Source organism: Dasypus novemcinctus, chromosome 12 (assembly GCF_030445035.2).
Source record: "Dasypus novemcinctus isolate mDasNov1 chromosome 12, mDasNov1.1.hap2, whole genome shotgun sequence".
Taxonomy (NCBI): Eukaryota; Metazoa; Chordata; class Mammalia; order Cingulata; family Dasypodidae; genus Dasypus; species Dasypus novemcinctus.
Window position 1 is genome coordinate 30,613,059 of NC_080684.1, and position 72,089 is coordinate 30,685,147.

At 37.3% G+C, this 72,089-nt stretch overlaps 3 protein-coding genes across 3 annotated transcripts; all 3 read right to left on the reverse strand.

Annotated features, from left to right (window-relative positions):
- Window positions 1-19,562: 19,562 nt before the first annotated feature.
- Window positions 19,563-22,139, reverse strand: LOC101429724 (olfactory receptor 6C4-like). The gene is made up of 2 exons (XM_023587370.3): window positions 21,230-22,139; window positions 19,563-19,612 (listed from the first exon to the last, which is right to left on the reverse strand). The coding sequence occupies exons 1-2, from the start codon at window positions 22,137-22,139 to the stop codon at window positions 19,563-19,565; spliced, it is 960 nt and encodes a 319-aa protein (XP_023443138.3).
- A 30,488-nt stretch (window positions 22,140-52,627) lies between these two features.
- On the reverse strand, window positions 52,628-53,566 carry LOC101430178 (olfactory receptor 6C4-like). The gene has a single exon (XM_004453435.2). It carries the CDS (start codon window positions 53,564-53,566, stop codon window positions 52,628-52,630), a length of 939 nt encoding a protein of 312 aa, XP_004453492.2.
- Window positions 53,567-63,934: 10,368 nt separating this feature from the next.
- LOC101430610 (olfactory receptor 6C4-like) lies at window positions 63,935-66,551 on the reverse strand. The gene is made up of 2 exons (XM_023587371.3): window positions 65,642-66,551; window positions 63,935-64,026 (listed from the first exon to the last, which is right to left on the reverse strand). The coding sequence occupies exons 1-2, from the start codon at window positions 66,549-66,551 to the stop codon at window positions 63,935-63,937; spliced, it is 1,002 nt and encodes a 333-aa protein (XP_023443139.3).
- Between the last annotated feature and the right edge of the window lie 5,538 nt (window positions 66,552-72,089).

Here is a 72,089-nt window from a genome sequence, read left to right on the forward strand (position 1 = left end):
CTAACACTTCTATTCTGTTTTCTATCTTTTATTATCTCTTAATGTTATTGTCCTTTCTCTTCTCTTTCCCTCTCTCCTGATCTTGCTGGCCTTTTAATTCATACTAAATTCTTCTCCATATTCAGTATCTCATTTCATTTTGATTCCTGTAATCCATTTTTTGATTCCTATAACTCTACACTGCTTACGTGAGTTTAATATTCTTTCTCCAAAGACTTACATGATTCTTCTGCTTCTGTCTACTATCAATACTACTGTTATTCTTTTTTCTGTTGTTACCTCTTTTGCTTTCCCTGGCCCTAAATCTTTTTTCCTTCAAGAGAACTTAGGCAACAACAAGGAAATAGAATAAGAAGAACAAAGTGTCAAAGAAAAAGTTAACACACACACAAGAATAGCACCTAAATAAAACCTGAGGCTAGACAGAGAAACTAATCAACTGAACAAACCCATCAAGATAAAATGATGACCAGTGACAAAAATTACAAACCATACCAGTAATCAGGAAGACATTGCCCAATCCAATGAAAAGTGAAAACCAGGAAGAGGGAGATGAGCAGAACATCGAACAACTAATCAAAGTTCTCCAAACAAACATCATGGACCAACTTAATTAAGTGAAGGAAGAGATTAAGGATATTAGGAAAACACTTGGAGCGCGTACTAAAGAAATTGTAAAAATAGTCAAAAAGATAATGGATATGATAGTGATGAATGGCACAATCCAAGAAATCAAAAATACATTCTCAGCAAATAACAGCAGATATGAAGAGAGAGAGGAAAGATTTAGTGATGTGGAAGACGGTACACCTGAAATCAATCAGATAACAGAATTAAAGTATAAAAAGAGAGAGAAAATCCAACAGGGACTTAGGCATTTGAATGGCAATGCAAAATGCAAACATATGCTTATAGGCATCCCAGAAGGAGAAGAGACGGGAAAGGGGACAGAAAGGGATAACAATGACTGAAAACTTCTCAAACCTATTTTTTTCTCTCTTTATTTTTCTTTAAATGTCACATTCAAAAAATATAAGAGGTTCCTACATACCCCCACCCCACTCACCCACTCCTCCCAAATCAACAACCTCTTTCATCATCATGGAACATTCATTGCATTTGGTGAATACATTTTAGAGCACTGCTCCACCGCATGGATAATGCTTTACACTCTCCCCCAGTCCACCCAGTGGGCCATGGCAGGACATACACTGTCCAGCATCTGTCCCTGCAGTACCACCCAGGGCAACTGCAAGTCCTGAAAATGCCCCCACATCATATCTCTTCCTCCCTCTCCCTACCCTCAGCAGCTACTGCGGCCACTTGCTCCACATCAATGCCACAATTTCTTCCATTATTACTCACAATAATTCCATTGTAGAATATCAATGAGTCCACTCTAATCCATACTTTATTCCTCCAGCCTGTGGACCCTGGGATGGTTATGTCCACTCCACCTCTATATCGAGAGAGGGCTTAGATTCCACATTATGATGGATTCAATTCCTCTGCTTGCAGTTGTGGGCACTCTTGGCTCCCTGGAGTGGTGGTTGACCTTCACTTCCTTGTTCACGGGCTGGGGCAAGTCTAATAAACCCAAGGGTAGGAGTTGCAAGTCTGCTGAGGCTCAGGACCTGGCTGTCACATGGACAGTCCAGAGATTCAGGTCTCCTGAGTATACACCAACCCCAGTGCCAACCACATGTCCAGTAAAAGTGACAGAAGAGGCATGAGTAGAAAGGTCACATCTGAGTCCAACTCCATCACACTCAGGAACACAAATACCAAAGAGGGCCAATTTACGTGGCACTGAACTCCAGAGCCATCTGCCATAACCACAGAACCTGTGGGTCTCTGTAGTCCTCAGGAGAACCAGTACCTGGGGTTGTATCTATTTTGGCTGTCTCTGGGACTCTGCTGAGGTGTGTGTAAGTATGACCCCTCTGATGACCTCCTGACATTTTTTGGAGACTCATACCATATAAACTCATTTGTCCTTTCCATTTCCCTCTTTTATTCAAGGTCAAAAAGCAGTTTTTAACACTTGATATTACGTGAAGGCTGAGATATTCTGCTGGTCTGAGTTGATCCTTTTATTCAAGATCTTTTCTAGTTACATCATCAGTTGGTGCTTGGTAGCAATCCCTTGGTGCCAGGAAGGCTCATCCCCAGGAGTCATGTTCAACGTTGGAGGGAAGGTAATGCATTTACATGCTGAATTTGGCTTAGAGAGTGATCACATTTGAGTAACATGGAGGCTCTCAGGAGGTAACTCTTAGTCACCCTGAAGCTCTAGGCCTAGTTCACATTTCAGGCGCACAGGCTCATAAGCATAGTCTTCAGTATCAAGGGCTCTTTGTTGGACCATCCTTCTTTATTGATTGCCATTGTACTTGGGGGACTGTGGCTGTTCTGTTGGGGAATGTGATAGAGCTCCCCTGGCTAGGAACTCAGCACTCCCTCAGTTGTCATTTTTTACTGTAACCACTATGAAAATATCCAAACATTTTTATGTACCCTTTATACATGCCCTGGAGAATTCCCCCCCCCAACCATGTGCCCCCCATCAATAACACCCCATCCCAATGTTCCTCCCCTGCCATAGTTGAACCTCTCTGTGGTTCAAAACTTCTTAAAAAATGAAGCCTAATACATTGCCAGTTTCCATTAATAGTAAAGTGGAATATAGTGATGGGTTTAAAGCTTAGATATAGAATACATAATAATTTAGAAAAATTAAATAACATAAAAATAAATTGGGGTATCAGAAAATGAAAAAATGAAAAAGCTTTGTTTTTTAAAAATATCTATTTATTTATTTATTTATTTCTCTCCCCTTCCCCCCTGCCCTCCACCCTCCACCCCAGTTGTCTGTTCTCTGTGTCTATTTTCTGTGTCTTCTTCTTTGTCTGCTGCTGTTGTTGTCAACGGCATGGGAATCTGTGTTTCTTTTTTTGTTGTGTCATCTTGCCATGTCATTTCTCCATGTATGCAGCACCATTCCTGGGCAGGCTGCACTTTCTTTCATGCTGGGTGGCTCTCCTTATGGGATGCACTCCTTGTGCATGGCATGGCATTCCTTGCGCACATCAGCACTGCGCATGGGCCAGCTCCATATGGGTCAAGGAGGCCCAGGGTTTGAACGGCGGACCTCCCATGTGGCAGATGGACGCCCTAACCACTGGGCCAAGTCCACTTCCTAAAAAGCTTTGTTTCTGATGTTTTGCCTTTCATCACTGCAATAGGTGTAGCCCTGTATGTACAGTGGCAAGGCAATTTCTTCCATTTCCTCCTCAGTGTCTATATATCCTTTCTTTTTTTTTTCCTGATTATTAGTTTTGTTTTCACAAAACTTTTAGATCACAGTAATTCACATATACCATAAAAGGTACTCCCACATACCCAACATCAAACACTTTGTCCCTTCCCCAGCAATGATATTTTTACATGTTAATATTATATTTGCTGCAGCTGAGGTACAGATATTGAAACAGCTTTCAACCAGAGTTCAGTTTTGGTTTACTTTATGGTTTATGTTTTAGAATATACAATTTTCTAAATTTTTAGTTATCTTATGTTTTATATTATCATTTACATTTTAGTCTATGGACTTTTATACATTTTTGGTGTAATTTTACATGTCCTATGTCCATCATTGCATGATCTTGAGGAACACTTCCATTACCCCACAATTACCCTGATTCCACCTATTCATTACTTCTCTCCCCCTCTCCACAGCGCCACAGTGACAATCAATCTTCACTATGTGAAAGATCATATTCACAGATACTTGCAACAATGTTGAGGACTTGGCATACTTAACTGCCTTAACACATTGGGAGCCACCAATTCTCTCGAGAGGCACAATTCCCTCTGTTTGAGAACATCAATCTTCCCCAAGATGTGGGTACACCTTCACACTCATTGTATGGGTCTCCACCCAATGATATAACCCCCTATGACAGAATGAGCACTCACACACTCCCTAGAAGCCTGCCCTGTGTCAAATGTCTGCCCTTTAACATCTTAAACAGGTAAACTTCCTTATTATGTTTTCTAATGAGTTTTCTCAATGTTATAGTTTCAACCACATATCTGACAATCTCCTAAGTCCAAATATTCCCCCACCCTACCCCCAATTTCTTGGGCCATCTGACTGATCCTTCCATCCCTAGCTCCCCTCAAACCCTCAAAGCGCCATCCAAATGTATCACTATACTCCCATTTTATCCCTTCCCTGTACAAATACTTACTTTCAGCTTACCATATATTTCACCCATGTAGGTGTCAGCTTTCAACCTTCCTCTCCCCCCAACCTCCTTTAAACCAAACCTATTGAGGGAGATAGATGTACATGTCCCAGAAGCACAACTCACCCAAAAGAATATAAATCCCAACAGGCCTACCCAAAGACATATACTTGTCAAATTATCCAAGGTTCAAGATAAAGAAAAAAATACTGAAGGCAACAAGAGAAAAAAGCACCATCACATACAAGAGAAACTCAATAAGATTAAGGGCTGACTTCTCATCTGAAACCATGGAGCCAAGAAGGCGGTTGTATGACATAGTCAAGGTACTAAAAAAATTTCCAGCCAAGAATACTCTCTCCAGCAAAGCTGGCATTCAAAAATGATGGAGAGTTCAAAATATTCACAGATAAACAGAAACTAAGAGTGTATGCCAACAAGAAACCTGCCCATCAAGAAATACTAAAGGGAGTTCTGCAGGAGGAAAGAAGGAAAAAGGACAGAGTTGGAGGAGAGTGTAAGAACTAAAAAGACAAAAAGAGAAATAAAAACAACATATGACATACAAAAATCCAAGGAAAATATGGCTAATGTAAGTAATTCCTTGAGAGTAATAACACTGAATGTCAATAGATTAAACTCACCTGTCAGGAGACACAGATTGGCAGAATGAATAAGGAAATATGACCCATCTATAAATTGCATACAAGAAACCCACCTTAGACCCAGGAATTCAAGGAGGTTGAAAGTGAACAGTTGGAAAACATTCTTATAAGCAAACAATAACCAAAGAAGGGCAGAAGTAGCTATACTAATATTGGAAAAAATAGACTTTAAATGCACAAACTATTGTGAGAGACAAAGATGGACACTATATATTATTAAAATGGACAATCTTTCAAGAAGAAAGAACAATCATAAACATTTATTCCCCTAACCAGGGTGCATTAAATACATGATGTGAACACTGGAAAAACTAAGTAAAGAAATAGATGCCTTTACAATTATAGTGGGGGACTTTAATAATCATTATCACCTTTGGACAGGACATCTCAATAGAGAATCAATAAAGAAACAAAGACTTCAAATAATATATTAGCAGAATTGGACCTAATAGACGTATACAGATCAATACACCCAAATATAGCAGGATATACATTTTTCTCAAATGCACAAGGATCATTCTCCAAGGGAGACCACATGCTGGGCCACAGAGAAAGTCTCAATGATTTCAGAAAGATTGAAATTGTACAAAATAATTTCTCTGACCAAAGTAGAATGAAGCTGAAAATCTGCAAGAGCCACAGACTCAGATTGGGCACAAAGATATAGAAGTTAAGCAACACACTCTTAGGCAAACAGTGGGTCAAGGAGGAAATCTCAAAAGAAATCAGTAACTACCTTGAAACTAATGAAAATGATAACACAACATACCAAAACTTATGGGATACAGAAAAAGCTGTACTGAGAGGGAAATTCATAGCCATAAATTCATAGATCAAAAAAGAAGAAAGAGCTAAAATTGAAGAACTAACTGCACACATGGAAGAATAAGTAGAAAAAACAACACACTAACCCCAAAGGAAGAAGAAAGAAAGAAATAACAAAGATCAGAGCAGAACTAAATGAAATAGAAAATAAGAAAGCACTAGAAAAGATAAAACAAAGAGCTGGTTCTTTGAGAAGACCAATAAAATTGACAAACCCTTAGCTAAACTAGCAAAGAAAAAAAGAGAGAAGATGCACATACACAATATAAGAAATGAGAAAGGGAATATCACCACTGACCTCCAGAAATAAAGACTATCACAAGAGGATACTTTGAAAATCTATATGCCAACAAGAAGGACAATTTACAGGAATTGGACAAATTCCTAGAAACACATAAGCAGCTTACATTGATGAAAGAAGAAATTGATGAGCTCAACAAACTAATCACAAGTAAAGAGATAGAACCAGTCATTAAAAACCTTCCAACTAAAAAGAGCCCTGGGCCAGACAGCTTCACAGACATTCCAAAAAGAACTAACACCAATCTTGCTTAAACTCTTCCAAAAATTCAAAATAGAAGGAACATTGCCTAACTCATTATATGATGTCAATATTACCCTAATACCAAAGCCAAACAAAGACATAACAAAAAGGGAAATTTATAAACCAGTCACTCTCATGAACCTAGATGTTAAAATCCTTGACAAAATCCTTGCTAATTGTATTCAACAACATGTCAAATGAATTATACATCATGACCAAGTGGGTTTTATCCAGGTATGCAAAGTTGGTTCAACATAAGAAAAGTTATCAATGTAATGCACAACATAAACAGATTGGAAAAAAATGTAATAGGAAATGGCTTCATGAATTTCACACCCAAAGCATGAACAGTGAAAGGGAAAATAGATAAATGGGACCTCCTCAAAATTAAAGCCTTTTGCACCTCAAAAGACTTTATCAAGATACTGAAAAGAGAGCTAACCCAATAGAAGAAAATATTTGGTAACCATATTATCTGATAGGAACCTAATAACCACCATTGAGGTGAGGAGCCCCCGCTTCTCTAGACAGGGGGGCTCGGGGTGGGGAGGCATGAGAGGACGCACAGTGACTTGAAGGACAACTGCGGAGACGAGGCGGATGGCGCAGGTCTACTTTATTGAGGAAGTACAAGCAGTTTTATAGAGTATGAAGAGAGGGGATTGGTGGAGTGTGATTGGGTTCTGATAGGCTAGATTAGCTGTTGTTACCTTATAAGGGCATAGAAGCAGAACTCGTCTACTAGGCTGGTCAGTAGTTACTAGGGAGAGCTTAAATTTGAGAGGGCTGAGCTGGATAGCTCGCTGATAGGTGGAAGAGAGCAGGCGTGTCTTTACGAGGTAGGAGGCCCTGAGATTGGCCCAGACGGAGGTGGTGTGAGGGGGCTTGCATGAGTTTCCCCTGCGGGGAGGCGTAGGTGCATACCTCGTCCCGAGGGGCCAACCAAGGGAGGCGTATTTTGTGCCTCAGACCTCGGAGGCGGCCAGTTCTGAGAGCCAAACTTTTGCATGCTTGCCCTCACACCATATATAATGAAATCCTGTATCTTGAAAATAAAAAGGTAACCCATTTAAAAATGAGCAAGAGATTTGAACAGATACTTCAAAGAAGAAGTACAAATGGTTAAAAAGCACATGAAAAGATGCTCAACATCACTATCTATTAGGGAAATGCAAATCAAAACTACAATGAGATATCATCTTAGACCCATTAGACTGGGGACTATTAAAGAAACAGTGGACTACAAGTTTTGGAGAGGATGTGGAGGAATGGGAACCTCATCCACTGCTGGTGGGAATGTAGAAGGACCCAGTCATTGTGGAGATCAGTTTGGTGATTCGTCAAAAAACTAGCTATAGATTTGTCATATGACCCAGCAATTCCACTGCTGGGTATGTACCAAGAAGAACTGAAAATAAGGCATGAACCTATATATGCACATCAATGTTCATAGCAACAATATTCACTATTGCCAAAAGTTGGAAGCAACCCAAGTGCCCATCAGCAGATGAATGGATAAAAAAAAATGTACAATGGAATGCTACACAGCTGTAAGAAGGAATACAGTACAAACACATAGGATAACACAGATGAATCTTGAGTACCTTATGTTGAGTGAAGCAAGCCAGGCATTGAAGGACAAATACTACATGACTTCTCCAATATGAATTAAGCAATCAAGATATCTCAGAGAGGGAAACGGACTTTGGCCCAGTGGTTAGGGCGTCCGTCTACCCCATGGGAGGTCCGCGGTTCAAGCCCCGGGCCTCCTTGACCCGTGTGGAGCTGGCCCATGCGCAGTGCTGATGCGCGCAAGGAGTGCCGTGCTACACAGGGGTGTCCCCCTCATAGGGGAGCCCCACGCGCAAGGAGTGCACCCATAAGGAGAGCCGCCCAGCGCGAAGGAGGGAGCAGCCTGCCGAGGAATGGCGCCGCCCACACTTCCCGTGCTGCTGACGACAACAGAGGCGGACAAAGAAACAAGATGCAGCAAAAAGACACAGAAAACAGACAACCAGGGGAGGGGAATTAAATAAATAGAAATAAATCTTTAAAAAAAAAAAAAAGATATCTCAGAGAGCTAGAGACTGGAATATAGGCTGACAAGGGAGGGGAGAGAGGTGAGTCAACGCCCACACAGGCAAAATCTTGATAAAGTGGAGGTAAGTAGTTGTGCAGTGAAGGGATGAGATGGGGGCCTAGGGATACTATTGGGTTGGGCTTTGCAGGTTTGAGGCTAGGGTGGGAGGATGAGTCAGTCCATCCAAGGAATTGGGGTGAGAGTTGGGAGGGTACAAATGAAGATGGGATGTTGTCAGGTGTGTGCTTCAAACTATAATGTTGAGAAAACCCTTTAGAAAACATAATAAGGAAGGGTTACTGGTTAAGGTGTTTGACAGGGGACATCTGGCACAGGGTGCACCTGGTGCAAGCTTCTAGGCAATGTGTGAGTGCTCATCATGTCATAGTGTGTTATATCAGTGGGTGAAGACCCCTACAATGAGTGGGAAGGTGTTATGTCCTCATCCTGGGGAGGCCTGATGTTCTCAAACAGAGGACAGGCTGTCTCTCGAGAGTATGGGTGGCTCCCAATGGGGGAGGACAGACTAGTGTGTCAAGCTCTCAGCATTGTTGCAAGTATCTATGAATCTTGTCCTTCAAGCAGTGAAGCTTGGTTGTCACTGTTGGTCCTGAGGGAAGGGAGAGAGAGAAATAGAATAGTTGGAAGAGGGGGTAACTGGAGTGCAATGGGAGTGTTCTGCATGATCATGCAATGGTGGATACAGGACTTGCTATATCACCAAAAATTTATAAAGTTGTATTGTCTAAAATTTAGACCATAATGTAAACCATAATGGAACCATGATTAGTAGCTATGTTTCAATATCTGTACATCAGTTGCAGCAAATATAACATCCACATGTAAAAAGATCATTGCTGGGGAAAGGGGAAAAGTGTTTGATGTTGGCTATATGAGAGTTACCTGCATTCTATATATGACTTTACTGTGAACTAAGTTTTTTGAAAACATATAAAAACATTTTAAATGGATGTAGACACTGAGGAAGAAATGGAATAGATTGCCTTTCCACTGTACATACTGGGCAACACCTATTACAGTGATAAAAAGCAAAATGTCTTAAAAAATTTTTATGACATTTTTCATTTTTTAATACCCCAACTTATTTTTACTTTATTCTAGTTTTTCTAAATTATTATGTATTCCTTTTCCTATCTTTAAAGCTATCATTGCTATTTCTTTTTCTTATTAATTGAAATTGCCAATTTATTAGATTTCATTTTTGAAGAAATTTTGGATCACAGAGGGGTACAACTATATCAGGGGAGGAGAAGTGAGTGGGGTATCATTGAAGGGGGATGCATGGGAGGGAGAGAGTTCTCTAGGGCATACATATAGGGTATATAGATATGTTCAGATGTTCATTGGGGATTGACAGAGTGGGGAGGGTTTCACACAACAACTGAAGGAGGGCTGAGTTCACATGCTGGGAAATTCTGTTGCACTCTCCAGTGGAACAGCAACAATCCCCAAGTACAAGGGCAAAGACCAGTGAAGAAGGATGGTCCAATGTTGGGCCTTTGATATTGATGACTATGCTTATGAGCCTGTGTACTTGAAATTTCAACTAGGCCTAGAGCAGCAGGATACCTAAGAGTTACTTCCTGAGAGCCTCCATGTTGCTCAAATGTAGGCCACTCTCTAAGCCAAACTCAGCATGTGTATGCATTACCTACCCCCCAGCATGGAACATTAATCCTGGGGATGAACCTCTCTGGTTCCAAGGGATTACTACCAAGTACCAGCTGGTGATGCAACTAGAAAAAAAAAACTTTGAATAAAAGGGGGAAGTGGTAAAGACAAATGAGTTGTTATGGCTAAGAGATTCCCAAATGAGTTGGGAAGTCATCAGAGGGGTCACGTTTATGCACATCTCAGCAGGATCTCAGAGACAACCAAAGAAAATACAACCACAGGTAAGGGTGCTCCTGAGGACTATGGAGACAACCAGGTCCTACAATCATGACAGATGGCTCTGGAGTTTGGCACCTTGCCAGTGGTCCCTACTTTGGAATTTGTGCTCCTGAGTGTGATGGAGTTAGACTCAGATATGACCTCTTTATGCTTGCCTCTTCTGTCACTTTTACTGAACCTGTGGTTGGCACTGGAATTGGTATATGTGCAGGAGACTTGAATCTCTGGACTGTCTATGTGCCAGCTGGGCCCTGAACTTCATCAGAGTTATAACACCTACTCTCTGGTTCATTTGACTTACCCAGGTCAGCTAACAGGGAGGTGAGGATCATCAACCAGTATACGAGGGAACCGAGAGTCTACAGCTGCAAGCAGAAGAAATCCATCCATCAGCCATGTGAGATCTAAGCCTCCTCTCGATTTAGAGGTGCAATGGACATTGCCATCCCAGGGTATACAGGATGGAGGAATACAATATGGATCGTAGTGGACTTACTGGTATTCTCCTTAGACCTTTTGTGACTCTGGCAATGGAAGAAATTATATCACTGATGTGGAGACAGTGGCCATGGGAGTTGCTGAAGGTAGGGAGAGGGAAAAGGAGGTGTGATATTGGGGAATTTTCAGGATTTGGAAGTGTTCTCAATGGTATTGCAGGGACAGATGCAGGATATTATATGCCCTGCCATAAGCAACTGAATGGACTGGAAGATAGTGTAAACTACAACATAAACTATAGTCCATGCCATGTAGCAATGCTCCAAAATGTGCTCATCAAATGCAATGAATATATCACACTAAGGAAAGGAGTTGTTGATGTTGGAGCAGTGGGGGGTGTGTGGTTGGGGTATATGGGAACCTCATATTTTTTAATGTAACATTTTGTGTGTTTTATGTATCTTTAAAAAAAAGATTAAAAAAAACTAAGGGGGAAAAAGAAAAGATAAATCTCCATCCAGGATGCTGACTGGTCTATTATAATGAGGAACCCAAAGTAACTTTGTAGCAGCCATAACCTAAATTTAAATGGTTTTCTTCTCAAATCCCCTGGTGGAAAACCTTCTCTTTGATCTAGGATCTCAAAACTCACACAGCCAGGTTTGTATAGATGGAAAACACTAATTTCTTTAGTGTGTCATTAGGAGTGATGTTAAACGTCACTACTCCTGTTTCTATTTCTGTTTCAGGACCCATGTGCTCAGTCTAAAAGGGATACCATGTATAATGGTAAATCATTCATGGTGTGTTGTGTCCTATTTCAATGGCCCAGTCTCTTTGTAAGCCCTCAGAGAATCATGATGGCTGAGGTGTGTTTTTGATGTTACATGTAAATTCTTCAGGTGATGAGACACAAACACGATAACAGACAGCTGAGAGTGTTGAAAGTGCAGTATTATTAGACCAAAGGGCCTAGAGAAGAGAGGTGAGAATGACAGAGCCAGAGGACTTGGGGCTTACCTAACTTAGGCTTCTGCGAAAGTCAGTGGGGATGTGGGAGAAAAGAGTTCATTTGGCTTCCAGGGTTTTCCCTTTGCTGTGACCCAAAGGAGAGGGCTGGAATTGGCAATATTAAAATATATAGCACAAAATATAGAAGCACCAAGGGCCGTTTGGAGAAGCTGAGGATAGCTCTTATCATCCAAACCAAGTGGTGATACAAGCCTTGCTAGTAAACTACACAGTACAAAGGCCAGAAATGTCAAGGGATATTCAGAAAAGCAAAAGGTGGCTCTTAGCCAAACCACATGGTGGTGCATGCCTTGCTATATGTGATTATGAACGGGGCAACACTACTGAACAGGGCTGCACTAGATGACGTGGTGTGTCCAAAGGGGAACTTTTGATTAAGCAGGACAAGATGAAAACAAAAAATTTTTGCTGCCATTGCAAGGTCCTACAGAGATTAAAGGAAAATTCATTCCCAGTATATTTGTCAGTTTTGGATAAGATTATTCTTTTCTGCACATACATTGATCATTTAATAAATTACTACTGGGTAAGGCTACCACTTCTTTTTGATGATGGCTTACTGCTATGTACACACAAATTCATAACTTGATGAGTCAGATAACATCTAGTTCATGTTGGGCAGGTAAGGGCACATTATGATTTTGTGACTCATTGTCAAGCATTCATTCTCTACTAAGACCTACTAGCAAGACAAAAATTATTTCTTACAAGCAGAGTAGTTATGCACTTAAGAAAGCAGGGTGGGCTTTGGCCAAATCCTAAGTGTCTATATTCATGATTCACTTCTAGCTACCTGCCAAAAAGTCTCTGAACACTATTCCTATCTTTCACTGTGACTTCAAGAAGCATAATGTCTTGTCATATGTCTCAAGTGGCAGACCAGCTTGCACGGCAGTTGGGGCCTGTTCGAGAGCCTTCTCCAATTTACCCCCTCAAAACTAGAAGCTTTTCAGTCACACATCGCATAGGTTGAATTAGCATGTGGTATGCATTGTCTCCAAAATCCACAGAGGCCCACTAGATATTGCATCTCTTTCTTAGTGATAGCAGAGGCCAGAGGCAGAAACATGTACTCCACTTTGAAAGGGAGATCTCAACATGCTCCACACCATTGGACCACCAGAAATCTCTCTTAGGTAGCAGACTCTGACTCTTTATTGGATTTATTTCCCACTCTCTACCTCATAAATGTGGGCTTACGAATGTGCCGAAATACATTGCCACTTCTGCTTACTAGGTCCAATCAGCATACTATCATCCATGTAATGGAGCAATGTACTCTCTCAGAGAAGGTAAAGGTGACCAGATTACCAGGGGATTAGATTATGTTAGGTCAGATTTCACTGACACTGAGATAGGCCTGTGAAAATGTGTAATGAATGCAGGCTGATTCTGATGGGCTTTATTAACAAGTTCCAAGGAATGTGTTGATTTGTCACTGCAACACTAGCTGCAATTAGAGTAAACACTTGATTAAGTTTATAAAAATCCATTGTGACTCTCCAAGATTCCTCTACCTCTTAACACACCAATATGGTGAGTTCAAGAGAAATACAGTGATAATCACCACACTTTCATCTTTGAAGCCTATACCAGTGACACTAATAGCTGTAATTCTTCCAAGAATTCTTCCAAGAATGCATTATTTTGGGTTTACTATATTTGCAGAAATAGGTAGTTCTTTTGTCTAGTGCTCTATTAATAGTATTGGCCTTTCCTAACAAAATAGCTCCCACTCCACTGTTCAAAGAGCCGATATAGGGTAATGTCAGTTGTTGAATGGGTCTATCCCAAATGCAAACTTATTTAGTGACTTACTGGGCCCACTGTGAGATTGAGCTGAGCTAAAACAATTTATCAACTAACCTCCATAAGTATGAATTTTGAAAGTTAGGTCACAGCGATGTTTTATGACCCAAGTATTACTGACAATTCAAATTCAAAATCAATATTTAGTTTTGCCTGAAAAGTCACCTCTTAAATGGATTCAGGTGTTTTAGGGAAGGGCCAGGAAGAGGATTAACCGTATAAATTGTTGGCAGCATCCCCAGCCAAGGGAGCTTCATTAACTTTACTTTCAAGAGTTCTAGGTCTATGAAACAACTCAAGCTGGGAATTAATTGAGGATGACAGCCTTCTCTTTTGGTAATTCAAAATACTGCTCACTCTGCCTTATCTGTTTCTGCATAAACACATCAAATCTTTAGGACGCTGTCCTTCTGTTTTAGTAATAGGGACATTATGATCAACCAGCAAATGTTCAATAGAGTTCTGTAAATCACACTATTCTGATGACTGCTTTGGTGCTGCTGTCCATTAAAATAGCCACATCTACTTTGGCAATTCAGTGTTGCTACTTGACCCCCCGCTACAGGCTCCTTTACCTCCCCTGTGTTTAGAGATTTGAGTCCCTCATGGTATTTCTGACCAAGAAATAACAGAGACCACATGGATCATGGATCTTAAAGATTGCTGGTGCTCCCTACAGGAATCTAATAATTACTGATACTGTGAAATTGTGTCACTGAGCTCGCTTGAGGTGAATGAGTATGATTTATGAGATATATTCAGTCTAATTTTCTAATCTACCTAAGTCTTTTAATATTTCCCTTTCAGTTCACTAAAAAAGTGTTAGAGTTTTAACTTCACTTAATGCATCTGATCTTTGGATCCATATTTCAGTCAACATATCAAATAAACTGTGATAGCCATTCCTAGTTAATTGAACCAAAACATCAAATCTATAGTCTCTTCTTAGTGGAACCATCCCTGGAAATTCAGCCTGATGCAACTTTTTTCTATCCTGTTCCTACTCTCTTAAGTTACATTTTCCCACACATCATACTGCCATATATATGGTATATTCAGTAATATATTCAGTTCTCTTAGATATACATTAATAAATTTTTTATAATTTTTCTCTCAATGAACTCTTTTAAGGCATGCATTAGACTTGTTTCTTATACATTACAGTTTATGCTACCTCTGTAAACAGTATTTTCTTCAACTTCAATCATGTGTAATTTATGCACAGTGAACTGCATTTTTACTGTAGTATAAACTCTATTTAAAATATAAACTTCAATGAATTTTCAAATATGCACCCATGAAACCACCACCACTATCGTAATATAGTATATTTCTATCTCCAAAAATTTGGCCTGATATCATTTGAGGTTCATCTCTCCCTTGTCCCTCATCCTATGACCACAGATATGCCTTTTGTTATATTTAATATTTAATATTTCCTAGAAGTTATATACAAATAGAATTATACAGTGTATTAGTCAGTCAAAGGGGTGCTGATGCAAAATACCAGAAATTGTTTGGTTTTTATAAAGAGTATTTATTTGGGGTAGGAGCTTACACATACCAGGCCATAAAGCATAAGTTAGTTTCCTCACCAAAATCTATTTGGAGCAAGGTGGCTGCCAATGTCTGCAAGGGTTCAGGTTTCCCAGGTTCCTACATTCCTGGGGCTTGCTTATCTCTGGGTCCAAGTTTCCTTTCTTCCTGGGGCTGGCTTCTCTTTCCTCCATGAGCTTACTTCCCAGAGCTCCAACATCAAACTCCAACATCAAAAGTCTTTAGCATCAAACTCCAATCAAAACTCCAACAGCAGAAATGATCAACTCTGTTCTTTGCCATACCTTTCATCTGTGAGTTCCCACCCTGTATCATAACTCAATCATCCCCAGGTACAGATCAGATTACAAACATAATCCAATATCTATTTTTGGAATTCATAATCATACCAAACTGCTACATACAGTTTGTAGCCCTTTGTGTGTGCCTTCTTTTACATAGCAAAATAATTTTGAGATCCAGTTTTGCAGTACACTACTTCATCCTTTTCCAACCCTGCATGAGTCTCCTATGAGTGCCATAGCAAATTACCAAAAACTTAGTTGCTTAAAGCAATGCAAATTAATCCTCTTACAGTTCTGGAGACCAGAAGATCAAAATCAGTTTTATTAGCTAAAGTCGAGGTGTCAGCAGGACTGATTTATTCTGGAGGTCCTAAGGAAGAATATTTCTCTGCTTTATCTGGCTTGTGGAGGCTGCCTTTATTCCTCCTTTATTCCTTGACTTTGAACCAGTTTCTCATGTCATCCATCATCTTGCTTCTGTCATCACATCTATCTCTGTATACCCTAGTCTCTCACTGCCTTCCTCTTCTAAGGACACTTGAGATTACATTTAGGATCTACCAGGATAAACTCCCCTTTTCAAGATCTTTAACTTAATTACATTCCAAGTCCCTATTGTCATATGAGGTGATAGTCCCAGATTGCAGGAATCAGGACATGGCTATCTTTGGGGACCACTATTTAGCCTGCACACTTTAAGGCTGTATTTGTTTCTTTAAGCTCATGGACTCCTCTGTCATCTCCTCCTGCTTTTATGTCCATCAAGTTGCTTTTGTTCAGTTATTTTTTCAATTGTAAGTTCTATTTTGATTTTTTTAATTTTCCACTGAATTTTTCTATCTCTGTTCATTCACAGGCCATTGCTCTTTTCCTCATTGAATAGAGTTATACTATCTCCTTAAAACTCCTCTCTGTTAAATATAACATTGAGTGCAACTCCAGTTTGGCATCTATTGATTTTCTCTTCTCTTGAGTGAGTGTATTTTCCTTGTTCTTTCTATGTTGAGCAACTTCAGGTTAAGTCTTGGACATTATGGATATTATGTTTTCTAGATTATGATTTTTTTATGAACTCTGAAAATATATTTTTTACCCTTTAAATTAAACCATTTGGATTCAAAACTCTAAAATATATCTTTCCTTCTGTGGGTGATATTTCAAATCTTAGTTCATTTTTTCAAGCCTTTGTTAGGTTTTTGTTTTATACGCAAAGATTTTGAACATTTATCAACTGACAAAATTTATTGTTTGATGGATGTCATGATTTACTCATAGAATCTTTCACTTCTATCTCCTTTCCAATTGACAAGTAGATTCAGTGAATTTTAATAATTATTTGAACTACTTTTGCTGTAAATCTAGACCAACAAGGGGCTTTTAAGTATTAATATTTGTGTGCTACACTTTACCCTGAGAGATCTATGGAAGCTAAAGTTGAAATATCCAAGACCCAACTGGTGGCAAAAGGGGCACTCATCAAAAATAAGGGTATAGTCATATTGGACTAAGAACCCACCTAACTTTAATATGACCTCATCTTAAGTAACTACATCTGCAAAGACATTATTTCCAAATACTTTCACATCCTGAAGTAATGGTGGTTAGGAATTCTCTATATCATTATGACATAATGCAACCAATAACATGAGATATAAGAATAAAATTTAATATCTATCAAAAATATTATTGCATGAGATCAAAGCATTAATGACATTTTATAATGTTTAACAACACATACAAACAATAATTTTCTCAGTTCTATCAGCTTTCTAAATTCGCTATACGAATATGAGTGATACTACATAAATACTTTCAACTAAAGTTAAATGGGAGTTAAATTTTTAATACCTTTTCCAGTAAAGGACACTGCTGGTGGTAATGTTTCCACCAAGTTTAAGTTTTTATTTCTCTGAAAGAGGAAATGCCAGAGTTATTGCTTTTTCTTCTCTTCAGATAAATGACCTAAATATTTGATTCTGTTCTGTTGATGCAGTTTCCCAATGCAATTCCCAAAACTGAAGTTTTGTGTACTTCTTAAAGAAGGTATCATATAAAAAATGTGTCCCCTATCCAAGGCACACTGTTTGTCAACATCTTCAGGTATCTCAAGGAATTGATGGCAATCTATAAATTTACATTTACGGTTAAGGATTATATTGAAGTAGAAGGTATGCAATGAGTCTCACAAATAATAAATGCATAATATGTTCCTTTTTGGAGGCTAGATGCTGAAGACAAAAAAAGAGAAATATTTTTGCTGCTATAAACACATGCTGAAGGCAAACCAGGAATAAATTTTGCAACTACTAGCTCAAAATGAGCAACTATGATTTAAAACAGCAATTATATTGAGGAATTTATAGATTGTCAAGTCAAGGACGATGGGGAATTCACAGAAACAGGTTTGGCTGTCAGCTTCTAGCTCTTCCATGCCCACTGCCCTCTCCCTCTCATTTTTTATTGTGTGCAGATGTTTCAGTCTGTTTCCATTCCACATTTCTAACACAGGGGTTAGGGAGAGTGATTAGATATAATAAAAGGTGTGACTAGGTGGAGGGTGATGTATGGGACCCCTGCATGATGTTATACATGTTTGTTTTGTAAGTTCTCAACTTTTACTATACACTTGTTGTTTATGTATGTTCTGAATGAATGATATACCTCAATAAAAAATATATTTTAAAAATTCCTGACCAGATTTTGAACCTAGAAACCAGGAACAAGCAGCCCTGATGATTATCAGTGCAAGAAGTTCTCAGTGGCAGGGGCCATCCAATAAGATAGATAAATACCCCACCTCAAACAGCACAGGGTCTCTCCTCTACAATGCAAAGTGGGGCGTATGAACCTGCCATCCACTGACCCTGACTCAAGCAGTTGGTCTCCCTTGGAGACCAGCCATGATGGAATCTTGTCCCTTGGTCTTTTGGAACCTCTGTGCTATGTAGGTAATAAAACAGTAAATTGTTGCATTTTTCTGTCATGCCTGAGTCTGTGTTCCCATGGCACACCATATAGCAACTTGCTCCACAAAGCATAAAAAGGGATTTCTCTATTTTTTTAAGTATATACAGTGATTTTTTTAGCCTACTAGAACAATTGAGATGACCTATTAAGAAAAAACTAAACGCTTTAGCAATCTTAACTAAATTCACATAAAAAAACAGTTTCAATTGAGGGTTCTTATACTTCAAGTGTTCTTCTTAAGGACACACATGCATAAAATATACAAAAATATACAAAGACTACAGAGAATCTTTGAGCAGAATATCTACTGAAAGCCAATTAAGAAAAGAAAAGAAATCATCATGAAAGATTCATATATTGGAGCCAAAGTTATACAGCTTTGGAAACATTGACAGAAGTTTATACATCACCCACATTCCCATCTTCTACTGCCTTGACACCCTGTGGATTTAAAAGTCCCTTCCTTGATGTAGTAGTAAAGTTTCTATCTCCAATAGAACAGAAAAAGAGTGAGGATTATGGAGACTACAGAGAGTCATGTCAGAGAAAATGACTTTGCACAGCAAATCTGCAAGGATATTGTCAAAGTTGAGAGCTTTTTACAAAGCAACTTTGTAGATGTAATCAACACTATTAAATCACATATTTGAAAGTGGATAAAATGAAAAATTTTAATTGCATATAAGTTGCAAAAAAAATAAACATAGACCTGTACAATACAGAGTGAACCCTAATATAAACTGTGGGCTATATTTATTAGTATAATTACAATAATATTAATTCATCAGTTGTAACAATGTTACCATACTAATGCAAAATGTTAATAGAGAAAATGTGTGTGTAAGAGAGGATATATGGGAACTCTGTGATTTCTGCATGATTTTCTGTAAACTGCTCTAATTTAAAAAATATTTTTAAGTTAAGAACTCTTGAGATAAATTCTGGAATAAAAGAAAAACATTAGTACTAACAGAATATTCTGATAACAGAATACATTAGTCATTTGGTCTCCCAAATAACACGGTTGTCCACTTCATATAGAGGCTGATTTTCAAATCTCATAAGAAAATATTTAACATTAAAACTAATCAATATTCTAATGTTTTTACTGAACATTTTGAAGTTAAAATGTAAAAGGCTCATTATTTTGAGTTATCATTTATTCGTTTGAGACTCACTCAGGGGCTCATGAAATTTCTAGCTAACAAAAAGTTCAGGTTGATAGAACACAATGTTAATCATCTTTTCTGCAATTTTGAACTATCAGTTTTCTTCAAGATAAAAGGCTGGTTTGAGTGTTCAAAAACCATTTCTGAATTGGTTGTTAAACAGACTCCGTATTTTTTGTTGTGTAGGTGTGTGGTTTAAAGGAAATTATACCCATCAGTAAAATGCTAGGGGTAATATTTCCTTTGAAACTGATCAACCACCATATGCTGTGGGAATTTTTTTAAGTGATTATCATTAGTATAATGATAATGTTGTTTGAAACAACAAAAAATGAATGAACTATGAAACAATTACCTGTCTAAACAACAAAGTAACTAACTAACTTACTAACGTAAGTTATGTGTTAAGCATTGAGGTCATTTTTTAATGAAATAATGACTGTATATATTAAATAAGGTACATATATTATTTAATGAAATAAAGACAAAGTCTACTTGGTCAACCATCTATCTTCAATGGGTCCCCCAGGGTACTCTTTTAGAATCTCTTATACCTAAAGGATTTTCCATTATTAGTTGATGTGTTAAAAAAGAAAACAAGAAGTAAATTTGGCTCTAATTAGCCATATGCTTTAGTAAAGCTTCTTAACATCTCTAAGACTCAGTCTTTTCTTTTGTAAAATGAAATGTTTCCAGTAAAAAATATCTACAGTCTCTTTAAATTTTAAAATTACCCATGCCATAAATATGGCTCATGCATTCCAGGAAAGATTGACACAGCAAAGTTAAGTAAATGGCAGCTTTTAATATGATGGAGACTCTGCCTCAGAAAATCAGATTATAAACATTTAAGTTTTGTGTTTAGTTTCAAAGACTGAGAAGGAATGTGATTTAAGCCTATAAAATCATTAACACCATGAAGAAGGTTAAATATATCTACTACAATTCCCTAATAAATGAGAACTAGAACAAGTTCACAAAGTTAAATAGCAAGAGAATAGCTAGAAAGACATACTTCTAAATTATTTAGCCTTGGATCAGATCTTTACCTCTTTGATGGACTGACTGAAAGAATTTGTTTGTTTGCAAGAGATCATTTATTATTTCCAAGCAATGCTGAAACAAACACATATTGACTTCTCTTCTTAAGGTCCATGTTACCTTAACCACTGTGTATGCCTAAGAGTTCATTAAATACTTATTGTGAAAAGACTACATTTAAATCATAATATAATAATGAAAAGAATAAACTTTCTTTCCAAGCAGAGATATATTGCATGCATTACTATTAACAGGTTCATGAAGTGAATTTAATTATTGTTACAGATGTAGAGATTGAAGATCATGTAACAATGCATGAGATTTAAAAGTTGTGTTGTAAACAGCAATTAGAAGTAAAATTCCCAATTCCAAATTTTCTATCTTTCCTTTAAAAGTGAGATATATTTAAAGAAATATCTTCTGACATGTGTAGAGCACACACACACACACACACACACACAAATCTACACATTTAACTACTGTGAATATAATTGGATTTACTGTTTCAGTATTCAAGTAGGAGCATTAAAGAGAAATAAAATATGTTTTTAAAATTACCAATACTACAACTTTGGTCCTTAAAACATTTCTTTATTATTTGTTTAATGATAGATTTTAAACAGGTTCACTTTCTTGAAAAAACCTTTACCTTACCAACCACATCTTTGAAAGCTATCTTGACTTGCTTATTCCTTAGGGTATAGATGAAGGGGTTCAAAAGAGGGGCAACTGAGGTATTGAGCACAGCCACTCCCTTATTAAATGTCGCTGCATCCTTAACAGAAGGGTTTACGTACATAAAGATGCAGCTTCCATAAGAAAGTGAGACCACGATCATGTGAGAGGAACAAGTCGAAAAAGCTTTTTTCCTCTGTTGTGCTGAGGGGATTCTCAGAATTGTCCTGATAATGAACGTGTAGGAAAGAATGACTAGTGCTAAGGTGAAGATGAGTGTGACCACAGCAAGAGCAAATTCAATCACTTCTATGAAACGCGTGTCTGAACAGGCTAAGTGTAGCAATATGGTGTAGTCACAGCAATAATGGTTGATGACGTTGGAGGCACAGAAAGGCAGCTGGAGAGTCATCACATGTGGCACAATGACAACTAAGAAACCAGAGAACCAGCAACACAGGACAAGTTGAATGCAGAGTCTCCTGCTCATCACAGCTGTGTAATGCAGGGGTCTGCAGATAGCAACGTAGCGATCATAGGACATGGCAGCTAAAAGGTAAAATTCAGTTGCGCCCAGAAGGATGGCGAAAAAATACTGAGTGAAGCAGCCAGCAAATGAAATCGTCTTGTCTCCGGTTCCAATATTGACTAGCATTTGGGGAACACAAACGGAGGTGAAGGAAACTTCCAAAAGCGATAAATTTCGGAGGAAAAAGTACATAGGAGTCTGGAGGCGATAATCCAGCAGAGTCAGAGTGATGATGGTCAAGTTTCCCAAGACACTTAAGACATACATTAGTAGCAGAAAAAAGAAAAGTACAGCTTGAAGTTCCACGTCATTTGTCAAGCCAAGAAGAATGAATTCTACCACTGATGTTTGATTCCTCATTATTAACTTTAGAAAAATTAAGGTAGAGAAAAAAAAATAATAATAATAATAAAAGGTTAGGTACAATTAAAGATCTCAGAAATGGCCCAAAGACATAAATAAAGGAACCAGGATAATAAAGCTTATAGAAAAACATGTCAGGGAATAGCCTCAGGACCTGTATTAGGCAATGTCTCCTTAGACTTTATACCCAGATCACAAGCTATAAAAGAAGAAACAGATACATGGGCCTCATCAGAATTTACTACGTTTATCAAAGTATTTTTCATGAATGTTAGAGGACAACTTATTCGATGCGAGAAAATATTTGAAAACCACGTATCAAAATAAGGGGTTAATATAAAGAATATATAAAGAGAATTTACAACTCAATAATAAAAAGAAAATCCAATTCAAAAAAATGGACAAAAGACTTGAATAGACATTTTTCCAGAGAGGATTTATAAATGTCTACAAAGTCCATGAAAAGATGCTCAGCATTATTATCTATTAGGGATATGCATAGCAAAACCACAGTGAGAAAACATTTCACACTTATTAGAATGGCTACTATTTTTTTTTTAAATACGAAGTTGAGAATATGGAAAACTATGAACACTTATCCATTGCTAGCAGGAATTTAAAACTAAGCAAGTATTGTGGAAAACAGTTTGGCAAATTCTCAGAGAGCTAAATATAGAATTACTGTATGACAGGACAATCCTAAATTATGTTTATACCCAGAAGAATTAAAAGTAGAGAGTTGAACAATATTTGCACACCAATATTCATAGCAGCATTATTCGTATATGCCAAAAGCTGGAAGCAACCCATAAGCCCATCAAACAATGAATGGATAATAAAATGTGGTAGATGCATACAATGAAACATTATTAAGCCATAAAAATGGGGAGCAGATGTGGCTCAATTGATAGAGCATCCACCTACCATATAGAAGGCCCAGGGTTTGAACCCAGGGCCTCCTGGCCTGTGTGGTGAACTGGCCCATGCACAGTGCTGCTGCATGCAAGGAGTGCCATACCATGCAGGGATGTCCTCCACGGAGGGGTGCCCTACGCGCAAGAAGTATGCCCAACAAGGAGAACCACCCTGTGCAAAAAGCACTGCCTGCCCAGCAGTGGTGCCGCACACATGGAGAGCTGATGCAACAAAAAGATACACATATTCCTGGTACCACCTGCACCTGATTAGAATGCAAGCAGACACTGAAGAACACACAGCAAATGGATACGAGAGCAGGCAACAGGGGTTGGGGTGGGAAGGGGAGAGAAATACATCAAAAATAAACCTTAAAAAAAAAGTGAATGAAGTACTAATACATGCAACAACATGGATCAACCTTGAAGACATTATGTTGAGTGAAATAAATCATCAAAAAATAGATGAATTTTGTATCATCTTATTGATACGAGCTAAGTATGACAAGCAAATTCAAAGTGTTAGAATCTAGAATATCAGTAACCAGGGGCCAGCTTAAAGGTATGGAATAACAATTAAGGTTTAATATGTACAGAATTTCTTGTTAGAGTGATTGAAAGTTTTCTAATAAATGATGGTAAGGGTAGTAAAATATTATCTATATAATTAACCGCACTGAATTTTATGTGTGAATATAGTTAAAAAAGGGAAAATTTAGATCATATATATGGTACCTGAATAAAAATTAAAGATAAAACATAGGTCTGTACAATAAAATGAACCTTATTGTAAAGGATGGGCTATAATTAATAGTACAATTATCAAAATGCTCATAGTTAATATGATCTTTCAGGAGTCATAAGAAATGTACCACACAAATGCAAGGTGTTCTTAATAGGGTGGTATATTGTGAAAAACTATACCCTAATGTAAATATGGATTATAGTTAATACTACAATTATCATATTCTTTCATTAATTGTAACAAAGTTATAACACTAATTCAAAGTGTTAGTAACAGGGAAGGTATGTAGGAACACAGTATTTTACATGAATTTTCTGTAAACCTAAAATTTTTGACATTAATATATATTTTTAATTAAAGCTCTCAGTTTTATAAATATAAAATCACATTTAAAAGCCAGCTGGCAATAAAAATCTTAAATGTGAATGTTTCTCCATCCCTTTTTTTGAAAATGTTTTACATTTAAATAAAAAACAACAAATCAATTACCATAGTGTTTTATTTTACTTCGTATATAACAAAGATCCCCTCTCTTAAGGACATATTCAATGATTGCCTCTAAATTATATCATCATTTATTCCTCACCATTTTCTCACAAGTTTTTATACTTTCTAGTCCATTATCTCTATGTACCGGCTTCTATAGAATGCATATAGAAAAATCTAAAATAAATTTCAAGAGTAAATTTTATTAAAAAAATTTTTAAAAATAATATTTAATTCTTCGTTTATGAGCCAACCATGTAGATATAATCTAAGATATGGAGTAGAGAAAAATGGAACTCAGTAGTTCTTTTCTTCTTTTCTTTTTGTTTTTTGCCTATTATAAGTTCCTTTTGAATAATTCTGGACACTTACTGGATAGGTTTTTCTCTTAATGCTTAAAGGGTGTTTGAATTTGTATTATTGCAGTTCCTGGGTCATAGCAAGTACCAAATAAATAGCTCTCATCATTATAACATAAAACATATGGATTAATTAGCTACCAGTGAAACATTAATTAAAATGATCTCACTGGTTGTGCTTTCTGCTGCAAACTAAATCTACCCCTCACAACATACTTCTTTAAAAAGTCACTTCAAGTTAGCTTTCCATACAGTGTTCTCTAATAATTTCAACTAGAAATCAGTGTTTCTTCCACTTTTCATAAATCTACTATAACATAACATTGGACAATAAATTTCATTAAGTTATCCTCTATTTATTTCAGTAATTATGTTATTCCGTCCAGCTTTAAAATGAATAAAGTTTCCACAAGAATATGGTACTGTTACTTTACTCTTTTATAAAGGTCAACAAATTATAGATTTTATCAAAATTTTAATGCAAAACATATTATTGACTTTTCTTCAAATTTATTGCCCTATTTTATTAAGTGATATTTTATTCAAATTGGAAGTTCCAATTTATGCATTCAGTAGTTCAGGATGTTCTTTTAATAGTCTTTATGAACAGATATGAAGAAATAATACATAATTCTCCTACTCACAACTTATGGAGATTCTTCTTTTTATTTTAATAATTAAATGATTCCCTACACATACTGGCATATTCTCATACTGTAATATGTAATAAATTAGCAATAGGAATCTTAACACATCCATTATTACATGTTGAATATTAAACATTCAACTGGAACAAAATGGTAGTTTTTGCCTAGATAGAAACTGTTACTGTCTAGTGGACTTATTTATGGAAAAATAACAGGAGTTCTAACATGCTGACAAGTCATTTTTTATTTTTGTACAAGAATTGTTTCTTTTGTTAAATACCTCATAAACGAATTATCAGCATCAAATGTCTTAATGGATTTTAAAATCTATAGTATGCTATGTAGTCGTATTATTGATAACAAGTCACTTATGTTAATGAATAATCCAGTTTTTTGCACCAATTACATAAAATCATGTGTTAATTGAAATTATGTCTATCTATACCTGAAAATATTATTTTGCAATCTTAATAATAACTACAGATGATTGTGGAAATTTTTAAAAATAGTCACAAAGTAATGAGTTTTGCCAAAATATTTTATATACAGACAAATATTAGAACTTTTCACCCACTATGGCAAAATATTTCCTTACACTGTAATAATGCCAATATTAATTGAAATGGAATTTGGTGACTTGATCAATTAGTAATTATTTCTGTTTCTACATGAAAATAATGATTTAGAGCTTGACAGATTATTTGAGTACTTCAATTTTTACCTCGTTGAGAGCCTAGATATTAATTAATATTTAAAATTTTAACTTAGAAAGTAATTAGCCTATCAACTAGTCACTATATAACATAAATATTCTGAAGTTTCCATTTTTATAGTCAATATTACTTTGACAAAACAAAAATTTTTAAATGTGTCCCAAAAAGAAGAAACATTTTTACAAATGAATGTATAAGTGAGGGTTCAAAATGAATAGCAAAAGCAGCATTTTTATATTTGTAAGGGACCTCATCAATTACTACAAGTAAGATCAAAAACAATTATAATTTTGTATAAGAAGTAATAGGTAAGCTAAATATATTTCCTTCTAGTAAAATACAAGAGAATAATTCTTTATGGTAATGATTAGTATTATTCCCTGAAGAGAAAAAGGTGAATATATGAAAGAGCACTTTATGCCTTAAAACATAAACTTGTACTTATATATTGGATCAAATAAAAACTTGCTCCAATCAAAATTTATTTAGCAGCAAAAGATTTTTTTGCCTTCAAAAACTTTACTGCTTCGATACTGATTTTTTTTTAAAGTATTTTATTGGCAGTTAAGAGGACATGGGAGAATATTCCCAATCTCTTCTAGAAGACATTGATTTTGAACCACTTCATAAAAGGTAAAAATCTTCCCCACAATTAAGTAACTCTCATATTTAGCCTTTGTGTCTTTCTGTGGTATACTTCAAAGCTTTAAAAAATATTTTTTAGGTTAATGAACATTGCGTGAGATTTACAGTCAGGAAGAAAGTTCAAAAAAGAGTCACAGTCCAAGGGAAGTAAGCGTGGACACAGCAGAAATTAGGAATAAAATGCAGTTTTATTTATTTTATCCACTTTAAGCTTTAATAAATATTTTAATGTGGTATAACATTTTTTCTGCCTGAAAAACACGCATATGATAAAATTATAGGATTTCAAAATCCTTATCTATATTTGTTAAAGCCATCAAAATTTCACTAAAAGATCTATGGACAGTTATGGCAACAAGCAAAGTTGAAAAGTAGAACAACAAAATGGTAAGGGAGCTATGTTGTTCCAGTTAAATTAAACATTAGCAACTTCCACCTACCTCAAGCACGAAAATCAATTCTGCCCCAGTTCCCAAACAACAGCTTTTGTCACTGAATTAGAGTATCTGAAGGTTTATGACCCTTTGGGAAATGGTCCCTAGGACATCAGGAAGGTAAAATCCTAGTAATCTATTTATGGAAATAAATATGAATATTGTATAAACTGACTCATTCTATCTATCTTTGCTATCACTCTCATACACAAAATCATATACTATCCCTGCCTATGTTAATTTCTAAATGCCTATTAGCTTCCATATTTTTAAAAAGATGGAAATTGCTATCAGTTTTAATGAGAAATTTCCAAAGGCTCTGAGAAAAAACAGAAAAAGATCAATGCTTCAAATTAGTAAACTTTATTTCCATCTAAGCTCCTTGTGTGGTTTCCTGCAGAAATAATTTGTTTTTGGGCTGAGGCAGGGAAAATATATGATTCTGGAACATCTCATGGTGTCAGAAAGAAGGGAAGTGCTTTTGAAAGATAAGAGCTTGTCAAACCAAATAATAGGATCCAACCCAAAGGAGCTCCTAACGATCAAAGCAGGAATACAGAATAAATGATATTGAATTTTAACCCATAGAATAATGTAAATATCCCTCAGGTCATACTAATTTAAATTAGCTAAATCTAAAAATAAAGACTACAGTATAACATATGTCATCTGACTGTTCTGGTCTCTACAGCCCCCCTCTTTGTAGAACAATTCATCAAGTTGGGGGAGGGGGGCCATGACCATTCTTTCTTCTTCCTACTGAATTAACATTGAATAGGAGTCTGTTGGTAAAATGGAGCTCCACTTGGTGGAGAAACCGTTGGTTGGACATTCATTTTTCTAGATTACTGATCATAGGAGGCTGGTATTCTACAAATGTCCCATAGCTTGCAATCACTTAGGAAAAAACAAAGAGGAGATTAGTTTTAGGATAACTGAGGCAAAGCGCAAGATGACAATAATAATCATTATTATAGGGCCAAGTAAATTCATTAACTAGTTGGAATTCAATGTCATCAATAAATATTTTGGTTATTTCCAGAGCGACTTGGAGGCAGGGTTTTTAAAGTTATATGGTCAGTTTCCCTATTCATATAGCCTCCTCATAATGAGTTCAATTTGGTTGGAGGTGTTTACCTACATATAAGTATAGGTATTAGCTATGGCACATATTCCTCCTTGTTTGGCCAGGAGACAATCTATGACAATTTGAGTACCCATGACGATGTTAGCTGAGTGTCAATGACAACCCCAATGACCTTGAGTGCTGTCACAGTGAAAGTAGAAGGTCCTTTCACTACAGCTTTGAATCTCTGGACTGACAATATGATAGCCAGGCCCTGAGCCTCAACAGACTTCAGCTCCTACAATCTGATTTATTGGACTCACCTCACTCAGCTAAGATGGAGTTGAAGAAGGACAACCACCACCACACCATGGAGCCTAGAGTGCCTACAACTGAAAGCAGGAGGATTACACCCAGTATCCATGTAGAATCTGAGCCTCCTCTTGACATAGAGGTGCAATGGACACAACCAATCCAAGGTCCACAGAGAAAAGGTGGCACTGGAGTGGGAAAAGTGGACATGATGGCTGATGGGTATGGGGAATGGCAGGAAGAGATGAGATGTGGAGGCGCCTTTGGGACTTAGAGTTGCCCTGGATGGTGCCTCAGGGGCAATCACCGGACATTGTAAATCCTCCCAGGGCCCACTGGATGGAATGTGGGAGAGTATGGGCCATGATGTGGACCATTGACCATGAGGTGCAGAGATGCCCAGAGATGTACTTACCAAATGCAATGGATGTGTCATGATGATGGGAGTGAGTGTTGCTGGGGGGGGAGTAGTGGGGTGGGGGTGGTGGGGTTGAATGGGACCTCATATTTTTTTTAATGTAATATTTTTACAAAATCAATAAAAATAATAATAATAAACTGTGCAAAGCTACTTCATGAAATGTAAACCAACCCCATGGAGCTAATAATACAGTTGTAAGCCACACCCCATCCAAACTCAGGTCTAGTGCTTGCTTATGTCGGGTTTGATGAGTGGGTTGATATATTAATATATCAGGCTTTAGCTGTCTTAGCGTTTGCTGATATTGCATCCAGACAATCTTTACACATTGGAGCCTTCTGGGTTGAGGGTAACATGTACTTTCCTCATTGTTTCCAAAAGGCAGCTGATTGTTAGTGTTGCCACAAATGAAAATGTATCCCTACAGTGCACAAAAATCTATCCAGTCGGTCCCTTGGAGGATCCGGACGTTCCTTGAAACTGTGAGACCATCTAAGGTTTTGTTCAGGTTTGCCTGGGTAAGGGACCCAATGTGTAAGGTCTGTGCAAGGAATGTGATTTATAGGACAGATGAGGGCAAGTCCTTAGTAAAGCATCCCACTAGGGGGATTTTTCATATGTTAGGTTCCACCCTAATCTTAGACAAGTATAATGAATATTGAAAATGCCATAGTTAGTTTTTACATAATTTTTGGTTAGATACTGGGATACAGCTCATTTGTCTGGTTTTCCCCTGCCATAGTTTAATTACAAATGATTTCATTGTACCTGTCTGTAATACCCAGGAATAAGGTAGTCCATAAAAGTGAAGAAAGAGTTCTAGAGGGTCTTTACTTTCAGGTATACAGATGTGAATTTTTCTAGTACCTAATTTATTAAAAGCTTAGAGTAATGATTGATTCTGGAAGGGGGTTAAATTAAAACATGAAAATGGAAAGTCTGCTTGCATTTCCTCTCTATGGGAGGTTCATGCTTTGAATGGCTTTTTTTTTTTTAACCTTTTTTTAAGATTTATTTTTTATTTATTTTTCTCCCCTTCTGCCCCCCATTCTCTGCTCTCTGGGTCCATTCCCTGTGTGTTCTTCTGTGACTGCTTCTATCCTTATCAGCCACACCGGGAATCTGTGTTTCTTTTTGTTGTGTCATCTTGTTGCGCCAGCTCTCTGTTGTGTCAGCACTCAATGTGTGCAGCGCCATTCCTGGGCAGGCTGCACTTTCTTTCGCACTGGGCGGCTCTCCTTATGGGATGCACTCCTTGCATGTGGAGCTTCTTTTTGCTGGTAAAATGTGTTGTAAAGTATAACAACATAGAATGAGGGCTTGACATAAAGGCTAGGGTTGCATATTAGCAAACTGTTACTTCCTTTCACCAGGCTAAGGCTTGTGAAGTCTGAATGATGCAACTTTCTTCTGATTTAATTCATTAGGCAAGGCACAACACTGAATCCACTGTTGTAAAATTATTGCATCATTTAGATCCACATGAAGAACATAGGTCCTAGAAGCATCCCCTGCAGTATTACAAGGGGCTTATTTTTCTGGGATTACTTAAAGAGGAAAGCTAATGAGACAAGCTCTAGTCCCAGCTATTGCAGCTGATGTGGAAACGAGAAATGATAACCATCATCTCCCACTTTTACCAACCTTTCTTGATTTCATTATGTCAGCTACCACCTCTTCAGTCCTGGCAACTTCCTTGATGAGAAATCTGATCACTGTATGATTCTGAGACCATGGCTACCGCCCTTATCCACATACTCTCAAAATTGGGCAAAAGAATACCAACAAACCTGCCTAGCTGGTACATGATACACTCCTCTGTGTACCCATTGAGGAAAAGGAGTTCTACCTCTTTCAGCCTTCTTCAGATGAAGAGAATGAATTCCCCTTCCATCATGGTGATTCATTCCTTGCTGATTAATCTGTTTTCATGAGGAACCCAAAGTAAATTTGTAAAAGCCATAACCTAAAGTTAAGTCGGACTCTTCTCAGGCCCCCTGTTGGAAAATTCCCTCTGTGATCCAGGATTTCAAATCTCACACAGCCCAGGTTTGTGTAGATGGAAGGAACTAATTACTTCAGTGGGTCATTAGTAGTGGTGTTAAATATCACCACTCTTGCTTCTATTTGTTTCAGGACCCATGTATCTGTCTATAAGGGATACTATACCATATAGAGTAGCAATTGATTCATGTTGTGCTAATCCTATTTCAAGAAACCAGCCTCTCTATGAGCCCTCAGAGAATGGGAATGGCTGGGGTCAGTTTTTGATGTTATGTGCAAATTCTTCAGGTGATGAGACACGAGCACCAATAACAGAGAGCAGAGAATGCATGAAAGGACAGCTTTATTAGATGAAAGATCCTGGATGGAGAAATGGTAAAATGAGAGTAGCAGAAGGCCCCAGAGCTTACCCACCTAGTCTCCAATGGAGGTCACTGCAAGTACGGGTAAAAGGGAGTACGTGTGTATCCCAAGTTCTTACCTTTTTGTGACCCAGAGGGGAGGGTTTAAATTTTCCCATTGATACTGGGGGTTGGCAGTATTAAATTATGTGGTGCATAATGCAAAATTGGCAAGTGCCATTTTAAGAAGATGAGGCTAGCTCTTATCACCCAAGCCAAGTGGTGATACTCATCTTGCTAGTAATTTATGCAGCACAAAGGACAGAAGTAGCAAGGGATGTTCAGACAAGCTAAACGTGGCTAAACAAGCTAAACCACATAGAGGTACATGTCTTCCTAGTTGTGGCTACTCTCAGCACAGTGCTAAGTGATATGGTTGCTAAAAGGAGAAATTTTTACTAAGCCAGACAAGATGAGGAGGCACCAAAAATAATTTATTTGCTGCCATTACAAGGTCATAAAGGCATGAAAGGAAAATGCACTCCCAGTATATTTGTCAGTCTCAGTCTTTGTACGCAGAATTTGTACTCTGCCCTATGTACAATATTGATCATTTAATAGATCACTGCTGGACAAGACTGTCACTTCTGTTTGATGATGGTGTGCTGCTCTGTATCCACACAACTTCATGGCTTGATGGGTAATACAACACCCAGCTCATATTGGCAGCTAATGTCATATAGTAACTTTGTAATCCATAGTCAAGCGCTGACTCTGCTAAAAACCACTAGAAAGCCAAACTCTATTCCTTATAAAGAGAGAAGTCATCCACTGAGGAGGGCAAGTTGGACTTTTCCCAAATCCTATGTGTCTGTATATATGATTCACTTATAGGTACTGGCCAATGTCTCAAACTCCATTCCTATCCTCCTCTGTAACTTCAAAAAGCATAACATCTTGTGTGCCATATGTCTCAAGTAACAGATCAGTTTGCATTGTAACCTGGGACTGTTCTAGAGCCTTCTCCTATTGAGCCCTCGGAACTAAAAACTTTTCAGATCACACAGAATATGGGCTGAATTAGTATGTGATATGCATTGTCTCCAAAATCCTACAGAGACCCACAAGATGTTGCGTCTCTTTTTAGTGACAGGAGGGATCATGTGAAGAAACTCATCCTTTACTTTGGAAAGAGGATCTCAAAATGCTCCAACACCACTGGAATACTAAGAATCTCTCTTAGTTGACAAGCCCCTGAGTTTTTCATGAAGTTATTTCCCACCCTCTACCTCATAAATGTGAGTTTAATAATGTGTTTAAATTCATTGCCACTTCCTGCTTACTAGGATCAATCAGTATATTATCATTCATGTGATGGAACAGTGTTATGTCCTAAAGATGGTAAAGGTGTCCAGAGTCCCTGCGGATTAGATTATGTTGGTCCAGAGTTGACAGACACTCAGGTAGGGCTGCGAAAATGTGTTGCTGAGTGGAATCTATTTCTGATAGACTTCAATAACAAGTGCCAAGGAATGTGTCATTTGCCATGAAACTGTAGCTGCAGTTGGAGTAAACACCTGATTAAGACCACATGGATTTTAAAGGATGCTGATGCTCCCTACAGCATTCCTACTGCTGTGATGAATTGTGTCTCCAGGGTCTCTTGGGGTGAATCAGTAAGTTTTATGTGATACATTCAGTCTTACTTTCCAATCTTCCTTAGTCTTTTAATACCTCCCTCTACAGTGCACAAACATGTTTTGGACTTTTAACTTCATTTAATATATCCAATCTTTGGATACATATTTCAGTCAACATATAAAACATACCATAATAGCCATTCCTAGTTAATTAAGGCAAAACAATAAATCCTGGTCCTGTGGTGGTTTGACTAATGTGTCAACTCAAGCAAGCACTGAGTAAATTGTAATTCAGGGACATTTCATGGACTTTAATTATCAGTGAGTTGATTGTATAGATAGATAATTACATCTAAATTGACTGAGGAGATTGTCATGAGCAATGAGAGATGTCTCATCCAATCCGTTGAAGTCTTAAATGGACAAGTGTTTTCAGAGAGAGAATTTCCATGTCTACTTCAGTAGAATTTTATAAAGTTTCATACTAATTGCCAATATCTCCTGTCAGATCTGTTTCCCTAGAGAACCCTGACTAATCAAGCCTGTAACCAAGAGTGGGATGGTTGTTGAGAATCAGAATCTTAAAAATGGGCTTTCTGAATTGGTTCTGGGATTTTGGTAATTGTCTCTCTACTCTAATTAGATTCAAGGGTATTAATGAATCTTTTTCTAAAATCAAGAAGCAGTCTATGGCATGAAGTGGCAATATGGATAGTCAAAATATCACCACTAGATATGACTAAGTACATGTTTATAAGAGACAAGACTCTGGATGAGAGTGTTTTTAACACCTTAAAAGAGGTTTGTGGAGTTAAAACATACAATGTTGACTGGCTGTTCCTAACTATGCTGGATACAGTTACAACAGAAAAGTGATGAACTGAAGTCTTAAAATGCAACTTAAGTGCCACATGAATTATGTTAATGTTTCTATGTGTGATCTGAAAGAAAATCTTGTTTCATGCAGTAACAGACTTGAGATCTCTGAAAACCAGACTCAGAGTCTCATTTTGTGTGGTAACATTACAACAGAAACTAAAATCTCATTTTTGAAAGATATCTGCTGTTAAAATGAGGGCATTGATTGGAAAGGAGTCAAATCCTGAGGATTGAAAGGGAAACAAATGGGTTGATGATGATGGTAGTGGGGATATTGTAACCATAAATTCTGATGAGACTTTGGCAGAGAAACCTGTAATGGTTTTCACTGAAAAGACCTCCTCCCTGTCTTGAGGAAATGACCACCCAACCTCCAGCCTGCCTCAAGAAGTCAGTGCCAGGACAGCTTGTCATCTGCCCCAAGGTATAAAGACCTCCCTCCAGCCCTGAGGAGAGTATAATGCCATCTCTACCCTGCCCTGAGGAGATATTCACCCAACTTCTAGCCTGTGTAAAAGAGTCAGTCATCCAACCACCACCAGAAGAGATTAATCCTGTCTCACCAGATGAAACTGCAACAGAATGCCCTGAGATAATTGGCCTGCAAGACACTTCTCTAATACTTCCAAATCTATAACTAGACTAAAGTCACAATAAACCCCTAAAGATAAAGTTTAAAGTGTGACCCATGAGGAAGTATGCTATACTCCAAAATAGTGTATGAGTTTTCCAACTTATGTAGACAGAAATCAGGGGAATGCATATGGGAATGGAACATGTGTGGGATAATGGTGGAAGGTTGTATAAAATTGTGTGAGGCTGAATTTATTGATATGGGGCCACAAAGCAGAAATTCTGGATTCAATGTTGTAGCTCAAGGGGTTAGAAGGGGTTCTAACAGTTTGTTTGGTGACTGAGTAAAATACTTAAAAAAGCATTGCCAGAGGTCTAGATAACAAACTTCCTTGGCATACTGTAGATGAGAGGATCCCAAGCTTAGAGGGACTGGAATATTAGAAGGGGTTTATCATCTAAGACATACCCATCTATCCCAGGAATATCCAGAGAACACACCTTGTACTAGGACTGTGAGGAATAAATTCATGGGACTAATTCCATTTTCCCTGAAAAGCTCTGTGATTTCTCTTCTCTGAAGGTCAGATATTACTGTGGGAACTGTTGTCATACTACTAAGATCACTTAAAACTGTGGGGATGATTAGATACTGGGCCAGAATTAGCCAAGTGGCAGCACTTAATCACCAAAGACCAATTGAGTGTGGCTACCAAAATGCAAAATGGAAAACAAATTCAAAGCAGCAATCAAAACAGTCTGAGTAGCAGACACTGATGATGTTGACTAATAGATCATGGGGTACCTAGAAGTAAAATAATGGGCTGTCTACTAAATTCCTATTTGACCTGTATTAGCAGAAGCATTCTATTAGAGATCAGGTGAACAAAAAACCTAATTTGAATTACAGAAGCAGAGAGTCACAGACCCTTAATCAATTTCCAGCTTGAGAATGTTTCCAGACCCAAAATGTCACTGAGGCCCACTAGTATGAGTAGGGACTTATGGAAGTCTAGTCATTGATGGAGGTTCATCAGGTTCATCTCACAATGGGTCATCTCACAATGGTTCCAGTGGATTCCCAGACCCATTCTATGGCTATTTCCCCAGCTCCAGAAGGCATAATTGGAATGTACATACTTAGCAACTGGCAGAATCTCCATGTTGGTTCCCCTGACTTGTGGAATCACTGCTCTCATGGTAGAGAAGGCCAAGTGATGTCGTTGTGCAGTGAATGGGCATGGCAGTAGTGCAGTGATGTTATTGGGTTCAGCAATGCTGATTTGTGAGGGGGTAGGGTGGGGGAGGATGGAGTAGACAGTACATGAAACTGGGATAGGGTTAGGGGAGGCACCAGGTGAATACTGGCAATTTATGAGTATGTTGATGAAATACAACATTGGGAGTGTTCTTTTGGCAATATGGCAGGGGGAGCACTGGTTTAGGGTGTTGGATGTTGGAGTCATTTGGGACAGGGAGCACCTGGGGCAGGCTTCTATGGAGTGTGTGAGTGTTCATCTTGTCATAGTGTGTTGTATCAGTGGATGGAGACCTACATAACGAGTGGGAAGGTGTTGGTCTCCCATACTCGGGAGTCCTGCTGTGTTCTCAAACTGTGTTCTCAAACTGAGGGGCAGAAGTCTCTTGATAGAATAGGCAGTACCCAATAGGGGAGGACAGGCCACTATGTCAAGCTCTCAATATTGCTGCAAATAACTATGATTCTTGTTCTTCAAGGAGTGAAGCTTGGTGGTTGCCATGTGTCCCAAGGGGAGAGGGACAGAGAAATAGAATGGATGAAACATGGTGCATTTGGGGGAAATGGAAGTGTTCTACATGATCTTGCAATGATGGATACAGGCCATGCTAAATTTCATTAAAATTTATAAAAGTGTAATAATATAAATTATTTACCATGGTTAGTAGCAATATTTCAATATTTATACATCTATTGTAACAAATGTACCATCTACTTGTAAAATGTTAGTATTAGGAGAAAGTGGGAAGAGGGGGAAGATGTTGGGTATATGAGAATCCCCTATATTTTGTATGTGACTTTTCTGTAATCTATAATATTAGGCACTTATAAACAGAAGAAAATTTTACTGTACATACAAGACAACAGATCTTACAGTGATGAAAGACATAATGTCAAAAAATTTTAATTTTATATTTTTAATTATTTTTTATTATTCCAATTATTTTTTAATTTTTGAAGAAGTTTTTGATCACAGAAGATTTACAACTGTGGCAGGGGAGGATAATTGGTGTGGGGTGTCAATGATGGGGATGGATGCATGGGGGAAGGTTCATCTGGGGTATAACTATAGGCATATAAATTTGTTCAAGTGCTCATGGACCATTGTCATTTTAGGTGGAAATTAACATCATCACCAAAAGAATATCAAATTCCAATCCTGGGGCAGCAAGAATCTCCCAAGTACAGGGGCAGTGACTAATGAAGGAGGAAAGATTATTGATGGGTTCTTGATAGTGATAACTGTACTTATGAACCTTTACTTTTGAAATTGAAACTTAGCCTAGTATTATAGGATACCTAAGAACTACCTCCTGATAGCCTCCTTTTTGCTCAAATGTGGCCTTTCTCTAAGCCAAACTCAGTATATAAATGGATTACCTTCCCCCCAGCATGGAACATGACTCCCGAAGATGAACCTTCTTGGCATGGAGGGATTACTACCAAAAACCAATTAACAATGAAACTAGAAAAAGACATTGACCAGAAGGGGGAAGGAGTAAAGAAAAAAGGCTAAGACTCTTCAAAGGGAATCAGGAGATCATTCCAAAAGTTGTGCTTCTACATGTCTCAGCAGGATCTCATTGACTGCCAAACTAAATATTGCCTCAAATAGCAGAGACATCTAGACACTACAGGCAGGGCAGACAGCTCAGGAATTTGGTGCCCTGCCAGTGAGCCCTACTTGGAAACTTATGCTCCCCGGTGTGATGGAGTTGAACCCTGGTGTGGTTTCCCTACACATGGTTTTCTACCCTTTCTATTTGAACCAATATTTAGTGCTAAAGTTGATGGGTATGTGTCCAAGATACTTAAATCTTTGGGCTGCCCATGTGACAGCCCAGCCCTGAATTTCAACAGTGTTGCAACACCTACTCTACAGTTCATTGGAGTCACCCGGGACAACTAACAAGTTGATGATGATGGACGATGACCACCCCCAAGGAACAGACAGAGTCTGCACCTGCAAGCAAGATAGTCCCATACATCTGCCCCATGGGATCTAAGCCTCCTTTCAGTTAGAGATGGAGTGGACATTCCTCAGGATTGGGGAATGAATGATGTACTAGAGTAGACTAGAGTAGACTTACTGGTATTCTAGTATAAACTTACTGTGGTTCTAGCAATGGAATAACTTTAATCATTGATGTGGAAGCAGTGGCCACTGGAGGTTCTGAGGAGAGGGAGAAGGAAAAATAGGATAGGTGTAATGTGGGGACATTTTCAGGACTTGGAAATTGTCCTGAGTGATGTTGCAATGACAGATACAAGCGTTATTTAACTTGTGATAACTTTTTAAAAAATTGTGCAGGAAAGAGTATAAACTAAAACGTAAATTATAATCCTCACTTAGTGTAAATGCCCCAAAATATGGTCACCAATTGTAACAAATATACCACACTTAAGAAGGATGTTGTTAATATGGGAAAATATACAAAAGGTTGGGAGCAGGGCATATGCAAATCCCCTATATTTATTATGTAAAATTTATGTGCTACCTTTAAAAAAAAACCTATATTTAAAATAGTTTCAAGAGATTTTAGGTCTGATGGGATCTTGGCATGCCTTTATCCAACATTCTGCCCAGTTAGCCTGACTCTTATATAATTTGATAAAAAATGGAGTGACATAGGATTGGGAAGAAATATCTGATAATGATTTAGAGAAATTAAAATAGTGGTAAAGATTGCATAGGCCTTGGGAAAGATAGAAGAGACCATCTCCTGTATATTGAATGTACATGTCACCTCGAAGGTTTTGGTTGGGACCTCTGGCAAAAACACCAAGGTAAAAAATTGCCACTAGGATTTTGGTCTCAGTTGTATAAAGGTGCTGAACAAGGATTTTCTCAGATTAACCGGTTAGGCAACAGTCGAAGTGCACACCACCTATCCTGTCAAGGGGAGTGCAGGAGCCCAATTACAGGTTATTTCCAAATGGGCCATTTACTTACAACAAAGAAGCCACCTTAATACCAGCCTTCTGAGTGAGGAGTTGCAGAAGATATTGGGGCCTGTCCTTTTCACGGAGGACATCGCTGTGCAAACACTGACAACTCCAGATGTGTTGGCATCTCCAGTAGTGGAGGGTTCATCACCTATACCTACTGGTGCCTGGTAGACAGACAGCTCTAGTCAGGGGAATCCAACACAATGCTGGGCTATACCTTTCTGGCAAGCCATGGACAGCTTCTGAATAGATGAACGCACTGGTTGAGTAGCCAATGAGCTGAACTGAGAGCCATGTGGATGATCCTTACCAGTTAGTCTATTCCTTTGTATCTGGGCTGGGTTTGTTTTTGTTTTTGTTTTTTTGCTTGTTTTTTACTTATTATTTTTCTTTTACTTTTTTATTATCTGTTTTTAAAAATTCATAGATCACACAAAATATTACATTAAAAAATATAAAAGATTCTCATATACCCCACTCCCCACACCCCTACCTCTTCCATGTCAACAACTTCTTTCATTAGGGTGCATTTGATGAATCCATTTTGGAGTACTACTACAAGCATGGATTATAGTTTACATTGTAGTTTACACTCTCTCCCAGTCCATTCAGTCAGTTACATATAATGTCCTGCATCTGTCCTTGCAATATCATTCAGGACAACTCCAAGTCCCAAAAATGCCCCAATATCACACCTCCTTTTCCCTCTCCCTGCCTTCAGCAACTCCCGTGGCCACTGTCTCCACATCAATGATACAATTTCTTCCATTGCTAGAGTCACAATAATTCTAGAGTAGAAAACCAATAAATCCACTCTAATCCATATTTTATTCCTCCAACCTGAGGACACTGGGATGGTGATGCCCATTCCATCTCTAATTTGAGAGGGGGCTTAGATCTTACATGACTGATGGGTGCGATTCTCCTGCTTTCAGTTGTAGACTCTCGGTTCCTTGGTGTGGTGGTTGATGATCCTCACATCCTTGTTAGCCGACCTGGTATATTGGGAAAAAATTTAGTGAGTATTGCTCAGGCCTAAAAGTGAAACATCATGCAGGAGGCTTTTTTAATCAGCACACCAATTACTTTCTGGTCAGCACTTTTCATATTTCAGGAGGAATAATGAGAATTAGAACAGTGGGCACATCAGGCGTGTTTTGTAACAAATAAGAACAGATAGGGTGCATTCCAGGAAGTATTGTGTTCCTCCCTGGGAAGGCTGGCCACTTTCTTGGGGACTGCCACATAGACCTTAGAGTGTACTGCCCAGTGTGTGTTGTGTTCCTTCCTGTGGAGGCTGGCTACTTCCTCAGGAATTGACACAGTACTTGCAAGTTGGCATTTATAGTATTAAGTTCATTGATTATGAGAGCAATAAAAGGGACAGTACCTGATCAAGTCAGTTGAAGTCCCACCCTGGGAGAGGTGGCTATGCACAGGTGTTGTTTTCAATCAAGATTCTGATATCGACCACTGATTCAGGGCTTCCCAGCCATGAGCTCTATGTTGGTGAATTTTTATGTAAGACTTCTATTTTTCTGTTATTTGTTCCTCTAATCAATATTGATTTAATCTTTTCTCTGGTTATGTTATTCTTGTTTCTCACTCTAATTGTCAGGATAGGCTTCTTAAACTAGATATGCATATGTATATTTATTTTGCATGTAATCGACTCTGACCAGAGGGGTCCAGGTATATTGGTGTTTCCCCTGGTTTGGTGAGCTTGTGAATGTATGTATGCATATCTTGAAAGCTAGGAATGTAGCAATAGGACCCCTGTTTATAGGCAATCCTACACTTATTTTGTAACCTTTCAATTACAAAGGTTCACTATCTATCTGTATATATACTTATTTATATAAAGGATTATGATGCTGCAGTTGGAACCCCATTTGTAGACAATCCTTTCCTTATTTTATATTCTCCCAATTATTAATAAAACTTTAATAATAAAAATAATATCTGTGTATTGCTTTCTTATGCTTGAGTTAATTGAATTATTATATCAATCTCTCTTTCTCTATATATATATGTATATATATAGATAAAGATATAGATAGATATAGATATAGATATAGATATAGATATAGATATAGATATAGATATAGATATAGATATAGATATAGATAGCAAAGTATTAGCAAAGTACTTTATCTAGCAGAACATGTGGGTAAGTCCAACGAACTGGAGAGTATTTGCTAAAACTCTTTTGAGGCTCAGGGCCCAGCTGGCATATGGACATCCCAGAGATTCAAGTCTCCTGGGTATACACCAACCCCAGCACTAACCACACATTCAGTAAAAGTGACAAACGAGGCTTGTGTAGACAAGTCCCATCTGAATCCTACTCCATCCCACTCAGGAGCACAAATTCCAAATTAGGACCCACTAGCAAGGCACTGAACTCTGGAGCCATCTCCATGACCTAGGACCTGGGTGTCTCCATAGCCCTCAGAAGCACCACCATCTGGGGTTGTATCTACTTTAGCTGTCTTTGAGCTCCTGCTGAGACGTGTGGAAGCACAACCCCTCTGATGAGCTCCCAACTCATTTTGAAGTCTTTTAGCCATATAAAGTCATTTGTTTTTACCATTTCCTCCTTTCATTCAAGGTCTTTTTCTAGTTGCATCACCAGCCAGTGCTTGATAGTAATCCCTCAGTGCCAGGGAGGCTAATCCCCAGGAGTCATGTCCCACAATGAGGGGAAGGTAATGCATTTATATGCTGAATTTGGCTTAGAGAGTGGCCATATTTGAGCAATATGGAGGGTCTCAGGAGGTAACTCTTAGGCACCCTGCGGCTCCAGGTCAAGTTGAAATTTCAAGCACCCAGACTCAAAAACATAGTCATCAGTATCAAGGGTGCATCACTGAGCCATCCTTCTTCACTGGTCTTTGCCCTTGCACTTGGAGTATTATTGATGCTCCACTGGGGAATGTGACAGACCGACTCAGGATGGGAACTCAGCACTCCCACATTTATCATGTGAAATTCTACCTACTGTGTCAATACCCAATGAACATACAAACATATCTATATACTCTATATGTATGCCCTGGAGAACTCCCTCCCACTCATGCATACCCCATCAACAACAGCCCACACCAATGCTTTTCCACTGCCATAGTTGATCGCCTCTGTGACCCAAAACTTCTACAAAAATGAAGCCTAATATACTGCCAAATTCAATTAATAGGAAAATAAAATAGTAATGATAGGTTTAAAGATTAGAAATAAAATACATAATAATTTAGAAAAACTAAAATAAAGTAAAAATTAAATTGGTGTATTAAAAAATGAAAAACATCATTAAAAAATGTTTTGACCTTTTGTCTTTCATCACAGTAACAGGTATTGCCCTGTATGTGCATTGGCAAGGCAATCTCTTTAATTACTTCTTCAGTGTCTTACATTTTTTAAAAATTATTTCTTCAAAAATATTTTAGGTCACAGTAGATTCACATATAGAATATAGGGAACTCCCATATACCCAACCTCCTTCCCCTTTCCCCTCTTCCCCATCAATGATCTTTTTACATGTGGATGTTACATTTGCTACAACTGATGTATGAATATTGAAACATAGCTACTCACCATGGTTACATTATGGCTTTCATTATGGTTTACATTTTAGACTATACACTTTTATAAATTTTTAGTGAAATTTTACTTGGCCTGTATCTATCATTGCATGATCATGAAGAACACTTTCATTACCCCCCAGTAACCCCCTCTTCCATCTATTCTATTCCTCTCTCCCCCTCTCCTCAGGGCCCACAGTGGCAACCAAGGTTCACTGTTTGAAGGACAAGATTCACAGACACTTGCAACAATGCTGAGGGCTTGACACACTAGTCTGTCCTCCCCCATTGGGAGTCACCCATGCTCTTGAGACACCTTCCCCTCTGTGTGATAATATCATGCCTCCCTGGATGGGGGTTAAACACCTTCCTGCTCATTGTGTGGGGCTCCACCCACTGATATAACACACTATGACAAGATGAGCACTTACACACTCCCTAGAAGCATTAGCCCATTGACAGTGGCTGGAGGAGGCACCCCAGGAAGATGCTGCTACATGGCTCCATAGAAGAATGAAACATGCAGGTGTCAACACTTTGCAGGCCACAGTAAAGGCATGGGGTTTGCCTATCTCTTATGCCAACATGGACTACTGTGAAAAATTGTGTGGTGTGTGCTGAAAAACGTCTGCATACCTTACATTAAGGTCAGGGACACCTACAAAGACCGGATACACCATACACACAACAGTAAACCAAGTGGCCTGCTTCCCTGTTCTGAAAACTGTAAGTACGCTTTCACATGCGAACATGCACAGCTTCAGGTATTGTGCAGAACTTTCTGAGCAAAACTGTTAAAGGATTAGTGCAACTAACCACAATGAATGGATTCCCAGAAGTCATTGATTGGGATCAAGGTAACTGTTTCACAGGACATGAAATATAGGCCTGGGTAGACCAACACAACAGCATATGGCAATTCCACTTACCCCACAACCCCACCAATGCTGGCCTCAAAGAACAATATACCGGCATCCTGAAGGATGTTTTATGGACTGCAGGGGCAGAATAAAAGATTGGCTGATAGCATATGGGTGCTGAGTGAATGGCCCCAAAGAGGATTTGATTCACCTTTTTCCATCATGATGAATGCCTAAGCATACTGATGACTGAATGCCTAAGCAGACTGATGACTATGCTTATGAGTCTCCACATGCACTTAAGTGCTGAGGATGATGTGTATCCCAGAATTGACCTCTCCAATTATCTGTTATTGCCAACTCCCCAAACGATTACCCCTGGGAATGGTGTGTTACAATGGTCATGGAGAGCATCGAAAGAAGCCAGATGGTATGCTCTGTTAAGCCCCTGGCATAACAGCTTGGAAATGAATCTAATGATAAATCTTCTAGGCACAGCCACTTGTCCACTAAAGGTAGTTTACTCTCTTGACAGGAAGGAAAACATCCCCAAAGGGGTGTTCATCATTTCTGTGTGACAAATACGAACGCCCCCAATACGATTATTGACCTCCAAACCCAAAGGGGCAGATGGGAAAAGAGCCTGGTACCATCGACCAGTAAAAGACTCTATAATGGTGTGATGATTAGACTATTGTGTCAACTCGGCCAGGCAATTGTGCCCAATTGTTTGGTCAAGAAAGCACTGGGCTAACTGTAACACAAGGGCATTTATAAACTTTAGTCACCATTGAAGTTACTGCATTGGTAAACCATAGATAGCTGATGACAATTACATCAATCAGGGAGATTGCCATCAGCAATGAGTGATGCTTAGCACAATCAGTTGAATGCCTTAAAAGGAGAAGTGATTCCAGCATTGAGAGAGAATTTCCCAGCTCATCTTTGGACAGCCAGCATCTCCCAGAACTCATCAAGAACCTTCATCAGACTTTCATTGGATCTCCTGGTTGCAGCCTCCTTGTAGAACTTGGACTTGTGCATGGCCACAACTGCATGAGAGACTTATAAAATCACGTACTATTGACAGATATTGCTTGTTGATTCTGTTTCCCTAAAGAACCCTGGCTAATATAGCTTCATACTGGGAGTGGTTCTTGAGGAACAGAGTCCTAAACTTGGGGTGCCTAAGGTGGTTCTGGGATTTATACAATTGGCTCTCTACTCTAATTGGACTGAAGGGTACTGATGACTCCCTTTCTAATAGCGAAGAGGCTGCTAACAGTTCATGGTGCCGGTTGGCAATCAAAATCTGTAAAATAGCATCACTGGATTCCCCTACTTCCCTGCTTATAAGAAGCAAGGATATGGGTGTGAGTGTTTTCAATACCTTAACAGAGTTTTGATGAGTTAATCGGTATAATGATGTTGGCTGGCACCTCGTAGATACTCTGGATGCTGTTACAAAAGAAAGAAATGAGTTAAAGTCTTCACATCTGAAACATAAACACCACATAAATGTGCTCTGAAAGAAAATCTTGTCTCCTGTAGCCACAGCTTCAAAATATCTGAGAGCTAAACTCAGACTCTCATTGTACAAGTAGCGGAGTTACAAAGGAAACTAAAACCTCAACCCCACAGGGTTTCTGCTGGTAAAGTGAAGGCATTGATTGGAAAAGAGTGGGATCCAAAGAACTGTGATGGAGAAATATGGGATGATGGTAATATTGATGGAGACATTGGAACCCTGAATTCTGCTGAGACTTTACCAGATAAGCCCACTCTGGCCTTCCCTGTGGAGACCACACCTAGTCAACCTTAGATCATCCAGCCTCCAATCTGCCCCAGGGAGTCTGGAGGTGGGTACCACCCACATTAAAGTCTGCCCTGCCCAGCCTCTGACCTACCCCAGGGAGTCTGGACCTCCTCTCAGCCCTAGGGCACATACCAGCCCAACTCCAGCATGCACTGCCAAGCCTCCAATCTGTCCTGAGGAAACTGCCTTCCAACCCCTATCAGAAGAAATTAATCCTGTCTCACCAGAAGGAAATGCAGGGGAATGCCCTGAGACCAGTAGCTTGCAAGGCATTTCTAGTCCTTCTCCTTACCTACTCCCACCACCTCTCTTGTCTTGGAGATTGGAGACCTATTATTACACTAAAATCACAACAGGACCCCAAAGGTAAAGTACAAAGTGTGACCCATGAGGAAATAAGGTATACTCAGAAAGAACTGAATGAGTTTTCCAACTTATATAGACAGAGATCAAGGGAATATGTGTGGGAATGGATACTAAGGGTATTGGATAAGGTGGAAGAAATCTAAAGTTGGATCAGGCTGAATTTATTGATATGGGCCCACTAAACAGAAATTCTGAATTTAACTATGTAGCTTAAGGGGTTAGAAAGAGCTCTAACAGTTTGTTTGGGTGGCTCACTGAAACATGGACCAAAAGATGGCGTAACATGCCTGAGATTGAGATGCCCAATTTGCCCTGGTATACAGTAGAAGAGGGAATTCAAAGGCTTAGGCAGATTGGAATGCTAGAATGGATTTACCATTTGAGAGCTGCCCACCCACCTCAGGAAGTTCCAGGGGATATACCTTTAACCAGGACTGTGAGGAGTAAATTTGTAAGACTAACTCCATCTTCCCTGAAGAGCTCTGTGGTTGCTCTTCTCTGTAGCCCAGATATTACTGTAGGAAGGGCTGTGATGCAATTAGAACCCTTAAACATTACAGGGATGATTGGCTGTGGGTCTGGTAAAAATCAAGTATCACCTGTTAATCCCCAAAGCCAAGATGGATTTGGCTACCACAATGAAAAGCAGATTCAAAAAAGCACTCAAATAGTCTGAGTCGTGTAGAGTTATGGTGTTGGTTAATAAATTATGGGGTACCTAGCAGTGAAATAGATGGGCATCTACTAAATTTCTTCTGGATCTGTATAAACAGAAGAATTCTAGGTCGAGTGAACAAAAATCTAACTGAAATGACAGTTGCAGGGAATCATGGCCCCTTAATCAATTTCCATACTTGAGATAGTTTACAGGCCCAAAGCCCCTTGAATGAGGAGAAGACCAGGATGCCTTGGGGAAGGACCCTGATAAACTCCCCCAAATTTATACTGTTAATCTTCCTCCAACCTTTCCTCAAGGAGATCTATGGTCTTTTACCAGAGTAACTGTGCACTGGGAAAAGGAAATGATCAGGCATTTCAGGGATTATTAGATACTGGCTCAGAGGTGACATTAATTCCAGGAGATCCAAAATGTCATTGTGGTCCACCAGTCAGAGTAGGGGCTTATGGGGGTCAGGTGATTAATGGAGTTTTAACTCAGATCCATCTCACAGTTGGTCCAATGTGTCCCCAGACCCATTCTGTGGTTATTTCCCCAGCTCCAGAATGCATAATTGGAATAGACATACTCAGTAACTGGCAGAACTCCCACTTTGTATTCCTGACTTATGGGGTGAGGGCTATTATGGTTGGAAAGGCCAAATGGAAGCTCCCAGAACTGCCCCTAGCAAGCAAAGCAGTAAACCAAAAGCAATACAGGATTCCTGGAGGGACTGCAGAAATTAGTGAAACCATGAAGGATTTGAGAAATGTAGGGGTGGTGATTCCCACCACATCTCCATTCAACTCTATTTGGTCTGTACAGAAAACAGATGGATTTTGCAGGATGACAGTAGATTATCATAAACTTTACCAGGTGGTGACTCCATTTGCAGCTGCTGTCCAAGATATGATATCATTGCTTGAGCAAATCAACATATCCCTTGGTACCTAGTATGCAGCTGTTGATCTGGCAAGTTCCTTTTTTTCTCAAATGCCATTAGTAAGGACCAACAGAAATAGTATGCTTTCAGCTGGCAAGGCCAGCAGTATACCTTTGCAGTCCTGCCTCAGGAGTATATCAAGCCCTATGTCATAATATTGTCCACAGGGATCTTGATCATCTCTTCCTCCCACGAGACATCACACTGGTCCATTATATTAATGATATTGTGTTGATAGGAACTAGTGAGCAAGAAGTAGTGAAGAACCTAGACTTATTAGTAAAGCATTTGCTTGAGAGAGGATAGGAGATAAATCCAACTAAAATATAAGGTGTCCAGTGGTGTGTGGCATGTCGAGATATCCCTTCTAAAGTGAAGGATAAGCTGTTGCATCTGGCCCCTCCTATGACCAAAAAAGAGGTACAACACTTCATTGGTCTCTTTGGATTTTGGAGACAATACATTCTTCATTTGTGTGTGCTACTCCAGCCCATTTACTAGATGACCAGAAAGCTGCTAGGTTGGGGACCAGAACAAGAAGAGGCTCTGTGTCAGGTTCAGGCTGCTGTGCAAGCCTCACTACCATTTGGGCCATATGATCCAGCAGATCCAGTGGTACTGGAAGTTTCAGCAGCAAATAGAGATGCTGACTGGAGCCTTGGACAGGTCCCTATAGCAGAATCACAAAGAAGACCCTTACTGTTTCAGAGCAAAGTCTGCCATCCTCTGTAGATAAGTAGTCTCCTTTTGAGAAACAGTTTTTGGCCTGCTACTGGGCCTTAGTGGAGACTGAACACTTAACCATGCCTCATTAAGTCATCGTGAGACCTGAGTTGCATATCATGAGCTGCTTATTTTCTGACCCACTAAACCATAAAGTTGGGCATGCACTGCAGAGCTCCATAATAAAGTGGAAGTGGTATATACAAGACAGGGCTCCAGCGGGTCCTGAAGGCACAAGTAAGTTACATGAAGTAGCCCAAATACCCAGGGTCACCACCCCTGTCATGTTACCTTCTTTTTACCAGCCCACAGCTTTGGCTTCTTGGGGAGTACCTTACAATCAGTTGACTGAGGAAGCAAAAACTTGGGCCTAGTTTACAGATGGTTCTGTACGATATGCATGTACCACCTGAAAGTGGACAGCTGCAGCACTGCAACCCCTTTCTGGGACATCACTGAAGGACAGTGGTGAGGACACATCCTCCCACTGAGCAGAACTTTGAACAGTGAATGTGATTGCTCATTTTGCTTGGAAGAAGAAATGGCCAGAAGTGTGTTTGTATACTGATTTGTGGGCTGTTGCCAATGGTTTGGCTGGATGGTCAGGGAATTGGAAGGGCATGATTGGAAAATTGGTGACAAAGAGGTCTGGGGAAGAGGTATGTGGATAGACATTTTGAGTGGGCAAAAAGCATGAAAATATTTGTGTCCCATGTGAATATTCACCAGAGGGTGACTTCAGCAGAAGAAGATTTTAATAATCAAGTGGATAAGATGTCCTGCATTGTGACTAATGCTCAGCATCATTTCCCAGCCACTCCTGTCATTGCCCAATGGGTTCATGAACAAAGGGGCCATGGAGGTAGGGATGGAGGTTATGCATAGACTCAGCAACATGGCTTCCCCTTACCGATGCTGAATTGGCTACAGCCACTACTGAGTGCCAAATCTGTCAGCAGCAGAGACACACACTCAACCCCTGATATGACACCATTCCTCGAGGTGACAACCTGCTACCTGGTGGCAGGTTGACTACATTGGAACACTTCCACTATGGAAGGGGCAGTGATTTGTTTTAACTGGAATAGACACATACTCTAGATATGGATTTGCATTTCCTGCATGCAAAGCTTCTTCCAAAACTACCATCTGTGGACTTACCCACTGTATTATCTACCACCATGGCATTCCTCACAGCATTGCTTTTGATCAAGGAACCCATTTCACAGCAAATGATGTGTGGCAATGGGCACATGCTTACGGAATTCACTGGTCTTAGCATGTTCCCCATCACCCTGAGGCACCTGGATTGATAGAACTGTGGAATGGCCTTTTGAAGAGTCAATTATGGCACCAACTAGGAGAAGTACCTTGCAGGGCTGGGGCAATGTTCTCCAGGAGGCTGTGTATGCTCTAAATCAGCGTCCACTCTATGGTGCTGTTTCTCCCATAACCATGATCCAGGAGTCCAGGAATCAAGGGATGGAAATGGGAGTGTCACCACTCACTATTAACCCTAGTGACCCCATGGAAAATTTTTGCTTCTTGTCCCTGCAACCTCAAACTCTGCTGGTGTACAGGTTTTAATCCCAAAAAGAGGAGTGTTATCACCAGGGAACAAGGCAATGGTTCCACTGAACAGGAAGTTAAAATTGTCACCTGGCCATTTTTGACTCCTCTTACCTCTGAATCAACAGTCAAAGTAGGTTATTACTATATTATCTGGGATGATTGATCCTGACGCTCAAGGAGAAAAAGCACTGCATCTACATAATGGGGTAAAGAAGAGTTTGCCTGGAATAGAGGAGTTCCTCTGGGGCATGTCCTAGTACTGTCATGTCCTATGATTAAAGTGAATGGAAAATTGCAACAACCCAATCCAAGCATGACTAACAATGCCCCAGGATCTTCAGGAATGAAAGTTTGGGTCACCCTACAAGGCAAAGAACCATGGCCAGCTGAAGTGCTTGCTGAGGGTAATGGAAATATAGAATGGGTAGTGGAAGAAGGTAGTGATAAATATGAACTTCAACTTCAACCACATGACTAGTTACAGAAACAAGGACTATAATGGTCTTGAATCTTTCTTCCTTGTTTCATGATGATGATGATTATATACATACACAAAACAAATTTGTCTTCTTCCCCAAACTTTTCCCTTATCATATAACGAGTTGTATCAGTTTCATGTCATAGTATTTGAGGATGTCAAGTTTGAGAGTGAATATTACCCAAGAATTTGCACCCTATTCTGTATGGAATTAATGCATTTCTGATTGTATGCCAGAGGATTGAACATTGTTAGGCAGAAATATGTATCTATGCAATATCTATTATTGTTTTTACTTAGAGACTAAGTATGGTTTAAGGTAATTTGTATGGTTGCCAAGTTGACAAGGGGTGGACTGTGATGGTTAGACTATTGTGTCAACTCAGCCAGGTAATTGTGCCTAATTTTTTGGTCAAGCAAGCACTGGGCTAACTGTAATACAAAGGCATATATGGGCTTTAGTCACCATTGACTTTACTGCACTAGTAAATCATAGATAGCTGATTACAAGTACATCAATCAGGGAGATTGCCATCAGCAATGAATGATGCTTAGCATAATTAGTTGAATGCCTTAAAAGGAGAAGTGATTCCAGCATTGAGAGAGAATTTCCCAGCTCATCTTTGGACAGCCAACATCTCCCAGATATCATCAAGAACCCTCATTGGACTTTCATTGGAGTCCCTGTTTTCAGCCTGCCTGTGGAACCTGGACTTGTACATCCCCACAGCTGCATGAAAGATTCCTATAAAATCGCATACTATTGGCAGACATCTCTTGATTTTGTTTCCCTAGAGAACCTTGACTAATACAAGTGGTCACTGTTTTAACTAAGGATAGGACTACTGCTTGTGTGTTACCAGATAAACAAGGTTTGCCATTAACCATGCCTAGTAAAAATCTTTAACTTTATTCATAGTTGGGCAGTCAAGAACGCATTTGTGGAGTGGGCTGGACAACTTGCTGCTACGTACAAAGTAATTGTGGGATCTTTACTAAATTTCCTACTGCTGCATCCACTGGCCTTACTTGGACTGTTAAACCGGCATCACAAACTGAGTGGGTCAAATGGGAAAAGAACACCACAAGCCACTCATATAACACTACCTAACAAAACATCTAAATGGCATAGAACAAAGAGTTAAACAACCTAAACCTTTCCTAGCATGTTTTATATCTGGGATGGTACTGCCTGGTTTTCTGCTGTTCAAGTAGAAACAAAGGGACAGCAAATGCCCACTAAATACACCCATGACATTGGGTGGACATCTAGAGCACTGTGCTCAAACATCACTCTACAGATAAAACACAATGGTAGTTGGACCCACATGAATGAAGCCTGGGGTTATCAAAATGTGTCCTTATCTGCAGGTGCTTATATTTTGCTCTGGGGTGGGGAGGGGTTTATGGGCCTGTGGGACCCATGGGTGGCCCTGCCTACCATTTAATTGGATAGGACAGTGCCAGTGGGGAAACCTTATATCCCTGGTCGTGTAGTAACATATTTCCCTCAATTGATGTCAGTAAAAGCTAGACATAGGATCCAATGAGATACATAGGATGCATGGTTTTCACCCATTTTTATTATGAGTCCTTGGGCTGGAATCATCATGGATGCACATACGACTAAGAAAGCTATCATGCCTTCTATCTAACCACAACTCAAAGCTTTACATGATACTGTACAATCTATGCAATGATTAAACGATGAAGCTACTCAAATGAGAAAAGTAGTCTTGCAGAACAGAATGACTTTAGACATGCTCGCTGCAGCACAGGGAAGCATTTGTGCTATGGTCGGCAGTGCATGTTGTGTCTATATATTCCTGAGTACTCACATAGTATCTCTGTAGCCTTATCTGATCTAGAAAAGGAGTATATCGGACTATCACTGGAATCCACTTCATTAGAAAGCACATGGCAAAAAATATTCATAATCATGATTTGCATAATTTTCACTATTGTTATTGGTCGTGGTGCCTTATATTGTTGCTGTGGGCATGGGGTACACTATTAACGCTTTGACCACTCAGATATCGTGGAAGATTTAACAGTGCCCTTTCCGCGAAGTCGAGGCCCGCGAAATGTGGACAGTTAGTTGGTCTGATTGAGCGGAGGGGGAGACTGAAGTCCCGCTTCACCCTCCCACTAAACATTTGAGTAGGTTGCCGGATCAGGTAGGGTTGAACTGGCCAGCATCCGGACCCTCTCGGATGGGAGGACCATAAGAGAGGCGAAAAGTTGTCTAACCTATAGTTATGCACGTAGGCTATAGACAAGTTTATTATTAACTCTACCTGCTCACATTGCACCCATTACTTATGCCACACAAAAAAATGTGCTGTTCCCCGCTTGTCCAAAAACACCCCTCTGTATAAACCTGTAGCCACTAAGGGGGTGCAGAGCCTCCCCTGATCTGCTGCCGCCGGGTTAGGTGAGTAAACAAGGGCATGACCTCTGCTGGGCTCCCCTGTGGTTTCTCTGGAATATCGAATTATATAGTCAATCTCCCCAGTTTCGACCTCCTGTGTTACATAGCATCAACGATTTGTCCTAAATTGGTTAAGACATTCTCTGTGTTTTGTGTGTGTGTGTTAACAAAATTATTCTCCTCAATAAAACGTCTAGGTGTATCATACTCATTTGATTTTTTCTTTGAAACTGATCAAACACCATAAGCGATGGGAATTTTTTTAGGTGTCTATGATTAATATAATAATTTGTTTAAAACAGCAAATTACAAAACAATTCCCTAAATGTTTAAATAAAGTAACAAGCTAACTATCTTATTAATATAAGTTATGCGTTAGCATTTAGGTCACTTTTAGTGAAATTATGGCTGTACAAAGGAAATGACAATGTCTAACTAGTCAGTCATCTATATTCAATGGGATTCTCAGGACACTTTTTACTATTCCTTGTTCCTAATGGATTTTCCATTATTAGTTGATGGGTAAAAAAATAACTATAAAAAATAAGTAGTTTTACCATTTCAGTATTTAAGCAGGACATTAATGAGAAATATAAAAATATCTTATGAAATACATTTTTGATCTTTCAAGCATTTCTTCATTATTTGTTCAATGATATATTTAAATAGTTTCATTTTCTTGAAAAACACTTTATCTTACCAAACACATCTTTGAAAGCTGTTTTGACTTGCTTGTTCCTTAGGGTATAGATGAAGGGGTTCAAAAGAGGGGCAACTGAGGTATTGAGCACAGCCACTCCCTTATTAATAGTTGCTGCATCCTTAGCAGAAGGGTTTACATACATAAAGAAGCAGCTTCCATAAGAAAGCGAGACCACGATCATGTGAGAGGAACAAGTCGAAAAAGCTTTTTTCCTCTGTTGTTCTGAGGGGATTCTCAGAATTGTCCTGATAATGAACGTGTAGGAAAGAATGACTAGTGCTAAGGTGAAGATGAGTGTGACCACAGCAAGAACAAATTCAATAACTTCTATGAAACGCGTGTCTGAACAGGCTAAGTGTAACAATATGGTGTAGTCACAGCAATAATGGTTGATGATGTTGGAGGCACAGAAAGGCAGCTGGAGAGTCATCACATGTGGCACAATGACAACTAAGAAACCAGAGAACCAGCAACACAGGACAAGTTGAATGCAGAGTCTCCTGCTCATTACAGCTGTGTAATGCAGGGGTCTGCAGATAGCAACGTAGCGATCATAGGACATGGCAGCTAAAAGGTAAAATTCAGTTGCGCCCAGAAGGATGGCGAAAAAATACTGAGTGAAGCAGCCAGCAAATGAAATCGTCTTGTCTCCGGTTCCGATATTGACTAGCATTTGGGGAACACAAACGGAGGTGAAGGAAACTTCCAAAAGCGATAAATTTCGGAGGAAAAAGTACATAGGAGTCTGGAGGCGATAATCCAGCAGAGTCAGAGTGATGATGGTCAAGTTTCCCAAGACACTTAAGATATAAGTCAGTAGCAGAAAAAAGAAAAGTACAGCTTGAAGTTCCACGTCATTTGTCAAGCCAAGAAGAATGAATTCTACCACTGATGTTTGATTCCTCATTATTAACTTTAGAAAAATTAAGGTAGATGATAATAATAATAAAAGTTTTGAATACAAATAAATATCTCAGAAATGGATCCAAGACTTAAATATAAAAACCAGCTTTATAATACTAGAAGAGTATGTAGGGTAAAATCCTCAGGACTTTCTGTTAGGCAATTGTTTCATAAACTTTACACCTAGTGAACAATCTATAAAAGAAAAAATTGATAAATGGGTACTCATCAGAATTTAAAACATTTGTGCATCAAAGGACTTTAACATGTAATTAAAAGACACCGATCCAATGGGAGAAAATTGTTGAAAACCACAAATCCAATAAAAGTTTAATATCTAGAATATATAACTTTCAACTCTATAACAAAAAGACAATCAACCCAATTGAAAAGTGGGTAAAAAATTTGAATAGACATTTCTCCAAAGAAGATGTATGGCTATGAAGTACATGAAAAGATGCTCAGCATCATTATCAATTAAGGATATACATGTCAAAACCATAATGAGGTACCATTTCATGCCCTCTAGAATGGCTACTATTTTAAAATAATGCAAATCTTGGAGAGAATATGAAGAATTAAAAACACTTACCCATTGCTGGTTGGAACATAATATGGTGCAGCTACTGTGGAAGACAGTTTGGCAGTTCCTCAGAAAGTTAAGTCTAGAATTATCATATGACCAGATGATCCCCATATTCACTATATACCCAGAAGAATTGAAAGTTGTGAGTTGAACAGATATTTGTATACCAATGTTCGTAGCAGCATTATTCACATTTATGAAAAGATGGAAGCCACCCATGTGCCCATCAACCAACAAATGGATAAACAAAAGTTGATATATGCATACAACGGAATAGTATTCAGCCTTAAAAGGAATGAAGTACTAATACATGACGGAATTATGCTGAATAAAATAAGCAGGACACAAAGGGATGAATTTTGTACAGATCTCACTGATATGAACTAATTATAATAAGCAAACTCACAATGTTAGAATCTAGAAGATAGGTTACCAGGGGCCAACTTAGGGAAGTGGAATGGGGAGTTAATGCTTAATTTGTACAGAATTTATTGTTGGGTTAATTGTAAAGCTGAAATAAATGGAGGTAATGGTAGCAATTGTGTACGTAATTAACAGCACTGAATTTTACATGTGAATGTGGTTTGAAGTGGAATATTTAGGTCATATATGTCTTACCTGAAGAAAAATCAAAATATAAAGCATAGGACTATGCAAAACAATGAACTCTATTGTAAACAATGGACTATACTTAATAGTACAAATAAAAATAATCAAAATTACTAGTACAATTATAAAAATGCTCTTTCAGGAATGAAAAGAAATGTACCACATAATGAAAGGTGTTATTATTGAGATGGTATATTTGGAAAAATACACCCTAATGTAAACCATGGACTATAGTTAATACTATAATTATAATATTCTTTCATTAAATGTAACAAAGATAACACACTAATTCAGGGTGTTAATAATAGGGGAAGTACATAGGAACCCAATATTTTTACAAGGATTTTCTGTAAACCTAAAATTTCTGCTATTAATTTTTTTTAATTAAAAGACTCAGTTTTTAAAGTCACATTTAAAAATGAACTGGAAGTAAAGACCTTAAATATGAACCTTTCTCTATCCTGTTTTGAAAAAGTCTTACATCTAAATAATTAAACAACCAATTAATATAGTGTTTTATTTTATTCCATATTTAACAAAGACCCTTCTTCTTAAAGACATTTTCAATGATTTCTTCTAAATTGTATCATCATTTAATTTCTCACCATTTTCTCACTTGCTTACATTTTCCTTCTAATACTTTCTATTCCATATCCTCTAAATATTGGCTACTGTAGCATGAATATAGAAAACTCTAAAGCAAATTTCAAGAGTAAACATTATTTGAGAATTTTTAAAAACCTTTAATTCTTAGTTTATTAATCAATCATGTAAATATAACCTAAGAAATGGAGAAGAGAAAAAATGGAGTTCAGTAGTTTTCTTTTTTATTTATAAGCTGCTTTTGAATAATTCTTGACACAAATTGGATAGATTTTTCTCTTAATGCTTAAAAGGTGTTTGGAATATGTGTTATTACAGTTCCTGGGTTATAGCAAGGACCAAATAAATAGCTATCATCATTATAACGTAGAACATAGGGATTAATTAGTTATCAGTGAAATATTAATCAAAATGATCTCACTGATTGTGCATTCTGCTGCAAACTGAACGTGCCCTCACAATATACTTCTTTAAAAAGTCACTTCAAGTTCAGCTCTCCAAACAGTGTTCTCTATAATCCCAACTAAAAATCAGTATTTCTCCCAATTCCTTATAAATATGTACCTTAATACTGGATCTTAAGTTCTGATAAGTTACCCACTTCTTATTTCAATAATTATGTTATCTACCCAACCATAAAATGAATAATCTTCTCACATGAATATGGTCCTGTTACTTTAATCTTTTATAGAGGTCAACAAATTATATAGATTTTTTCAAAATTTTAATTAAAAAACATGTTATTGACTTCACTTCAAATTCATAGCCATATTTAATTGAATGCCAGAGTGTTTATTCTAATTGGAAGTTCCAATTTATGCATGCAGTACTTCAGGCTGTTCTTTTAATAGTCTATATCAAAAGATATCAAGAAATAATACATAATTCTCCTACTCAAAGCTTATGGGGATTCCTCTTGTTATTTTAAGAATTAAATGCTTCCCTACATATACTGGCATATTATCATGTTGCAATATTTAATAAATTAGCAAGAGTCACAAATCTTAACACATCCATTATTAAATCAAAAACTCCCTAAAGATTCAATATGGACAAAATGGCAGTTTTTGACAAATTAGGAGGAGTGGCTGTCTATTGGAATTATATATGGAAAATAACAGGAGCTCTAATATGTTAACTTGAGCCAGTTTTCACTTTTGTACCAGAATTGTTTCTTTTTTAAATACTTCATAAACTATAAGCATCAAATGTCTTAATGGATTTAAAAGGTATAATATGCTATGCAGCTTTATTATTGTGAACAATCCATTGTGTTAATGAATAATCCAGGTTTTTGCACCAATAATATAAATTTATGTATTAATTGAAATTATGTCTATCTGTGCCTGAATACCCTTCTTGCAAGTTTGATAATGACTACAGATGAGTGTGAAAAATTTTAAAAATAGGCACAAAATAATGAATTTTGCCAAAAATCTTTTATATTCAGACAAATGTTAGGACATTTCTTCCACTATGACAAAAGAGTTCAATATATTGTAATAATGCCAAAATTAGTTGAAATCATTCTTGGTGATTTGATCAATTAGTAATGATTTCTGTTTCTACATGAAAGTAATGATTTGGGTCTTGGCAGATAACTTAAACCATCAATTTTTATTTTCTAGTTTGAGATCCTAAATATTAATTAATATCTAAAATTCCAACTTAGAAAGTAAGTAATAAAACAACTTCGCTCAGAAGAGAACTTTAATATTCTGAAATTTCTATTTTTATAGTCAGTATTTCTTTGACAAAACAAAACTTTTGTAAATCTTTCACAAAAAGAAGAAACATTTTCACGAATGAATATATAAATAAGAATTCAAAAATGAATGGCAAAAGCAGCATTTTTACATTTGTAATTTTGTAAACTTATTTCTTTTCAGTATAATTCAAGAGGGCAATTCCTTGTAGTAAAGATTAGTGTTATTCATGAAGAGAAAAAGCTGAATGTATGAAAGGGTTCTTTATGCATTAAAAACGTAAACTTATACATATATAGGATCAAATAAAAACTTGCTCCAATAAAATTTATTTAGCAATCAAAAGATTTTATTGCCATAAAAAACTTTACCACTCAGATACTGATTTTTTTAAAGTGTTTTTTTATTTGCTATTAGAAGGATGTGAAAAAATATTCCTATTCTCTTCTGAATGATATTGATTATGAATCACTTCTCACAAGGTAAAAAACTTCCCCACAATGAACTCAATTACTCCCACATTTAGCCTCTGTGTCTTTTTGTGACATACGTTAAAGTTTCAAGAAACACTTGTTAGGTAAGGAACATTGTGTGAGATTTACAATTAGGAAGAAAGTTAAAAAGAGTCAGAGTCCATGGAAGTAGGGATGGGCAGAGTGGAAAATAGGGGGAAAATGTAGTTTTATTTATATTTACGCACTTTAGGCTCTAAATAAATATTTTAATATGGCATAACATTTTTTCAGCCTGAAAAATGTATATGACAAATTTAAGGGATTTCAGAATCCTTACCTATATTTGTTAAAGCCATCAAAATTTCATTAAAAGATCTACGTACAGTTATGTCACAAGCAAAGATGAAAAGTAGAACAACCAAACATTAAGGGAGCTATGCAGCTCTGGTTAAATGCAACCATCAAAAACTCCTTCCTACCTCAAGCAAGACAATCAGTTCTGTCCCAGTTCCCATTCAACTGCTTTGGTGCTGCTGTCCCTTAAAATAGCCACATCTACTTTGGCAATTCGGTGTTGCTACTTGACCCCCCACTACAGGCTCCATTACCTCCCCTGTGTTTAGAGATTCGAGTCCCTCATGGTATTTCTGACCTAGAAATAACAGAGACCACATGGATCATGGATCTTAAAGATTGCTGGTGCTCCCTACAGAAATCTAATAATTACTGATACTGTGAATTGTGTCACTGAGCTCTCTTGAGGTGAATGAATATGATTTTTGAGATACATTCAGTCTAATTTTCTAATCTGCTAAGTCTTTTAATATTTCCCTTTCATTTCACTAAAAAAGTTTTAGAGTTTTAACTTAATTTAATGCATCTGATCTTTGGATCCATATTTCAGTCACATATCAAAAAAACCGTGATAGCCATTCCTAGTTAATTGAACCAAAACATCAAATCTACATTCTTTTCTTAGTGGAACCATCTCTAGAAATTCAGCCCGATGCAACTTTTTTCTATCCTGGTCTTACTCTCTTAAGTTACATTTCCCCACACATCATACTGTCCATATATATGGTATATTCAGTAATATATTCAGTTCTCTTGGGTATACATTAATAATTTTTTTATAATTTTTCTCTCAATGTACTCTTTTAAGGCATGCATTAGACTTATTTCTTATACATTACAGTTTATGCTACCTCTGTAAACAGTATTTTCTTCAACTTCAATCATGTGTAATTTATGCACAGTTAACTGCATTTTTACTGTGCAGAATAAAATCTATTTAAAATATAAACTTCAATGAATTTTCAAATATGCACCCATGAAACCACCACCACTATCGTAATATAGTATATTTCTATCTCCAAAAATTTGGCCTGATATCATCTGAGGTTCATCTCTCCCTTGTCCCTCATCCTATGACCACAGATATAGCCTTTTGTTATATTTAATATTTAATATTTCCTAGAAGTTATATACAAATGGAATTATACAGTGTATTAGTCAGTCAAAGGGGTGCTGATGCAAAATACCAGAAATTGTTTGGTTTTTATAAAGAGTATTTATTTGGGGTAGGAGCTTACAGATACCAGGCCATAAAGCATAAGCTATTTTCCTCACCAAAATCTATTTGGAGCAAGGTGGCTGCCGATGTCTGCAAGGGGTCAGGTTTCCTGGGTTCCTACATTCCTGGGGCTTGCTTATCTCTGAGTTCAAGTTTCCTTTCTTCCTGGGGCTGGCTTCTCTATCCTCTGTGAGCTTACTTCCCAGAGCTCCAGCTTAAGTCTTCAGCATCAAACTCCAACATCAAAACTCCAACAGCAGAAATCCTCAACTCTGTTCTTTGCCATACCTTTCATCTGTGAGTCCCCACCCCGCATCATAACTCAATCATCCCAGGTACAGATCAGATTACAAACATAATCCAATATCTATTTTTGGAATTCATAACCATATCAAACTGCTACATACAGTTTATAGCCCTTTGTGTGTGCCTTCTTTTACATAGCAAAATAATTTTGAGATCCAATTGTGCAGTATAGTACTTCATTCTTTTCCAACCCTGCATGAGTCTCCTAGGAGTGCCATAGCAAATTATCACAAACTTAGTTGCATAAAGCAATGCGAATTAATCCTCTTACAGTTCTGGAGACCAGAAGATCAAAATCAGTTTTGTGAGCTAAAGTCAAGGTGTCAGCAGGACTGATTTATTCTGGAGGTCCTAAGGAAGAATGTTTCTCTGCTTTTTCTGACTTGTGGAGGCTGCCTTTATTCCTCCTTTATTCCTTGACTTCGAACCTGTTCCTCATGTCATCCATCATCTTGCTTCTGTCATCACATCTATCTCTGTATACCCCAGTCTCTCTCTGCCTTCCTCTTCTAAGGACACTTGAGATTACATTTAGGATCTACCAGGATAAACTCCCCTTTTCAAGATCTTTAACTTAATTACATTCCAAGTCTCTATTGTCATATGAGGTGATATTCCCAGGTTCTAGGAATCAGGACATGGCTATCTTTGGGGGCCACTATTTAGCCTGCATACTTTAAGGCTTTATTTATTTCTTTAAGGTCACTTACTCCTCTGTCATCTCCACCTGCTTTTATGTCCATCAAGTTGCTTTTGTTCAGTTATAAATTCTATTTTGTTTTTTTTTTTCAATTTTCCACTGAATTTGTCTATCTCTATTCATTCACAGGCCATTGCTCTTTTCCTCATTGAACAGAGTTATACTATCTCCTTTAAATTCCTCTCTGTTAAATACAACATTGAGTCAAACATCAGTTGGGTATCTGCTGATTTTCTTTTCCCTTGAGTGAGTGTATTTTCCTTGTTCTTTCTATGTTGAGTAACTTCAGGTTAAGTCCTGGACATTATGGATATTATGTTTTCTAGATTATGAATTTTTTATAGAACTCTGAAAATATATTTTTTATCCTGTAAATTAAACCATTTAGATTCAAAACTGTAAAATATATCTTTCCCTCTGTGGGTGATATTTCAAATCTTAGTTCAGTTTTTCAAGCCTTTGTTAGGTTTTTGTTTTATATGGAAAGATTTTGAACATTTATCAACTGACAAAAATTATTGTTTGATGGATGCCACGATTTTCCTGTACTAATTTACTCATGGAATCTTTCACTTTTATCTCCTTTCCAATTGACAACTGGATTCACTGAATTTTAATAATTATTTGAACTATTTTTTGCTGTAAATCTAGACCCAACAAGAGGAGTTTAAGTCTTAAGATTTATGTGCTACACTTTTCCCTGAGAGATCTATGGAAGCTAAAGTTGAAATATCCAAGACCCAACTGGTGGCAAAAGGGGCACTCATCAAAAATAACGGTACTAGTCATATTGGACTAAAAATCCACCTAACTTTAATATGACCTCATCTTAAGTAACTACATCTGCAAAGACATTATTTCCAAATACTTTTACATCCTGGTGTGATGGTGGTTAGGAGTTCACTATATCATTATGACATAATGCAACCAATAACATGAGATATAAGAATAAAAATTTAATATGTATCATAAATATTATTGCATGAGATCAAAACATTAATAACATTTTATTATGTTTAACAACACATACAAAACAATAATTTTCTCAGTTCTATCAGCTTTCTAAATTCACTATACTGAATGAGTGATACTACATAAACACTTTCAACTAAAGTTAAATGGGAGTTAAATTTTTAATACCTTTTCCAGTAAAGGACACTGCTGGTGGTAATGTTTCCACCAAGTTTAAGTTTTTATTTCTCTGAAAGAGGAAATGCAAGAGTTATTGCTTTTCTTCTCTTCAGATCATTGACCTAAATATTTGATTCTGTTTCGTTGAAGCAGTTTCCCAATGCAATCCCCATACTGAAGTTTTGTGTACTTCTTAAAGAAGGTATCATATAAAAAATGTGTCCCCTATCCAAGGCACACTGTTTGTCAACGTCTTCAGGTATCTCAAGGAATTGATGGCAATCTATAAATTTACATTTACGGTTAAGGATTATATTGAAGTAGAAGGTAGGCAATGAGTCTCACAAATAATAAATGCATAATATGTTCCTTTTTGGAGGCTAGATGCTGTAGACAAAAAAAGAGAAATATTTTTGCTGCTATAAACACATACTGATGGCAAACCAGGAATAAATCTTGTAACTACTAGCTCAAAATGAGCAACTATGATTTAAAACAGCAATTATATTGGGGAATTTATAGACTGTCAAGTCAAGAACGATGGGGAATTCACAGAAACAGATTTGGCTGTCAACTTCTAGCTCTTCCCTGCCCACTGCCCTCTCCCTCTCATTTTTTATTGTGTGCAGATGCTTCAGTCTGTTTCCATTCCACATTTCTAACACAGGGGTTAGGGACAGTGGTTAGATATAATAAAAGGTGTGACTAGGTGGAGGGTGATGTATGGGACCCCTGCATGATGTTATGCATGTTTATTTTGTAAGCTCTCAACTTTTACCATACACTTGTTGTTTATATATGTTCCTGAATGAATGATATACTTCAATAAAAATATATATTTAAAAATTCCTGACCAGATTTTGAACCTAGAAACCAGGAACAAGCAGCCCTGATGATTATCAGTGCAAGAAGTTCTCAGTGGCAGGGGCCATCCAATAAGATAGATAAATACCCCACCTCAAACAGCACAGGGTCTCTCCTCTACAATGCAAAGTGGGGCATATGGACCTGCCATCCACTGACCCTGACTCAAGCAGTTGGTCTCCCCTGAGGACCAGCCATGATGGAATCTTGTCCCTTGGTCTTTTGGAACCTCTGTGCTATATGGTAATAAAACAGTAAATTGTTGCATTTTTCTGTCATGCCTGAGTCTGTGTTCCCATGGCACACCATGTAGCAACTTGCTCCACAAAGCATAAAAAGGGATTTCTCTATTTTTTACAGTATATACAGTGATATTTTTTGCCTGCTAGAACAACTGAGATGACCTATTAAGAAAAAACTAAACACTTTATCAATCTTAACTAAATTCACATAAAGAAACAATTTTAATTGAGGGTTCTTTTACTTGAAGTGTTATTCTTAAGGAAACACATGCATAAAATATACAAAAATATGTGAAGACTACAGAGAATCTTTGAGTAGAATACCTACTGAAAGCCAATTAAAAAAAGAAAAGAGGAGGCAGACTTGGCCCAGTGGTTAGGGTGTCCGTCTACCACATGGGAAGTCTGTGGTTCAAACCCCGGGCCTCCTTGACCCGTGTAGAGCTGGTCCAGGTGCAGTGCTTATGTTGGCAAGAAGTGCCCTGCCATGCAGGGGTGTCCCTGTGTAGGGGAGCCCCACGCACAAGGAGTACACCCCTTGAGGAGAGCCGCCCAGTGTGAAAGAAAGTGCAGCCTGCCCAGGAATGGCACTGCCCACACAGAGAACTGACACAGCAAGATGACGCAACACAAAGAGACACAGATTCCCATGCCACTGACAACAACAGAAGTGAAAAAAAAAAAAGAACACACAGCAAATGAACACAGAGAACAGACAAATGAAGGGGGGAAGGGGAGAGAAATAAATAAAAACAAATCTTAAAAAAAAAAAGAAAAGAATCATCATGAAAGATTAATATATTGGAGCCAAAGTTATACAGCTTTGGAAACATTGAGAAAAGTTTATACATCACCCACATCCCCATCTTCTACTGCCTTGACACCCTGTGGATTTAAAAGTCACTTCCTCGGTGCAGTAGTAAAGTTTCTTTCTCCAATAGAACAGAAAAAGAGTGAGGATTATGGAGACTATGGAGAGTCATGTCAGAGAAAATGACTTTGCACAGCAAATCTGCAAGGATATGGTCAAAATTGAGAGCTTTTTACAAAGCAACTCTGTGGATGTAATCAACACTATTAAATCACATATTTGAAAATGGATAAAATGAAAAAATTTTAATTGCATATTAAGTTGCCAAAAGAAATAAACACAGACCTGTACAATACAAAGAGTGAACCCTAATATAAACTGTGGGCTATATTTATTAGTATAATTACAATAATATTAATTCATTAGTTGTAACAATGTTACCATACTAATGCAAAATGTTAATAGAGAAATTGTGTGTGTAAGAGAGGATATATGGGAACTCTGATTTCTGCATGATTTTCTGTAAACTGCTCTAATTTAAAAAATATTTTTAAGTTAAGGACTCGAGATAAATTCTGGAATAAAAGAGAAACATTCATACTAACAGAATATTCTGATAACAGAATACATTAGTCATTTGGTCTTCCAGATAACAAGGTTGTCCACTTCATATAGATGCTGATTTTCAAATCTCAAAAGAAAATATTTAACATTAAAACTAATCAATATTCTAATGTTTTTACTGAACATTTTGAAGTTGAAATGTAAAAGGCTCATTATTTTGAGTTATTTATTCGTTTGAGACTCACTCAGGGACTCATGAAATCTCTGGCTAATAGAAAGTTCAGGTTGATAGAACACAATGTTAATCATCTTTTCTGCAATTTTGAACTACCAGTTTTCTTCCAGATAAAAGGCTGGTTTGAGTGTCAAAAATCATTTCTGAATTGGTTGTTAAACAGACTCCGCATTTGTTGTTGTGTAGGTGTGTGGTTTAAGGGAAATTATACCCATCAGTAAAATGCTAAGCGTAAAATATCCTTTGAAGCTGATCAACCACCATATGCTGTGGGAATTTTTTTAGGCAATTATCATTAATATAATGATAATGTTGTTTAATACAACAAAAAAATGAATGAACTATGAAACAATTACCTGTCTAAACCACAAAGTAACTAACTAACTTACTAACGTAAGTTATGTGTTAAGCATTTAGGTCACTTTTTAATGAAATAATGACTGTACATATTAAATAATGTACATATATTATTTAATGAAATAAAAAACAAAGTCTACTTGGTCAACCATCTGTCTTCAATGGGTCCCCCAGGGTACTGTTTTAGAATCTCTTATAGCTAAAGGATTTTTCATTATTAGTTGATGTGTTAAAAAAGAAAACAAGAATATAAATTTGGCTCTCATTAGCCATATGCTTTAGTAAAGCTTCTTAACATCTCTAGGACTCAGTCTTTTCATTTGTAAAATGAAATATTTCAAGTAAAAAATATCTACAGTCTCTTTAAATTTTAAAATTACCCATGCCATAAATGTGGCTCATGCATTCCAGGAAAGATTGACACAGCAAAGTTAAGTAAATGGCAGCTTTTAATATGATGGAGACTCTGCCTAAGAAAATCAGATTATAAACATTTAAGTTTAGTGTTTAGTTTCAAAGACTGAGAAGGAATGTGATTTAAGCCTATAAAATCATTAACACCATGAATAAGGTTAAATACATCTACTACAATTCCCTAATAAATGAGAACTAGAACAAGTTCACAAAGCTAAATAGCAAGAGAATAGCTAGAAAGACATACTTTTAAATTATTTAGCCTTGAATCAGATCTTTACCTCTTTGATGGACTGACTGGAAGAATTTATCTGTTTGCAAGAGAGATCATTTATTATTTCCAAGCAATACTAAAACAAACACATATTGATTTCTCTTCTTAAGGTCCATATTACCTTAATCACCGTGTATGCATAAGAGTTCATTAAATACTTACTGTGAAAAGACTACATTTAAATAATAATATAATACTGTGAAAAGAATAAATTTTCTTTCCATGCAGAAATATGTTGCATGCATTACTATTAACAGGTTCATGAAGGGAATTTAATTATTGTTACAGATGTAGAGATTGAAGATCATGTAGCAATGCATAAGATTTAAGAGTTGTGTTGTAAACAGCAATTAGAAGTAAAATTCCCAATTCCAAATTTTCTATCTTTCCTTTAAAAGTGAGATATATTTAAAGAAATATCTTCTGACATGTGTAGAGCACACACACACACACATACATCTAGACATTTAACTACTGTGAATATAATTGAATTTACTGTTTCAGTATTCAAGTAGGAGCATTAAAGAGAAATAAAATGTATTTTTAAAATTACCGATACTACAGCTTTGGTCCTTAAAACATTTCTTTATTATTTGTTTAATGATAGATTTTAAACAGGTTCACTTTCTTGAAAAAACCTTTACCTTACCAACCACATCTTTGAAAGCTATCTTGACTTGCTTGTTCCTTAGGGCATAGATGAAGGGGTTCAAAAGAGGGGCAACTGAGGTATTGAGCACAGCCACTCCCTTATTAAAAGTCGCTGCATCCTTAACAGAAGGGTTTACGTACATAAAGATGCAGCTTCCATAGGAAAGTGAGACCACGATCATGTGAGAGGAACAAGTCGAAAAAGCTTTTTTCCTCTGTTGTGCTGAGGGGATTCTCAGAATTGTCCTAATAATGAACGTGTAGGAAAGAATGACTAGTGCTAAGGTGAAGATGAGTGTGACCACAGCAAGAGCAAATTCAATCACTTCTATGAAACGCGTGTCTGAACAGGCTAAGTGTAACAATATGGTGTAGTCACAGCAATAATGGTTGATGATGTTGGAGGCACAGAAAGGCAGCTGGAGAGTCATCACATGTGGCACAAAGACAACTAAGAAACCAGAGAACCAGCAACACAGGACAAGTTGAATGCAGAGTCTCCTGCTCATCACAGCTGTGTAATGCAGGGGTCTGCAGATAGCAACGTAGCGATCATAGGACATGGCAGCTAAAAGGTAAAATTCAGTTGCGCCCAGAAGGATGGCGAAAAAATACTGAGTGAAGCAGCCAGCAAATGAAATCGTCTTGTCTCCGGTTCCAATATTGACTAGCATTTGGGGAACAAAAACGGAGGTGAAGGAAATTTCCAAAAGGGAAAAATTTCGAAGGAAAAAGTACATAGGAGTCTGGAGGCGATAATCCAGCAGAGTCAGAGTGATGATGGTCAAGTTTCCCAAGACACTTAAGATATAAGTCAGTAGCAGAAAAAAGAAAAGTACAGCTTGAAGTTCCACGTCATTTGTCAAGCCAAGAAGAATGAATTCTACCACTGATGTTTGATTCCTCATTATTAACTTTAGACAAATTAAGATAGAGAATAATAATAATAATAAAAGGTTAAGATACAATTGAAGATCTCAGAAATGGCCCAAAGACATAAATAAAGAAACCAGGATTATAAAGCTTATAGAAAAACATGTCAGGGAATATCCTCAGGACCTGTATTAGGCAATGTCTCCTTAGACTTTATACCCAGATCACGAGCTATAAAAGAAGAAATAGATAAATGGGCCTCATCAGAATTTAAAACCTACATTTATCAAAGGATTTTCTCATGAACATGAGAGGACAACCTACTCGATGCAAGAAAATATCAAAATAAGGGATTAATATACAGAATATATAAAGAGAATTTACAACTCAATAATAAAAAGACAACCCAATAAAAAAAATGGACAAAAGACTTGAATAGACATTTTCCCAGAGGGGATATATAAATGTCTACAAAGTCCATGAAAAGATGCTCAGCATTATTATCTATTAGGAATATGCATAGCAAAACCACAGTGAGAAAACATTTTACACTTATTAGAATGACTACTATTTTTTTTTTAAATATGAAGTTGAAGAGAATATGGAGAACTATGAACACATACATCCATTGCTAGTAGGAATTTAAAATTAAGCAACTATTGTGGAAAACAGTTTGGCAAGTCCTCAGAGAGTTAAGTATAGAATTACTGTGTGACCGGACAATCCCTTATTATGTTTATACCCAGAAGAATTAAAAGTAGAGAGTTGAACAATATTTGCACACCAATGTTCATAGCAGCATTATTCATATATGCCAAAAGCTGGAAGCAACCCATAAGCCCATCAATCAATAAATGGATACATAAAATGTGGTAGATGCATACAGTGGAATATTATTAAGCCATAAAAAGGGGGAGCAGATGTGGCTCAACTGATAGAGCGTCCACCTACCATATTGAAGTTCCAGAGTTTGAACCCATGGCCTCCTGGCCTGTGTGGTGAACTGGCCCATGCACAGTGCTGCTGCATGCAAGGAGTGCCATGCCATGCAGAGATGTCCCCTACGTAGGGGTGCCCTAAGCACAAGAAGTATGCCCCACAAGGAGAGCCACCCTGTGCAAAAAGTGCAGCCTGCCCAGCAGTGGCGACACACGCATGGAGAGCTGATGCAACACAAAGATACACATATTCCTGGTACCACCTGCACCTGATGAGAATGCAAGTGGACACAGAACACACAGCAAATGGATACAAGCGCAGGCAACAGGGGTTGGGGTGGGAAAGAGAGAGAAATAAAAAATAAACTTTAAAAAAAAAAGTGAATGAAGTACTAATACATGCAACAGCATGGATCAACCTTGAAGACATTTTGTTGAGTGAAATAAATCATCAAAAAAAAGATGAATTTTGTATCATCTTATTGATATGAGCTAATTATAACAAGCAAATTCATAGTGTTAGAATCTAGAATATCAGTAACCAAGGGCCAGCTTAGAGGTATGGAATAGGAATTAAGGTTTAATTTGTACAGAATTTCTTGTTAGATTGATTGAAAGTTTTCCAATAAATGATGGTAAGGGTAGTAAAATATTGTGTGTATAATTAACAGCACTGAATTTTATGTGTGAATATAGTTAAAAAGGGAAAATTTAGATCATATATATGGTACCTGAATAAAAATTAAAGATAAAACATAGGACTGTACAACAAAATGAACCTCATTGTAATGATGGGCTATAATTAATAGTGTAATTATTAAAATGCTCATAGTTAATAGTGCAATTATAAATATGATCTTTCAGGAATCATAAGAAATGTACCACACAAATGCAAGGTGTTCTTAATAGGGTGATATATTGGGAAAAAATACACCCTAATGTAAATATGGACTATAGTTAATACTACAATTATCATATTCTTTCATTAATTGTAACAAAGGTATAACACTAATTCAAAGTGTTAGTAACAGGGGAGGTATGTAGGAACACAGTATTTTACATGAATTTTCTGTAAACCTAAAATTTTTGACATTAATATATTTTTTTAATTAAAGCTCTCAGTTTTATAAATATAAAATCACATTTAAAAGCCAACTGGTAGTAAAAACTTTAAATGTGAATCTTTCTCCATCCCTTTTTTTGAAAATGTCTCACATTTAAATTTAAAAAAATCAATTAGCATAGTGTTTTATTTTACTTCGTATATAACAAAGATTCTCTCTCTTAAGGACATATTCAACACTTGTCTCTAAATTATATCATCATTTATTCCTCACCATTTTCTCACAAGTTTGTATTTTCCTTTTATACTTTCTATTCCATTATCCTCTATGTACTGGCTTCTGTAGAATGTATATAGAAAAATCGAAAATAAATTTCAAGAGTATACTTTATTTGAAAATTTTTAAAAAACTAATATTTATTTCTTAGTTTATTAGCCAACCATGTAAATATAATTTAAGATATGAGTAGAAAAAAAATGGAACTCAGTAGTTCTTTTTTTCTTTTCTTTTAGTTTTTTGCCTATTATAAGTTCCTTTTGAATAATTCTGGACACTTACTGGGTAGATTTTTCTCTTAATGCATAAAGGATGTTTGAATTTATAAATAGCTCTCATCATTATAACATAAAATATATGGATTAATTAGCTACCAGTGAAACATTAATTAAAATGATCTCACTGATTGTGCTTTCTGCTGCAAACTGAATCTGCCCCTCACAACATACTTCTTTAAAAAGTCACTTTAGGTTTGCTCTCCATGCAATATTCTCTAAAAATTTCAACTAAAAATCACTGTTTCTTCCACTTTTCATAAATCTACTATAACATAACACCGGACAATAAATTTCATTAAGTTATACTCTATTTATTTCAGTAATTATGTTATTCCGTCCAACTTTAAAATGAATAAAGTTCTCACAAGAATATGGTACTGCTACTTTAATCTTTTATAAAGGTCAACAAATTATAGATTTTATCAAAATTTTAATGAACAATATATTATTGACTTTATTTCAAATTCATTGCCCTATATTATTAAATGATAAAGTTTTTATTTGAACTGGAAGTTCCAATTTATGCATTCAGTAGTTCAGGATGTTCTTTTAATAGTTTTTATCAACCGATATGAAGAAATAATACATAATCCTCCTACTCACAACTTATGGAGTTTTCTTTTTTATTTTAATAATTAAACGATTCCCTACATATACTGGTATATTCTCATAATGTAATATGTTATAAATTAGCAATAGGAATCTTAACACATCCATTATTACATGTTGAATGTCAAACATTCAACAGGAACAAAATGGCAGTTTTTGCCTAGATAGGAACCGTTACTGTCTAGTGGAATTATTAATGGAAAAATAACAGGACTTCTAATACGCTGAATTGAGTCATTTTTTATTTTTGTACAAGAATTGTTTCTTTTGTTAAATACCTTATAAACTAATTATCAGCATCAAATGTCTTAATGGATTTTAAAATCTATAAAATGCTATGTAGTAGTAGTATTGTTAACAAGCCACCTATGTTAATGAATAATCCAGGTTTTTGCACCAATTATATAAAATTATGTGCTAATTGAAATTATATCTATCTCTGCCTGAAAATATTATTTTGCAATCTTAATAATAACTACAGATGATTGTGGAAATTTTAAAAAATAGTCATAAAGTAATGAGTTTTGCCAAAATATTTTATACACAAACAAATATTAGAACATTTCACCCACTATGGCAAAATATTTCCTTACACTGTAATAATGCCAGTATTAATTGAAATGGAATTTGGTGACTTGATCAATTAGTAATTATTTCTGTTTCTACATGAAAATAATGATTTAGAGCTTGACAGATTATTTGAGTACTTCAATTTTTACCTCGTTGAGAGCCTAGATATTAATTAATATTTAAAATTTTAACTTAGAAAGTAATTAGTCTATCAACTAGTCACTATGTAACATAAATATTCTGAAGTTTCCATTTTTATAGTCAATATTACTTTGACAAAACAAAAATTTTTAAATGTGTCCCAAAAAGAAGAAACATTTTTACAAATGAATATATAATAAGTCTTTGGGACATGGAGCTGCCCTGGATGGTGCTTCAGGGGCAATCACCGGACAGTGTAAATCCTCACAGGGCCCACTGGATGGAATGGGGGAGAGTATGGGCCATGATGTGGACCATTGACCATGAGTTGCAGAGGTGCCCAGGGATGTGCTTACCAAGTGCAATGGATGTATCATGATGATGGGAATGAGTGTTGCTGGGGGGGGAAGAGGTGGGGTGGGGGTGGTGGGGTTGAATGGGACCTCATATATATATATTTTTTTAATGTAATATTATTACAAAGTCAATAAAAATAAAAAATAAAAAAAATAAATAAATAAAAACAAAAGGAAATACAAACTAACCACATAACACCAATGTGGCCCATCCAAATGGTTAAATAATACAAAGTGAGAATTGTTTCAAAATATTCAGCATACTTTTTAAGGAATATATATATATTATATTATATATAATATACTTCATGTTATATATGTACTTTATCACATACTTAGGAAGGAAGACTGAAGTGTATAATGCACCCAGTAAATTGAAAATAAAAATTTCACATTTAAAAAAAAAAAAATGAAGAGCAAAAGCAGCATTTTTATATTTGTAAGGGACCTCATCAATTACTACAGGTAAGATCAAAAACAATTATAATTTTGTATAAGATGCAATAGGTAAGCTAAATATATTTCCTTCTAGTAAAATACAAGAGAATAATTCTTTATGGTAATGATTAGTATTATTCCCTGAAGAGAAAAAGCTGAATATATGAAAGAGCACTTTATGCCTTAAAACATAAACTTGTATGTATATATTGGTTCAAATAAAAACTTGCTCCAATCAAAATTTATTTAGCAGCAAAAGATTATTTTGCCTTCAAAAACTTTACTGCTTGGATACTGATTTTTTTTTTAAGTATTTTATTGGCAGTTAAGAGGACATGGGAGAATATTCCCAATCTCTTCTAGAAGACATTGATATTGAATCACTTCATAAAAGGTAAAAATATTCCCCACAATTAAGTAACTCTCATATTTAGCCTTTGTGTCTTTCTGTGGTATACTTCAAAGCTTTAAAAAATATTTTTTAGGTTAAGGAACATTGTGTGAGATTTACAGTCAGGAAGAAAGTTCAAAAAGAGTCACAGTCCAAGGGAAGTAAGCGTGGACACAGCAGAAATTAGGAAAAAAATGCAGTTTTATTTATTTTATCCACTTTAAGCTTTAATAAATATTTTAATGTGGTATAATATTTTTTCTGCCTGAAAAACATGCATATGATAAAATTATAGGATTTCAAAATCCTTACCTATATTTGTTTAAAGCCATCAAAATTTCAATAAAATATCTATGAACAGTTAGTTATGTCAACAAGCAAAGTTGAAAAGTAGAACAACAAAATGGTAAGGAAGCTATGTAGTTCCAGTTAAATGCAACATTAGCAACTTCCACCTACCTCAAGCACGAAAATCAGTTCTGCCCCAGTTCTCAATCAATAGCTTTTGTCAC

What these genes read in the sequence shown, in the direction of transcription:
- LOC101429724 (XM_023587370.3), bottom strand. Translation starts at nt 22,139, where the DNA reads ATGAGGAATCAAACATCAGTGGTAGAATTCATTCTTCTTGGCTTGACA. An exon ending in AGCTTTCAAAGATGTGGTTG is followed by an intron (nt 19,613 to 21,229) that starts GTAAGGTAAAGG and finishes TCAAAATTGCAG; the next exon opens with AAAAGATGATTAACATTGTG.
- LOC101430610 (XM_023587371.3), bottom strand. Translation starts at nt 66,551, where the DNA reads ATGAGGAATCAAACATCAGTGGTAGAATTCATTCTTCTTGGCTTGACA. An exon ending in AGCTTTCAAAGATGTGGTTG is followed by an intron (nt 64,027 to 65,641) that starts GTAAGGTAAAGG and finishes TCAAAATTGCAG; the next exon opens with AAAAGATGATTAACATTGTG.
- LOC101430178 (XM_004453435.2), bottom strand. Translation starts at nt 53,566, where the DNA reads ATGAGGAATCAAACATCAGTGGTAGAATTCATTCTTCTTGGCTTGACA.